This window comes from Leptopilina heterotoma, unplaced genomic scaffold (assembly GCF_015476425.1).
Source record: "Leptopilina heterotoma isolate Lh14 unplaced genomic scaffold, ASM1547642v1 Lhet_347, whole genome shotgun sequence".
Classification (NCBI taxonomy): domain Eukaryota; kingdom Metazoa; phylum Arthropoda; class Insecta; order Hymenoptera; family Figitidae; genus Leptopilina; species Leptopilina heterotoma.
Window position 1 is genome coordinate 87,485 of NW_025111030.1, and position 72,089 is coordinate 159,573.

The window sequence follows — 72,089 nt, forward strand, 5'->3', positions numbered from 1 at the left end:
TCATTTGTTGGGGCTGCTAAAATTTGACTGCTTATTAATTAGGAGCAAGACAGGAGTGAAAAAAGCAAACCGTTATTAATTTGCATTAGTTTAATAGGCATGGGGAGAATAAGGTCACGCCGTGAGTAATGAACGTGGTTTATCTCGAGGAGTAAGTAGTGCTGTTCGTGAAATGGGAACATTCATCAACGTGATCTCACATCGCCTTTCCGTTCGCGTTTAAGAGTCTCGTGACGTTTTATGTTGAACGATTAAACTGGACTTTCGTCCACTAAGAATATTTCATTTTATCAATTGTCAAGAAAAGAAAGAAAAGTCTTAATGTTGTCAAAAAGAAACAAAAACGCTGCCAAGTTGAAGTATGAATTGCTTCCTCATAGAGGAAATATTTTTTTATTCATTTCATTAATACTTTGCTTCCTTATGAACATCTTTGTGATCTGTTTCAAATTTTTCTATTTTTAAACGTCAATATTGTTTTTTTTAAATTCATCCATATTAGAAAAACTTTATCTTGAATATCAAGGAGATAATGATTTTTTTGGAAATGCATTGTTGGTATCTTATATACAGGAGCGTTATTCTTGTGGCGGGGTGTAACGCACACGCAACAAACGTCTGAAGATATATTATTACAGTCTTCTCGCAGTATGCTCACCTCTGTAATTACGATTTTATTTTTATGGACATAAATTATACAGTTCGCCTAGCTGTGTCATTATATGGCATTTTAATTCAAGGTTATGAACATAATGCTGACTTATGTTCACCTGTCATAGGGGGTACATAACACTTATCCTTTGCTTAGCTTAGACTGCATGCTTTAAACAAACGCCCATATATTCATCATCACCACTTTCGTTTTCTCACCTTCCACCACCCCACTCTGATAATCATTACTAATTATTTCTTGCGTGCCCTGTAGCAAAATATTGTGACAATTAAATTCTACGTTGGCAGTTTTAGCGAATTAAAAACATTTCAAATTAATTTCATCCCTGCAGCTAATTTTCCAAAGCAAATATCAATAAAAAATATTCCAAGTTTTTATAAAAAAAAACTTTGAATATCTTTGTTCACTACAACGTCTTTTTGGAATGTTTTCCATTTAGCAATATTAAATAAAAAAATTGATAGAGGAGGATGAGACAATTTATTGTGGGACAGCTGTAATTACCAACATTTTTCTCAAATTAAATATGTCGGAGCAAAAATGGCGTCCAAATCTAAAACCATAACATAACCATAAACATAAATCATAATTTCAGAGTCTTTGATCTGAAATATTTCAAATATTTCAATAAATAAAGTTAAAGTAAAAAATTATAATTTTAATTAAAACATTTTTATGTGAAACACTATTAATTGTAAAGTAAATTAAAACAAATCGTAAAGTTCATTGAATTCCTTGAATAAATAATTTTTTCAATTCAGTTAAAGAAGCGACCAATCGTTTTAAAAGATCAATACAAGATTGGCTCTCCGACAAAAGTGAAAAACTCATCAAAATGTGAGTATCTTGAGAAGGAATATATTTATTGGAACGACTTAGGTAGCAGAAACGAGAATTGTGTTTTGCAGGCGAGTTTTTTTATAGTTGACGAATGGGATCAGGATCAACACGTACACAGTAGCCTCTTTAACGACCAAGGCTGTCATTCCGCCGCTATGTTGTCAGTTTCATGTCTGGCTTCTGTCTGTCTGTCAGTCTGTCACTCTTCTTGTCTTGTTCATTCGTCCGATAACATTTCAAATTCGTTGGATCTCTTTTTCCCTGCCTGCAAATTTCCGGAACTCTGATCATCGATGAATTCACAAGCAGATATATTCGATTCACAATATATATTCGTTTACGTATTTTTGTGAGAGCGATCTCATCCTTTTTTTTTATCAAAAAGCCAGGTTTTCTGTTCAAATGAATTTTTGAAAATGTAAAATTTTACATAAAACTGAATTCATTCCTTATGAATAAATAAATTGATAAAGAAAAAGAAACAAAATTAGGGGAGGATGGGGCAAGGATAGTTAAGGGGCAAGGATAGTTAGTTGCTGTTATGCTTAGACGGCTTGCTCAAAAATCGCGTAATTCATAGTATATTCGCGTTTTAACACCAAAAGATGATTGTAAAAATTGCAAGTCAATCTGTCGCCATTTGCGAAGTTGGGAGATTATTTTTGAAAAAAGTCTGTTTTGCTAAAATGTCAACGTAATGTTTATCATATTGTTTTCTACATTAGAATTTCAGAATATTTTTTACGTAAAATGTTTTCCGGAGTGGAATTTCCTGCTGAACACGAATATCGTATTTATTTTCAAATTAATTCACGTCGTTCCTTAAAATTTAGAAAAAACTGAAATATGGACTCATGGGGCAAGGATAGTTAGAGATAATACGGCACGGTAAAAGCGTGTTAATACCATTGAAAATTTTAAAAAAGTGTTTAATTGTTCTTTTTAGATTGATATACATAATGGTGCGTAATTATATACGGAAAACGAAGCTTATGACCAAGAAATTGGTGGTCGTCTGAAAAAAATTGTTTAAACTTCTGATTCTAGTTCAGATGAATTTTAATATAATAATTGCAATTCAGAAAATGTTCCATACATATTTTTAATACTTGGGATATCAATATTGAATAGTCTAAAACCAGTAAAATAAAAAAAAACAAAAATTTACTGATTTTCTATAACATTTTTGGCATTCGAATTCTTTTAACTATCCTTGCCCCGGTACTGGGGCAAGGATAGTTAAAAATTTTTGTTTACTTTTTCATTCATATCTCGTAGGGATTTGAGTCTACAGTAAAATAATGTACAGCAAAATTATAGCCAAATAATCAGGCTTTCCAAAAATACTTTTCATTTGCAGATACATAATCAAGTTTGGCCGCTAGATCCGAAAAGGTCTTACCTAACTATCCTTGCCCCATCCTCCCCTATATTTGTATAGTTATTTATTTAAATTGAAAAGTTTTAAACATTTTTTATTCGATCGTTTTGTAATAAGGATAAAAAGTTTTTACACTAACAGTCATATTATACTGAATGTCTATTTTTTCCTTGCGAAATCAACATATGGCACATATGAACCTCAAATATGCATTATATATTACGTGCTTCATTTATTTAACTAAAATTTCTTTAATATTATGTTATTAGGTATGTAATTTGGAGTGAAAGACATGTTATTATTCCCTTAAGTCTCGGTTATACCTTATGGTGTTAAAAATTAGCTGCGGTAATATCAGCGTCGCCATATGGTACTCCACATAAAAGATATTTTATTTATTTCCCTTTCTAATTTAAACGTAACAAGAGCTAATAATTCTATAAATCATATTGTTGGAGGCTGTCAATTTTGAATAACAAAAAAAAGAACCTGCAAATTATTTTTATTTCAAAACCAATTTTTTTCTTTAACATCAAGTTCCAGTTTTTTGCAGTAGAAAAAATTGACAGAACTGTAAATATTAATATTGTCGGGGAAAAAAATAATAAGGATGGAAAAGAAATTTAACACAATTGTAACAAGCTTGTCGGTCCATTCAAAACAGCAACTAGAAATTGTTGGAGTAGCAGCTGTTTGCATATCCGGTTTTATGTTTCAATTCCATCAATATGAATAAACACCAGTACGTGAGGTAGTGCGAAAGTGCATTAATATGTATTGGCAATAAATCGATATCGATAATTAAAATCTGCGCAAGTAAGCACCTCCGAGTGCACGTTTATATAAAAGTTCAATTTGTTACATGTAACTGAGCGAGATGACTATAAATATTGCGTTACCCTTTTTAACTGAGATCGTAAATCCGAGTGATTTATGATCCCATCGCCAGAGGAAAAGGCCGTCACTGCCAACCCGTTCAATGTATGCCAGGATTTTCAAGTCCTTTGCTCACTACGAGATTTAGCATCATTTCAAATGGATTATGATTTTTGCAATAATAGAAAAACAGAACTTTAACTTCAATTCTGTCAAATTGATTTTAGTCCTACAAAATGTTGATGTGATTATTTAAGAGTCATAAATTGGTGTAGGGGAGCGTGGGGGGAATTGGAGCCTCTTAACCCTTTAACGACGAGATGTGCTACTTTTCAACATGAAATTCAATCTCTTACAATTAGTAAAAAAAAGCCATAAAAGTTTTTAAAAGTCCATACCCTACTATTTTTGGGGTCGCTCTTTCGAATGGTGTGGTCAAAATTTTCAAAAAATGATATTTAACCCTTCTTTTTGTTACCGGTCACCGTGCGAAGGGAAGGGACCGGGCAAAGAGCGGATTGCTATTTTCGTAGCACCTTGACAGTGACGTCAGAGTAGCTGGGCCTTAGGGGAAGGCAGTTTCTCCGTAGCCGGCGTTAAACAGTGACGTCAGCGATATATCGATCTCTCGATGTTCGATAATCGAGAATCGATCTCTCGAAGTTCGATAATCGATAATCGACTGGGCACCTCGAGATTTAAAGGCTCAGAAGCAGACCGAATTTAGGGGTTAGCTTTTCTGTCAAAACAAATGCGTCAAGTCGATGTGGAATTTAGACACACAAACGTAAACAAACTTGAAGGTTAGAATGGTTTGTTTACATTTCTGGTGTTGGAAATGTGCATTTACACAGAATTAATTAATAAATCTGTAAATGGATGTTGGTTAATGGTTCACTTATGAGAGAAGTTCAAAATTAAGTAAAGTCTGAAAGTTAATAATTAATTGTTATTAATCATAAAATTCAGGAAAAGTTTACAAATAAAGTTGTGTACTGTAGTGGGAAGGGAGAGAGTTACACAATAGTCATACTGCTGTCGTCTTGAGAAATTGCCTCCTGCACAGAGCTCAGAACAGGAAAAATTCCCGCAAAGTTCTGTCAAAGGTGGTAGTTTTTCTCAGTGACGTCAGACCCATTAACCCCAAAAGCCATCGTCCCGTTCGACCACCTCACGCATTCAGCAGATCAAGGAATTTCTTCCCGTAGTGCTGTACTCAGTGTGGTAGTAAATTGGGGTTAAATAGCTAGTGGGTGTAAGGGTTTCGTCGAGAGTTTTGCCTCCTGCACAGAGCTCAGAACAGGAAAAAAAATTCCTGCAAAGCACTTTCAAAAGTGACAACTTTCAATGACGTATGATTGTGCGTAACTCTCGTACGGGGTGAAGTGAGTACTATAGTACCGACTCACGCGCAAAATCAGGAAATAAATCCCGTATTGCCAGTGTGTACGGTAATAGTGCAAGAGCTGGTGTAGTAGTGTAGGTAAAAGAAAAAGAGACAACAGTTTAAGTTGGTCTTTAAAATTTTATTTAAAGTTTTATTTAGGAGGAGACTACGGAAGTAGTTCCGTTACAAGGGTTGGCGGCGAAGTGACTCCCTGACTGGGCATTTTCGTCGCCTTTTATACCCAATAACTCTATGCATAAAAAATCTGCCTCTCGGAAGGGGAAGATTTTTTATACATGTAAGAGGGATAACAAGAGACGAACTTGCTATAGTCAGTTTACATATAACTAACTTAATATTAAAATATAAAATAAACTAAATTAAACATAGAAATCCTAATTTTACATTAATATTATAATAATTGAGACATGATAAGCATATAATTTGCTTAACGTTGTATAATTATATTATAAATATAAGAATATATTTATCTCTTTATTTAATTTAATATTGATTTATTAATTATTTAATTAATACTAATTCATTTATTAATTAAACCATTAAACAATAATCAGAATTAATACTCAAGATAATATAAACGTATTAATAATAAAATTATTATTTTTAAACCTTAAAAGAATTATTTCTCAATGGAAAAATAATTAACATTAAATTGATAAAAAATGAACAGCGATTCAATAAAACATAATAGTGTTGATAATATTAACAGTATTAATAATAACAACACTAATATAATAATAATTATAATAATAAGAATAATAATATTTATACTTAATCAGTCAAATATTGTTAAACTAATTCTTAGTAAAACAATATAAGTATAAGTATCAATGATTATTAAATCATTATTACAATATATCCTGTTAATTTTAAAATTGTTAAAACGAATTTTAACTCGAAGTATATATATATATAGTGGTTGCTGGGCCCTTTGAATCTTTGCTGGGGAGGAATGCGAAAGAGGAAAAGCGGAAACGTAGAGTAGAGAGAGACAGAGATAGAAAAGACAGAGAAAGGCGCGCGGTCAGGGAAATCGACGTGTAAGGCCCAGCTAGACTAATTTTTTCTACATGTCGATGTCGAAAAAGTCAACCCAAGGGAAGATACCACATTTTCACGAAGTTGAGATCTTCAAAAAGAAGGGTTCTCAACTTGTGCAGTGGTGTTTTTCTTTCGCGGAATTTTCACATACATGTGACCGGTATCATTTTTTCAAAAATACTAAAAAAAGTCAAGTTTTTTTAATGTAATTTTTTTCAAAAGAATTTTTTTCTGTGTCTTAACGCTTTTCAAATAGAACAAAAAGTATCAAAAACGTGTTCCCGATAGTTGTATATGAAAAATATTCATTTCTAAATTTTATTTTTTTCGATTTTGAATTTAAAATGGCGCTTGAAGGACAAAAATTTTTTCTTATTTTACGTAAGATGACAAACTTTTTCAAAATTGCTCAAATCTGATTGAAATTTGTTACTCAGGGGTTTTCGTGGTCGCTGATTACGAATCTGATGTCCATTTGCCAAAATTCAAAATGGCGGATCTAATATGGCGGACGAAATACAAAAATTGTTCAGATTTGCTTGAATCTTGTTACTCGGGGGTTTTTGGGGTAGCTGATTACGAATTTGATATCAGATTTTCAAAATTCAAAATGGCGGATCCAATATGACAGATGACTTTTTTAAGAATTAATCGGATTCGCTTGAAATTTGTTACACTGCGGTTTTTGGGTTCGATAATGACGAATCTGACGTTAGATTAAAAAAATTCAATATGCCGGATCCAGAATGGCGGACGAATTTTTCAAAATATCTCAAACCTGATTGAAACACGTTACTCGTGGGTTTTTGGAGTTGCTGGTTGCGAATCCGATGTTAGTTTTTCAAAATTCAAAATGGTGGAATCGATAAGGCAGACGAGGTGTAAAAAAATATCCTTACCAATTCTTATAGCTATTTTATACCAAGCATTTTGAATTTTTAAAAACGAACATCGGATTCGCAATCAGTGGACCCGAAAACCCTAGATTAACAAAATTCAAGTGAATCCGACTAATTTTTTAATTTCGTCTGCCATATTCGTTCCGACATTTTAAATTTTGAAAAACTAACATCGATTTTCTCGTACCATAGATCACTTTTAAATTTTCCTGTCACATATTGTGAAATATAGATAAGTTGATACTGGTAGAGTCAGGGCAAAAAGAGTATAATAATTCCGCCATTTTTAATTTTTGGAATGTGACTTCATATTCGTAATCAGCCACCCTAAAAATACCACACTAACAAATTTCAAGCAAACCTGAGTAAATTAAAAAAATTAGTCTTTCATTATACTTTGGCCACTTTGAATTTGTTGAATCTAACGTCAGATTCGTCATAAGTGACGCGAAAAACCGCAGAGTAACAAATTTCAAGCAAATCCAATCAATTTTTAAAAAAGTCATCTGTCGTATTGGATCCGCCATTTTGAATTTTGAAAATCTGATATCAAATTCGTAATCAGCTACCCCAAAAACCCCCGAGTAACAAGATTCAAGCAAATCTGAACAATTTTTGTATTTCGTCCGCCATATTAGATCCGCCATTTTGAATTTTTAAAAACTAACATCGGATTTGTAATCAGCGACCCCGAAAACCCCCGAGTAACGAGTTTCAAGCGAATCCGATCAATTTTTCAAAAAGTCATCCGCCATATTGGATCCGCCATTTTGAATTTTTGAAATCAGACTTCAAATTCGTAATCAGCGACCACGAAAACCCCTGAGTAACAAATTTCAATCAGATTTAAGCAATTTTAAAAAAGTTTGTCATCTTACGTAATATAAGAAAAATTTTTTGTCCTTCAAGCGCCATTTTAAATTCAAAATCGAAAAAAATAAAATTTAGAAATGAATATTTTTCAAGTACAACTATCGGGAACACGTTTTTGATACTTTTTGTTCTATTTGAAAAGCGTTATGACACAGAAAAAAATTCTTTTGAAAAAAATTACATTAAAAAAACTTGACTTTTTTTAGTATTTTTGAAAAAAGAAGGGTTAAATATCATTTTTTGAAAATTTTGACCACACCATTCGAAAAAGCGACCCCAAAAATAGTTGGGTATGGACTTTTAAAAACTTTTATAGCTTTTTTCTACTAATTGTAAGAGATTGAATTTCATGTTGAAAAGTAGCACATCTCGTCGTTAAAGGGTTAAGGAAAATTATTAAAAAAACCAACTTATCTTTATAATAATACATTGTTTTCATCATTTTCTACTCATTTCGTTATTTATCTTTAATTATGTTTAATTAGAAACTTAAAAAGAGAAAGTAAATTGGAAAAAAAAATTTCAAAAAAAAATACATTTTTTGCCATCACCCAATTTGTGGGGTATTGAGAGCTTTCACTTGAAATTTAAAAAACTTCTATTTTTTAGGAATATTTTTTGTTTTCTAATAGAAAAAAGTGTTAATACTTACAATGAAGCCAAAACTTTAGACTTAGAATAATTTTTTTCCTAAATTATAAATAAATAAAAAATTTTTTAAAAAAAATTAAATTTTTCATTTTTTCCACAAAAAATTATTTTTTAATTAAAAATTTGTTTATAAGGTTATATCTTTTACAATTTTCAAAGAAATAACAAAAGCCGTAACATAGTAACGAAAATTCTTTGGGTTGACACTAATTCTCCCATTACCCCACAGAATTCTTACAGGACAAAATTTGAATAAAAAAATAAAAACATTAACAAATTTTATTATTATCTCGATTTTTATACAAGTATACATATCCACACATATTCACCTATAATATAATGAAAAAACAGAACTAAATAATACGATTTTAACTACTTATGGTGATGTTTAGAAATATTTTGCATTTTACAACGAAAACTCAAAAAATACATTTTCCCTTGTCTTTACTAAAAATTTGTCAAGAATGTGATCATTTGTTTTGGAATGATATAAACAAGGGTTGTAGATAATTTTCTAGACATTGCAGCGAATTTAAAGGCTTTTAAGTACGTGAAATTTAAAAGCTCCCATTACCCCACGCTCCACAGTGGGCCAGATTGCAAAAAACCTGGCCAAAACCCCTAGATGTGTTTAAAAGTGGATGATATTTCTTACTCGGGGGTTTTTGGGATCGCTGATTACGAATCTGAACTTGGTTTTTCAAAATTCAAAATGGCGGATCCAATATGGCGGACGACTTTTTCAAAAATTGTACCAACTGACCTGAAATTTCTTACTCGGGGGTTTTTGGGGTCGCCGATTACGAATCTGATCTTAGTTTTTCAAAATTCAAAATGGCGGATCCAATATGGCGGACGACTTTTTCAAAAATTGTACCAACTGACCTGAAATTTCTTACTCGGGGGTTTTTGGGGTCGCTGATTACGAATATGACGTTAGTTTTTAAAAATTCAAAATGGCGTCTCCAATATGGCGGACTACTTATATAAAAGTCAATGCAATTGCTTTGAAACTTGTTACTCGGGGGTTTTTATGGTTGCTGATTACGAATTTGAAGTCAGATTTTAAAAATTAAAAGTGGTGGATTAAATATGGCTGACAAATTTTCTAAAATTCAATTTAATTTTTCTAAAACTCGTTACTCTGAATTTCGGGATCGTTGATTACGAATCTAAAATCATTTTTAAGAAATTAAGAATAATAGTTATAATATTGCGACGAATTTTAAAAATATTTTTTATTCGTATATAACTGGGTGTCCACAAGTTCTTATACTGGTGCCATTGATGTAGATTAGTTTTAAGATATAATTGAAACATATTTACAGAAGTTTAAAACACATTAATTGTTAAAAAAATAACTAAAACTTGAATTTATTTGTATATAACATATTATCTTGTTCCCCGTTAAATGATAAGCCCAGAAAATACCTTAAAAATTAAAATCTTTATCATCAGTCGATTCTGAATCACTAACTTCAGGTGATGAAAGAGTAAAGACATTGTCAGACATGTTGTCGGTTGATGATATCAATAACTTGAGTGTTTCAGGAGACAATTCTTTGATTTTTTTGTGTGGCAATTTTCTCAGACTTGTGATAAATGGGTCGGATGATACTAATAATCTCAAAAATACGTCTTCCATTGTTTTTTTGTTCTGCTGAATTTTCTAGAAAAGTCTTGTCGAAACCGTTTAATGTATTTGTTTGGGACCATCCATAAACCACGTAGCCTGCTTTGGGGGGAGGGGGTTCGGTAATGTGCTACGTTAGACCACATGGAGGGAGGGAGGGTTTTGAGTCTGAGCAACGTAGCTTTGTATTTTTATTTGACATACATTTTTTTGAAATTACGCGGGCAGCTGGAAAGTCAATTCGAGAGATATATGTGGACGCCCGCGTGAAAATGAAAGTATGGCTAAAAGATATTAAAGTCTAGAGAAGTATGTTTTCAGACTGACCAAGTATGGTTGAAAGATAATACAAGTTGACTGCAATTCTACATCAGCCAACTGCCAAACTTCTTAAAGCTGACAAACAATGGCTAATGAGCAAATCCCATTGTTCGAGTACAGCAAAGAATAATGTCAAAAGCTTAGAAAGTATGGGCTCAGGCAAATCGGTTTTATTTTCAAATTTTTCCTTTTTTCCAAAGTCTTAGAAAGTATGGGGAGAAGTTAGAATCAGCTTTTTGGAAATTTTTCGTTTTACTTTCAACATTTTCGTATTTTTCAGAGTAAGAAAAGGATAGACCGGTCTCAACTAATTTTTGTAGTTTTAATTGTAAATCTAGCAAATCTTTAATTTTTCGTGAAGGCTGCCAAATTATGGCGAAAGGCAAAATTAGGTTGTTCACTAAAATTGGAGTATTTTGCAAAATATCTCGATTTTTAATGTGACTGGGAAAGTTAATAAAGAATTGGCAAAGAATAAACCGGTCTCAATTAATTTTTACGGTTTTAAATGTAAGTCTAACGAATCTTTAATTTTTCGTGAAGGCTGCCAAGGTATGGCGAAAGGCAAAATTATGTTTTTCACTAAAATTCGAGTATTTTGAAAAACTTTATCGATTTTTTATGTGCCTGGGAAGGTTAATAAAGAATAGGCAAAGAATAGAACGGTCTCAATTAATTTTTGTAGTTTTAATTGTAAATCTAGCAAATCTTCAATTTTTCGTGAAGGCTGCCAAAGTATGGCGAAAGGCAAAATTAGGTTGTTCACTAAAATTGGAGTATTTTGCAAAATATCTCGATTTTTAATGTGACTGGGAAAGTTAATAAAGAATTGGCAAAGAATAAACCGGTCTCAATTAATTTTTACGGTTTTAAATGTAAGTCTAACGAATCTTTAATTTTTCGTGAAGGCTGCCAAGGTATGGCGAAAGGCAAAATTATGTTTTTCACTAAAATTCGAGTATTTTGAAAAACTTTATCGATTTTTTATGTGCCTGGGAAGGTTAATAAAGAATAGGCAAAGAATAGAACGGTCTCAATTAATTTTTGTAGTTTTAATTGTAAATCTAGCAAATCTTCAATTTTTCGTGAAGGCTGCCAAAGTATGGCGAAAGGCAAAATTAGGTTGTTCACTAAAATTGGAGTATTTTGCAAAATATCTCGATTTTTAATGTGACTGGGAAAGTTAATAAAGAATTGGCAAAGAATAAACCGGTCTCAATTAATTTTTACGGTTTTAAATGTAAGTCTAACGAATCTTTAATTTTTCGTGAAGGCTGCCAAGGTATGGCGAAAGGCAAAATTATGTTTTTCACTAAAATTCGAGTATTTTGAAAAACTTTATCGATTTTTTATGTGCCTGGGAAGGTTAATAAAGAATAGGCAAAGAATAGAACGGTCTCAATTAATTTTTGTAGTTTTAATTGTAAATCTACAAATCTTCAATTTTTCGTGAAGGCTGCCAAAGTATGGCGAAAGGCAAAATTAGGTTGTTCACTAAAATTCGAGTATTTTGCAAAATTATATCGATTTTTAATGTGCCTGGGAAAGTTAATAAAGAATAGGCAAAGAATAGACCGGTCTCAACTAATTTTTACGGTTTTAAACGTAAATCTAACGAATCTTTAATTTTTCTTGAAAGCTGCCAAAGTGTGGCGAAAGGCAAAATTATGTTTTTCACTAAAATTCGAGTATTTTGAAAAACTTTATCGATTTTTAATGTGCCTGGGAAAGTTAATAAAGAATAGGCAAAGAATAGACCGGTCTCAACTAATTTTTGTAGTTTTAATTGTGAATCTAGCAAATCTTCAATTTTTCGTGAAGGCTGCCAAAGTATGGCGAAAGGCAAAATTAGGTTGTTCACTAAAATTCCAGTATTTTGAAAAACTTTATCGATTTTTTATGTGCCTGGGAAGGTTAATAAAGAATAGGCAAAGAATAGAACGGTCTCAACTAATTTTTGTAGTTTTAATTGTGAATCTAGCAAATCTTCAATTTTTCGTGAAGGCTTCCAAAGTATGGCGAAAGGCAAAATTAGGTTGTTCACTAAAATTCGAGTATTTTGCAAAACTTTATCGATTTTTAATGTGCCTGGGAAAGTTAATAAAGAATAGGCAAAGAATAAAACGGTCTCAATTAATTTTTGTAGTTTTAATTGTAAATCTAGCAAATCTTTAATTTTTCGTGAAGGCTGCCAAAGTATGGCGAAAGGCAAAATTATGTTTTTCACTAAAATTCGAGTATTTTGAAAAACTTTATCGATTTTTTATGTGCCTGGGAAGGTTAATAAAGAATAGGCAAAGAATAGAACGGTCTCAATTAATTTTTGTAGTTTTAAATGTAAATCTAGCAAATCTTCAATTTTTCGTGAAGGCTGCCAAAGTATGGCGAAAGGCAAAATTAGGTTGTTCACTAAAATTCATGTATTTTGCAAAATTTTATCGATTTTTAATGTGCCTGGGAAAGTTAATAAAGAATAGGCAAAGAATAAAACGGTCTCAATTAATTTTTGTAGTTTTAATTGTAAATCTAGCAAATCTTTAATTTTTAGTGAAGGCTGCCAAAGTATGGCGAAAGGCAAAATTAGGTTGTTCACTAAAATTTGAGCATTTTGCAAAATTATATCGATTTTTAATGTGCCTGGGAAAGTTAATAAAGAATAGGCAAATAGACCAGTCTCAATTAATTTTTGTAGTTTTAATTGTAAATCTAGCAAATCTTCAATTTTTCGTGAAGGCTGCCAAAGTATAGCGAAAGGCAAAATTAGGTTGTTCACTAAAATTCCAGTATTTTGAAAAACTTTATCGATTTTTTATGTGCCTTTGAAGGTTAATAAAGAATAGGCAAAGAATAGAACGGTCTCAATTAATTTTTGTAGTTTTAATTGTGAATCTAGCAAATCTTCAATTTTTCGTGAAGGCTTCCAAAGTATGGCGAAAGGCAAAATTAGGTTGTTCACTAAAATTTGAGCATTTTGCAAAATTATATCGATTTTTAATGTTCCTGGGAAAGTTAATAAAGAATAGGCAAAGAATAGACCGGTCTCAACTAATTTTTACGGTTTTAAACGTAAGTCTAACGAATCATTAATTTTTCTTGAAAGCTGCTAAAGTGTGGCGAAAGGCAAAATTATGTTTTTCACTAAAATTCGAGTATTTTGAAAAACTTTATCGATTTTTTATGTGCCTGGGAAAGTTAATAAAGAATAGGCAAAGAATAGACCGGTCTGAATTAATTTTTGTAGTTTTAATTGTAAATCTAGCAAATCTTTAATTTTTCGTGAAGGCTTCCAAAGTATGGCGAAAGGCAAAATTAGGTTGTTCACTAAAATTCGAGTATTTTGCAAAACTTTATCGATTTTTAATGTGCCTGGGAAAGTTAATAAAGAATAGGCAAAGAATAGAACGGTCTCAATTAATTTTTGTAGTTTCAATTGTAAATCTAGCAAATCTTTAATTTTTCGTGAATGCTGACAAAATATGGCGAAAGGCAAAATTATGTTTTTCACTAAAATTCCAGTATTTTGAAAAACTTTATCGATTTTTTATGTGCCTGGGAAGGTTAATAAAGAATAGGCAAAGAATAGAACGGTCTCAACTAATTTTTGTAGTTTTAATTGTGAATCTAGCAAATCTTCAATTTTTCGTGAAGGCTTCCAAAGTATGGCGAAAGGCAAAATTAGGTTGTTCACTAAAATTTAAGCATTTTGCAAAATTATATCGATTTTTAATGTGCCTGGGAAAGTTAATAAAGAATAGGCAAAGAATAGACCGGTCTCAATTAATTTTTGTAGTTTTAATTGTAAATCTAGCAAATCTTCAATTTTTCGTGAAGGCTGCCAAAGTATGGCGAAAGGCAAAATTAGGTTGTTCACTAAAATTCCAGTATTTTGAAAAACTTTATCGATTTTTTATGTGCCTGGGAAGGTTAATAAAGAATAGGCAAAGAATAGACCGGTCTCAACTAATTTTTGTAGTTTTAATTGTAAATCTAGCAAATCTTAAATTTTTCGTGAATGCTGCCAAAGTATGGCGAAAGGCAAAATTAGGTTGTTCACTAAAATTCGAGTATTTTGCAAAACTTTATCGATTTTTAATGTGCCTGGGAAAGTTAATAAAGAATAGGCAAAGAATAAAACGGTCTCAATTAATGTTTGTAGTTTTAATTGTAAATCTAGCAAATCTTTAATTTTTCGTGAAGGCTGCCAAAGTATGGCGAAAGGCAAAATTAGGTTGTTCACTAAAATTCCAGTATTTTGAAAAACTTTATCGATTTTTTATGTGCCTTTAAAGGTTAATAAAGAATAGGCAAAGAATAGAACGGTCTCAATTAATTTTTGTAGTTTTAATTGTAAATCTAGCAAATCTTCAATTTTTCGTGAAGGCTGCCAAAGTATGGCGAAAGGCAAAATTAGGTTGTTCACTAAAATTCGAGTATTTTGCAAAACTTTATCGATTTTTAATGTGCCTGGGAAAGTTAATAAAGAATAGGCAAAGAATAAAACGGTCTCAATTAATTTTTGTAGTTTTAATTGTAAATCTAGCAAATCTTCAATTTTTCGTGAAGGCTGCCAAAGTATGGCGAAAGGCAAAATTAGGTTGTTCACTAAAATTCGAGTATTTTGCAAAACTTTATCGATTTTTAATGTGCCTGGGAAAGTTAATAAAGAATAGGCAAATAGACCGGTCTCAATTAATTTTTGTAGTTTTAATTGTAAATCTAGCAAATCTTCAATTTTTCGTGAAGGCTGCCAAAGTATGGCGAAAGGAAAAATTAGGTTGTTCACTAAAATTCCAGTATTTTGAAAAACTTTATCGATTTTTTATGTGCCTTTGAAGGTTAATAAAGAATAGGCAAAGAATAGAACGGTCTCAATTAATTTTTGTAGTTTTAATTGTGAATCTAGCAAATCTTCAATTTTTCGTGAAGGCTTCCAAAGTATGGCGAAAGGCAAAATTAGGTTGTTCACTAAAATTTGAGCATTTTGCAAAATTATATCGATTTTTAATGTGCCTGGGAAAGTTAATAAAGAATAGGCAAAGAATAGACCGGTCTCAACTAATTTTTACGGTTTTAAACGTAAGTCTAACGAATCTTTAATTTTTCTTGAAAGCTGCCAAAGTGTGGCGAAAGGCAAAATTATGTTTTTCACTAAAATTCGAGTATTTTGAAAAACTTTATCGATTTTTAATGTGCCTGGGAAAGTTAATAAAGAATAGGCAAAGAATAGACCGGTCTCAATTAATTTTTACGGTTTTCAACGTAAGTCTAACGAATCTTTAATTTTTCTTGAAGGCTGCCAAAGTGTGGCGAAAGGCAAAATTATGTTTTTCACTAAAATTCGAGTATTTTGAAAAACTTTATCGATTTTTTATGTGCCTGGGAAGGTTAATAAAGAATAGGCAAAGAATAGAACGGTCTCAACTAATTTTTGTAGTTTTAATTGTGAATCTAGCAAATCTTCAATTTTTCGTGAAGGCTTCCAAAGTATGGCGAAAGGCAAAATTAGGTTGTTCACTAAAATTCGAGTATTTTGCAAAATTTTATCGATTTTTAATGTGCCTGGGAAAGTTAATAAAGAATAGGCAAAGAATAAAACGGTCTCAATTAATTTTTGTAGTTTTAATTGTAAATCTAGCAAATCTTTAATTTTTAGTGAAGGCTGCCAAAGTATGGCGAAAGGCAAAATTAGGTTGTTCACTAAAATTTGAGCATTTTGCAAAATTATATCGATTTTTAATGTGCCTGGGAAAGTTAATAAAGAATAGGCAAATAGACCAGTCTCAATTAATTTTTGTAGTTTTAATTGTAAATCTAGCAAATCTTCAATTTTTCGTGAAGGCTGCCAAAGTATAGCGAAAGGCAAAATTAGGTTGTTCACTAAAATTCCAGTATTTTGAAAAACTTTATCGATTTTTTATGTGCCTTTGAAGGTTAATAAAGAATAGGCAAAGAATAGAACGGTCTCAATTAATTTTTGTAGTTTTAATTGTGAATCTAGCAAATCTTCAATTTTTCGTGAAGGCTTCCAAAGTATGGCGAAAGGCAAAATTAGGTTGTTCACTAAAATTTGAGCATTTTGCAAAATTATATCGATTTTTAATGTTCCTGGGAAAGTTAATAAAGAATAGGCAAAGAATAGACCGGTCTCAACTAATTTTTACGGTTTTAAACGTAAGTCTAACGAATCATTAATTTTTCTTGAAAGCTGCTAAAGTGTGGCGAAAGGCAAAATTAGGTTGTTCACTAAAATTCGAGTATTTTGCAAAACTTTATCGATTTTTAATGTGCCTGGGAAAGTTAATAAAGAATAGGCAAAGAATAGAACGGTCTCAATTAATTTTTGTAGTTTCAATTGTAAATCTAGCAAATCTTTAATTTTTCGTGAATGCTGACAAAATATGGCGAAAGGCAAAATTATGTTTTTCACTAAAATTCCAGTATTTTGAAAAACTTTATCGATTTTTTATGTGCCTGGGAAGGTTAATAAAGAATAGGCAAAGAATAGAACGGTCTCAACTAATTTTTGTAGTTTTAATTGTGAATCTAGCAAATCTTCAATTTTTCGTGAAGGATTCCAAAGTATGGCGAAAGGCAAAATTAGGTTGTTCACTAAAATTTAAGCATTTTGCAAAATTATATCGATTTTTAATGTGCCTGGGAAAGTTAATAAAGAATAGGCAAAGAATAGAACGGTCTCAATTAATTTTTGTAGTTTTAATTGTAAATCTAGCAAATCTTTAATTTTTCGTGAAGGCTGCCAAAATATGGCGAAAGGCAAAATTAGGTTGTTCACTAAAATTTGAGCATTTTGCATAATTATATCGATTTTTAATGTGCCTGGGAAAGTTAATAAAGAATTGGCAAAGAATAGACCGGTCTCAATTAATTTTTGTAGTTTTAATTGTAAATCTAGCAAATCTTCAATTTTTCGTGAAGGCTGCCAAAGTATGGCGAAAGGCAAAATTAGGTTGTTCACTAAAATTCCAGTATTTTGAAAAACTTTATCGATTTTTTATGTGCCTGGGAAGGTTAATAAAGAATAGGCAAAGAATAGACCGGTCTCAACTAATTTTTGTAGTTTTAATTGTAAATCTAGCAAATCTTAAATTTTTCGTGAATGCTGCCAAAGTTTGGCGAAAGGCAAAAATAGGTTGTTCACTAAAATTCGAGTATTTTGCAAAACTTTATCGATTTTTAAAGTGCCTGGGAAAGTTAATTAAGAATGGGCAAAGGATAGACCGGTCTCAACTATTTTTATGGTTTTAAATGTAATTAACTCTCTTTTGGAGTTGATTTTTAACTCGAAAAATTTTACTCTTAACTCCCGAGTCCGTTATCTTCCTAAATTTTTTACAGTGCATCTATATATGATTAACGTCCGTGTAGAAATTGAAAATAGGCTTTAATAAATCCCTGAATAGATGCCCCTTCGCAAGTGTGGCGGAAACTATGAAAATTCGTTAGGACCCGTCTAATTGCGTCACGCTTCGAATATCAGGTGATGATGTGGAAAAATAGAGAGGTTCTAACTAGATAGCCTTGTCGATGCCCGAGTAGAATATAAGAATGTGTAAATTTAACTAGAGGCATTCTAGTCAGGGCCTGATTGTAATATTTAATAGGGACATAAATAGATCCTCATCAGCGCCTCTTTTCTAATAAGGCGAATTAGGGAAATATATACACGGGCGTTAATAATGTAGTTGAATCATAAAAAAATTAACTAAATTTTTTGTAGAAGCATGTTTATAAGTAACTTTGAAGAATATGTTTTGATTATTGGAAATAATTTACATTCTTAGCTGTTAATAAAAGAAATAAATTTTTATCTTATTTAAATAATCACTAACGGTAAAAATTTGTAATGATTAAGGGGAAAAATCAAAGTATGGTCAGACAAGTAGTGAATTCAAAGTAAATACTATTATTGAAATTTTTTTATTTAATATGAATTAGTCGCATTTAGTCAGACAATTAGTTAATTAAACATTTATAACAGAAACATTTTTTTAGTTTTTAATAGAAAAATCAATGTATAGTCGGACATACACTGAAAGCAAAATAAAGAGTCAATATCAAGTAATGAAGTATTAATAAATCAAAGTATGGCTAAAAGATATTAAAGTCTACAGAAGTATGTTTTCAGTCTGACCAAGTATGGCTGAAAGATAATACTAGTTGACTGCAATTCTACATCAGCTAACTGCCATACTTTAATTTTTCGTGAAGGCTGCCAAAGTATAGGGAAAGACAAAATTGGGTTTTGCACTAAAATATAAGCATTTTGCAAAATTTTATAGGTTTTTAATATGCCACGTAAGTTTACACAGAATAGGCAAATGATACACCGGTCTCAACAAATTTTTGTGGTTTTTTAATGTAAGTCTCACGAATCTTTAATTTTTCGTGAAGGCTGCCAAGGTATGGCGAAAGGCAAAATTAGGTTTTGCACTAAAATTCGAGCATTTTGCAAAATTATATCGATTTTTATAGTGCCTGGGTAAGTTTACAAAGAATAGGTAAAGGGTAGACCGGTGTCAACTAATTTTTGTGGTTTAAATTGTAAGTCTAGCAAATCTTTCATTTTTCGTGAAGGCTGCTAAGGTATGCCGAAAGGCAAAATTAAGATTTAAAAAAAATGTTGAGCTTTTTTCTTGAAATCTTAAAATTCTAATATTTGAGAGAAGTTACAAACAGAGATATTCTAGCAAGTAATCTAGAAGTGCAACATTATTTTCACTGAGCTTATTATATTTAGACTATGCTCTTTCGACTAGCAAGCATTTTCTTATTTTATTCTTCCTCAACTGTATTTACTGGCTCTGCGGCATATTTTAAATTTGTATCTTTCACTTCTACGAAGAAACAGAGGGATTTCAATGATGTGATATGTATATTTTGGAATTCGTTCAGTATTTGTAAACTGTGAATAAAATTCAATCTTTGTCTAGGTATGCTTAAGTTGGGAAACGTTACTTCGTGAATACATTTTCTTACTACGGCGTAGTGTTCTGCTCGACATCGACACAGTTTTCTGCAATTACAATTCGTGACTCTCACAAACATATTAATTATACCAAATGATATTTCATTATCAATTATAAACTTTACGCATGTTGAGTTAGTAACTTTTGCTCGACGATATATTTCGGACCTATAAACAAAGTTGTTGTGCAGCAATTTTTGAAATACAAAGAATCTTCTGCCAACGATTCTATCATTTTCAAATCCATGCATTATATTATTCGGCACTTGTAATTTTGATAACCCCCCAACAATGAAATATCCATTTCCAATATCACACAATTTCATTTGTTTAGTTGGACTAAGTTGTTTTTTGCAAAACTCGTAGACTTTTGTGCCTTCATTGAGAAAATCTTTGTTTAATGTAAACGTATTTAAGTATAAAGAAAACCCATTATAAATTTGTAGTTCTGCATTCTTGCTGCTATGAACTAATTTTTTCAGTTTCCCATTTATATCTTCAAATGTGAAGCAGGAATATTGCCAAAGTGGACCCAATTTCTCAACCACTTCTGGTAGATGGAGAAGTAAATGCACGTTACACGACATATTTCGAAGACCATAAAGCGTCTGAAACGTTGACACAAATTCTTGAATTAATCTTTTTGCTTCGCCTATCATCTGTATTGATACGCTTTGTTGGCAAAGAATATGTATAGCTCCAACTAATAATTGAAAGTTTTGAAAGTATTCTTCTTTCATTACATCTTTCAAAATAATAAGAGAGAAGTAAAAAAAGAAATTTTTCAATTCCGACGCTTTCCAATATTTGACGTGCTTCTTAATTGAACGTGGTCTTCTTTGGACAAATCCTGGTGGATGAATATTTTTTAAGCGTTCATCAATGACATCAACTAAATGATAAAGTGAAAAAGGCATGTTGGCAAATTCTGGAAAAAACCATAACTTCAGAAGAGCCTTCATTATTCCTTCAAAAACGCAGTGCATAGCATCGATCGCAGTTGTTTGAATCCATTTGTATACCAGCAATGATAAAATTGTTGGTCCTTTAACACCACAAATAGGTTTATTTGTAACTGTTTCTGCTTGTTCCAAAGTTTCTTCTTCTGTACGCATAGCCATATTTCTTTTGTAAGGGTAAACTTGTGTATTATTAACTCTTTTTCCTTCCTGCTTGCATTTGGGACATCCACATTTGCCATTATACTGCATCATATTTAGAAATTTTGCTTTCGCTGGTAGATCACAAGTACCGCAGATGATTATTCCTTTAACATTAACAAGTTCTTCCTGACCAAATAATTTAAAATCTACTCCGGTTTTGATTTCCATTAACTCATCATAGAGTGGCAGCAGAAACATATTAGCTGAGGGCTTTTCTTCTCCAAACCACATTGCAGCTAATATTAGGTTTTCCTTTTTGAATCGTTCGGAATATGGAAGTTCATTGATGACCAAATAAAACGGCCAGAAAGAAAATTTCGATTTGTTGAAAACTTGTACTCCATCAGTATACCAGGTAAATGATATATTGTTTGCGTCAGATAATAATTCCCCTGGTTCATTTAATTCATGATAAATAGATCCGTCGTATATGTCTTCAATGTTGTCTGGGAATAATTTTACTCTATTATGCCGATAATTTAATTTTTCTTTGAAACCATTTCTTGCATACATGGCGCGTAGTTGAGATATCACAGATATAGTCATAAAATAATTAGATTTCCCAACTGACCCACATATGGCACACTGTGAATTTTTATCATCTAAATTATTAAGACAGTCAGTGCAATAAAAATGCCTGTTGATTGGACTTTTTAATTCCTCGAAATAATTTTTGAATGTGTATAAAGATTGAACGCAGTGATTTGGCTCTGGACAGTGTAAATGAATCAATTGTAAAATGGATGCTAAAAGTACACCAGTAATTGTATGTCGAAGCGTCAGAGAAAGAATACTTAAAAGGCTCTCTGACAAAGTAAGTGGACATCCTTGAAAAAGTGGTGGATCTTCATTTATAGGTTCATTTTGCTCGTCTCCGGAGTCATCGGTATTAGTTCCACTTGAAAATTCGTCGGATAAAGCATCGGAAAAATCTAAAATTTAAAAATATATATTATACTATTTAATTAAAATCACAATATTATAAACGCCTTTAATAAGAATAATTACAAATAAGTAAACTTTGTATTCAGAATTTTTATCGATTTTTTACGAAATTTTAGTTGGTAATAATAGATTTTAGTACAAAATTCGTTCGGAAAAATTGTCGAAAATTTTCTGAAAAAATGATACATCAAACATTAGGTGTAAAATTTTTATCAAATTTCCAGTGGAATTTCTAAAAAATTTATTTTATCTTTCAAAAAACGTGCGGAATTAGTACAGATATTTGAACCTGAATTTAACAAAATTTAACTGAATTCTAAAGAATTTTGTCCGAATCATTTTTACCTAGGATTAATATTAACAGGGTTGCCACACTTTTCCTCATTTCAAATTCCCTGACTTTTGCAAGTTTTTCAGATTAAAAAACGAAATTTTTCCAGGTTTTTAAAACTAAATTTATATTTTATCAAATTGAATAAGTCCCTGATTTCCAGACATTTCGTTTTTAAATGAATATTCAATAATTATTATTTTTCTATAGAAATTAAAATTTTCAAAAATTTTTAATTCAATAACATAAAAGAATATTTATTATAAAACATGAAGATATCATTCTTCATGTTCTATAATAATTAAAACTTGATACTATCATTATTTTATATTATAGAAAATATTGTTAAACTGTAATTTCTTTAAAATTATTTTCATTTCAATTCAATTATTCATTTTTAGAATTTTTAACTAAAATTCTTCTTTAAATCAATTTTCTTAAATTAACTTTTGAGAAAGTTCTTTGCGAATTTTCAAATCCTTTTGTTTACAATTTAATTTTACCTAATTTCGATTATTCTGGCATTCTTCAGAATAATCTTCAGAATAATCTTCAGAATAATTTCAATTAAATAAAATAGAAATTAAAAACTTCCAATAATTAAAAAAATATTCTAATATAAACTGTTTGAGAAAAATTAATTCTAAATTTCCTTAAAAATCTTGTCAAGAATTTAATTATTTTTATAGATAATAAAATTATTCGTAGGAATTCAATTATTCTCCAAAATTTTGATTAAACTTCTTCAAAATAATTCAATTATTTTTTAAAATTGACAAAATTCTTCGCCAGAATTCCACTATTTTCAAAATTGATAAAATTCTCCGCAAGAATTCAATTATTTTCAAAATTGATAAAATTCTCCACAAGAATTCAATTATTTTCAAAATTGATAAAATTCTCCACAAGAATTCAATTACTTTCAATATTAATTTTTACGTAATTTTGAAAATTCTGAAATTTTTCAATTATATATATATATTATAAAATAAAAACTCGAAAAATTAAAGAAAAATTCAATTAAACTTTTTAAAAAAAAAGAATTCTACAGATTTGATAATTAAAAGTTTGAAAAGTTCAATTTTTCGAAGATTTTCATTTGAAACCTTTTCAAAATCCAATTATTTTTATAAATTTACTCTATATTGCTTTCAATATATTCAATAATAATCTAAAATTTTAACTGAAATTCTTTTTTAAATCAATATTTACTAGAAAAATCCACGAGAATTCAATTATTTAAATACAAAAATAAATATTTTATTAAATAATTGAATGTTTTTTGAAATTGAATTTTCATAAAGTATTTTAACAACAAATTTTTAAATAATTGAATTCTTTTGACAAATTTTAATAAAATTTGTGTCCATTTTTCGAGAAATTTGATAAAAATATTTAAAATAATTGAAATTCTGCCAAGAATTTTATTAAAATTTTTGAAAATAATTGAATTTCGGAAAAAAATTTGTAAAGATTATTGAAATTTTGACGAGAATTTTTGTAAATTGTTAAACACAATTAAATTTTTGCGAAGAATTATATTACTTTTGAAAATAATTGAATTCTTGAGACGAATTTTATTAAAATATTCTTCTTAAATAATTGAATTCTTTTATGAAATTTTATTGAAATGGTAGACATTGGAAATAACTTAATTTTGACAAATATTTGAAATTATTAAAATTTCTACGAAGAATTTTATTTAAATTATTTTTTTTTTAAATTGTGTTGTTTCGAAGAATTTCATTAAAATTGTTTTAAATAATTAAATTTTTTGAAGAAATTTAATTAAAACTGTATAGAAAATAATTTCGAGGAATTCTATTAAAATTGTATTAAAAATAATTTAAATTCAACATTGAGTTTTATTATTTATAAAAATAATTGAATCCCTGTAAAAAATTGTATTATCTATAAAAATAATTAAATGTTTGCGTGGAATTTCATTAAGATTTTTTAAATGATTGAATTCATTTAGAAAATTTTATTAAATTAGTAAATTTATTAAAAATAATTGAATTGAGGGAAATTTTTGAAAATAATCGACATTTTATCACGAATTTTATTAAAATTGTTGAAAATAATTGAATTTCTAAGAAGAATTTTACTACTTTTGAAAATAATTGAATTTCTGCAATTATTTATAATTGCTTCAAAATCCAATTTGTTTTAGTGTTTTTAATTAAAAATTTTCTATAAATCCATTATTTTTAATAATCAATTGAAAATATATATTAAAAAATTTAAATAAATTTCAGAAGAATTGTAATAATTGAAATTTTTTCAAAAACCGACGTTCATTAAGACGATTTCTAATTAAATTCATTCACAATTGAAATTTTACAAAATTTAAAATTCAAACCTTTGAAATTCATTTATACTTACGAAAATTGTAAACGCAACTCTTTTTAAATTTAATTAATTTTGAAATATTTATGTAAAATTAGATTTCAAGAATAAACTTTAGAAAATAACAAATTTTCCAGGAATTCGATAAAGATTCCCTGACTTTTCCAAGTTTTTTCAAGGTTTATAAAATTCCCTGATATTTCCAGGTTTCCAGGTTGCGTGGCAACCCTGATTAACTATTAAGCAATTAACTAAATAGTTTGTTAAATGTTCATTAAAAATGCGTTATCATTACCTTCATCAATTGACACGTTGGAAATGTCAGATTCTGATCCAGATGAATCAGAAGAAGTTTCATTAAGTGAAGAAACAAATGAACTGTCAGAAGAATCACCATTATTAAAGTTTATCAATGAACCATTGGAAACACCACTACTGCTGTCATCATCATTATTAATGTCAACATCACCATTAACCTCGCCATGATCATCATCATCATCGTCATCATTATCGATTTCGTCGTCATCGTCATCATCATCGATTTCGTCATCATCGTCATCATCATCATCATCGATTTCGTCATCATCGATTTCATCGTCATCTTCATTATCGTTATCATTATTATTGTTGTTGCCATCACCATTGTCGCCACCATTAACTGCATCATCGTGATTATTATCATCTTCATCATCACCATTATCAATCATAGAATTACTACTTGCTGCAGCATTTCCAGGGCCAATCTCATTATCATCTTCACTTGTATCCACGTTTACATTTTCCAACTAATAATACATTTAAACTTATTTAATTATTTTACTTTTTCAATTTTTATTTGCTTATTCATTACTTTTCTTAATTATTTATTCATAATAAAATTTTTAAAAAATATTTATATTTATATCTATATAACTTTTTTGTAATTTTGACAGTAGTAATTTGACCGACCAACTTCAAAAACTTATTTAATTATATTTTTGATTTTTCTACAATGTAATTATTAAAAAACAATAATTCAACTACTTTAATTAAGAATAAATTATATTTTATACACTAAAAAAATGTTTTGATTCAATTAAATGGTTTAATTTTCTATTATCCATTAAATATTTATTTAAACTAAGAAAATATTTAATACACATAATTATTTTAATTTATAGTATCAAATAAATAGTTATTTGTATAAAATGCGAATTACTTAAATTAATAAATAAAATAATTGGATCTAATAAATATTGCTATGAATCAATTAAAAAAATAAAAATTATTTCAATCAAATAAACTTTTTTCAATGTATATATTTTTTTCTAATTATTATTTTATTTTTTCTAGTAATTTAATTATTATTATTCATTTATTATTTTAGATTAAAATTAATTAATGTAAAGAAAAAATATTAACATATAATTACACTTCTTGTAGCAATTTTAAAAATTATTTATATAAATATTTTTTCAAACTCACAGAATTTAAAGAATCAACAGAGTCACTTGAACTTTCTCTTTCTAAAGATGCTATTATTTTGTTTTGATGACTTACAGAGTATTCTTCGAGGTTTCTGTATCGTCGCCGCATTATTAATAAAAATAATTAATTCTACAAAAAACGGTAAAAAATTGATTTTTGCAATTGAAAAATATCATAACCGCTTTTCAAATTGAGAAAATTTGAAATAAAACATTCATTTTTTTTCTTCTATTGCAAATATCGTGTTATTTGATGAGCTAATTTCAAATGACATTCTTTTTTTATCCTACGGCTAAATTCGCGTTGTTATTAATGTCATTGAAATTTTGCCAATTTGCTTAAGTTCTTCGTTATAATATAAAATGTTTCTTCTTGTGAAGTGGGATGAACATAATTCTGTGACGGTTTTAAAGGAAACCGAAGAACAGAAATCGAAGGAAATTGGCGATTCAATCACGGTTTTTTACGGAAAAGAACCTTATAAAGGAGTAATAATATCTCGGAGTGGTTAGTATAAACATTGAATAAAAATTTTTGTAGACAGTAATAATTATAATAATGAAGACAAAGAAACATTTTTTTAAGCAGTTAAAATTTTTATGTATTTATCTACAATTAAAGTTATATAAATTATATAAAATTTTACAATTTTAACCTCAAATTTTCAGAGAATGAAGCGTTTTTGAAAACACTAACAGTGAGCAATGAGGGGGAAATTTTGATGGATCAAAAAAAGGAGTTGAGTACATCATTACTATCAAAACGAAAGACCAGTAAATCAGTTGATAAGAAACTCCAAATGCTGAGGAGTAAAAATGATGCAACAATAAATTCAAAAATTAAAGATTTATCAAAAAACATCAGTCAAAATCCAAAAACGAATGACGTGAAAGGTACTACAATTTCATTAAAATAATTAAAATTTTTAATTTTAAATATATAAATAATAAATTAATACAAATAATTAATTTGTAAATAAATAATATTGAACTAATAAAATTTAAAAATATAATAATAAATAAAGTAATAAAATAATAATAAATTAACACATTTCAAAAATATAAATATAAATAAAGTAATAAAATAAGAATAATAAATTAATACAATTTTAAAATATACATAAAGTAATAAAATAATAAGAATAAATTAATAAATTTTAAAAATATAATAATAAATAAAGTAATAAAATAAGAAGAATAAATTAATCAAATTTAAAAATATAATATAGGTGAATCGAAAAATGAGCAGCAAATAGGCGCGAAGAATCAACCAAAAATAATATCAGAAGAAGGAGTTTCTTCAAAAATAAAAATCGTGAAACCCGTATGTCAAGAGAAGAATATGGACAATACGTCAAAAGAAGAAAATGCAGCAGCGCTAAAATTAAAACAGACGATGAGAGCAAAAACGAATAAATTATTCGAAAAGCATTTGCTAACTAATAGGGATCTTCAGTGCAATTTAGGTAGTAATTAATTGTTTTTAAATTAATAAAATTTATAAATATAATAATAAATAAAGTAATAAAATTTTTTTTTTAATAAATTAATAAGATTTAAAAATATAATAATAAATGAAGTAATAAAATAAGAATAATAAATTAGTAAAATTTATAATATAATAATAAATAAATTAATAAAATTTAAAAATATAATAATAAATAAAGTAATAAAATAAGAATAATAAATTAATAAAATTTAAAAATATAATATAGGTGAATCGAAAAATGAGAAGCAAATAGGCGCGAAGAATCAACCAAAAGTAATATCAGAAGAAGGAGATTCTTCAAAAATAAAAATCGTGAAACCCGTAAGTCAAGAAATACCAAAAGAGAAAAAAAACAACAAATTGGAAAAATTGGTAAAAACTGGTGATACAGAAAATAGGAATAAACAAATCGAGAAAAAAAATAGTAAAAAAACACAAAAAGAACAACAAGAACAGCATAAAATTTCAAAAGAGAATAAAAACAGCGAATTGGAAAAATTGATAAGAACTGGTAATGCAGAAAATAGAAATAAAGAAATCGAGAAAATAAATAATAAAAAAACACAAAAAGAACAACAAGAACAGCAAGAAATGTTAAAAGAAATCGAGAAAAAAAATAATAAAAAAACACAAAAAGAACAACAAGAACAGCAAGAAATGTTAAAAGAAATTGAGAAAAAAATAATAAAAAAACACAAAAAGAACAACAAGAACAGCAAGAAATGTTAAAAAAAATGGAGAAAATAAATAATAAAAAAACACAAAAAGAACAACAAGAACAGCAAGAAATGTTAAAAGAAATCGAGAAAAAAAATAATAAAAAAACACAAAAAGAACAACAAGAACAGCAAGAAATGTTAAAAGAAATTGAGAAAAAAAATAATAAAACATCACAAAAACAACAACAACAAGAACAGCAAGAAATGTTAAAAGAAATTGAGAAAAAAAATAATAAAAAAACACACAAAGAAGAACAAGAACAGCAAGAAATGTTAAAAGAAATTGAGAAAAAAAATAATAAAAAAACACAAAAAGAACAACAAGAACAGCAAGAAATGTTAAAAAAAATGGAGAAAATAAATAATAAAAAAACACAAAAGAACAACAAGAACAGCAAGAAATGTTAAAAGAAATCGAGAAAAAAAATAATAAAAAAACACAAAAAGAACAACAAGAACAGCAAGAAATGTTAAAAGAAATTGAGAAAAAAAAAATAAAACATCACAAAAACAACAACAACAAGAACAGCAAGAAATGTTAAAAGAAATTGAGAAAAAAAATAATAAAAAAACACACAAAGAAGAACAAGAACAGCAAGAAATGTTAAAAGAAATTGAGAAAAAAAATAAAAAAACACAAAAAGAAGAACAAAAACAGCAAGAAATGTTTAAAAAAATAGAGAAAAAAAATAATAAAACATCACAAAAACAACAACAACAACAGCAAGAAATGTTAAAAGAAAAAAAAAATAATAATAAAACAACACAAAAACAACAACAAAAACAGCAAGAAATGTTAAAAAAAAAAATAATAATAATAATAAAACAGCACAAAAAGAAAGAAAAAGCTGCAAATCAGAAAAATTTATTAAGAATGATGCATCAGAAAATGAAGAGAACAATGAAATTGACAAAAATAATGAAAAAGAGGAAAAAATTCAGAAACTAAATAGTTTTCAATCGATGCCTTCTACCTCCTTCTCAGATGGTATTACTGATAACTTAAAACCTACATCCAAAGAGAATATTCAGAAAAGGTTAAGGAATGAGGAGTACCAAGAGCAACCTTCAGGTATAAAAAAAATATTTTAATTGGTTAAATTTATATCCTCAAATCTTTAGAAATGCAAATTCTACAATTCTTAAAATTTTCCTGTTGTTTTATTTTATTTTTTTATCATAATTTATGATATTAATGTAAAATAAATAAACAATCGAGGGAAGTAAAAGTCAATTTGTTAGCTTTTAATACATTTTTAAACATATTCAACAATATAAATAGGATATAAAAAATTATTTGACAAATAGATTATAGTTTTCTTAAAGTTAACCGTTTTTTCTTCAAATAAGGTAGGAATTCTGTGAAACTAAAAAATTCTTGAGATTAATTTCTTAATTTTTTCTATTAATTTTTTGAATAATTTGAAATATTAAAAAAAAAGAATTTAACGTTTCTAATGTTAATTATATTATTTTTTTGACATGTATATATTACTATTATTTTTTACAGCTAAGAAGGCAAAGGTTGATGATGACCATGAGATTGGAGCTTTGAATGCTTCAGGTATATTTTTTAAATAAATAAATAAAATAAAAAATAATTTGGTAATTTTGCGAATTTGTTTCTAAAATATGTTTTACATGTTCTTTCTTCATTTAAGCCCAAAAATAGTCTCCATTCCAAAATAAAAGTAATTATGTAATACAAAAATTATATTTTTCTTTTAGACCAAGAGGAAATACAAATCACAATCGATCAACATATTCCAACATCTGATAATCATAGCTTAGAATTAATATTTGAAGATTTAGGTAAAATTATATTAAATATTATATTTGTTAAACCTGTGCAAAAATCTCGAAAAGCCGAGCCGAGCCGTACTTTTTTCGAGCCGAGTCCGAGCCGGCTGGATGTATCGTTTACTCGAAATTTTCAAGGACTCGAGCGATTTCGAGTAATCGAAAAATTCAAGTACTGCGGTCAATTCGAGTACTCGATTAAATTCGAGCACTCGAGTGAATTCGAGTACTCGATTAGATTCAAGCTTTTAAATTACAAAAAAAATATTAATAAGTACAAAATTTCGAATTTATGCGGTATATTGAATCAATAAACTAAATAAGTATTAAAACAGTATTTTAATTTTCTCTAGAACTCGAGCTTCGAGCTTCGTGCTTTTTGGACAGCTCTAATATTTGTGAAGTTATGTTTATATTTATTACAAGAATTAATTTTCTTCTTAATTTAAAGAAATAGATTCAAAGACAATCACATTTTTTGAAAGATTAACTGAATGGATGAGGAATAAGGCGAATCAACCAATCATCAAAAAAATAAATGTACTTTTATTATATTATATAATTTTATTATACAATTTTAACTTTACTTTTAATAAGCAGAAATTACGATTTAGCCTAAGATTTATAGAAATTAGAAACTTATTAATTTTTTTAATACAATATCTATCATCAGATAGCCTACTTAATTAAAAATATTTTTTTAAACTCTTTCTCAGGAAAAGGAACGTCCAGTTGACGATACCCAGTCAAAGACACAACTTAAAAAAGGATTGCCGGTATATGTCTCAACATCTAAATTGATAATTATGCAACGCTTGAGAAACAAACCAAATGATTTGGCACGAGCTCTTCTAATAGAGTTGGTTGGCGACGAAAATTTAAAAGAAATGTGTGCAAAGGGAAGAAGAAAGAGAGGAAGGCCGGCAGTTCCTGCAGATATTAGAGAAGCTATTCTTTGTAAGTAAAAAATAAAAACAATAAAGCAAACTTCCTTATGAAGTATTTCATGATTTTTTAGAAATATAAAATTTTAAATATATGTACCATCTAAATAATTCAATACAAATATCTATTCGTGAAAATAAAAATTTAACGAAATATTAATTTTATAATTTGGAAATTTCTCTAATTTAATATTCTGTTAATTAAAATTTGTAATAAATACAAATTCATTGAAATTCAACTTTTCTTACATAAAAATTTTGTTTAATATAAATTCAATAAGTTAATTTATATTCGATTAGTTACACGAAAATTCTGTAAAATGAAAATACTATTCTTTCATAGATTACGTACAACGGAAGAAAAGCAAAAACACGGATGATTTTAAAGAAAAACATTTAACTAAGTTAATAAACAATACGTGTGGGACTTTGCGTCACCCTAGATGTACTTCGGAGGAGGAAAATGACAAGGCTTTAACTATGGTAAGCTTTAGCAAGGATGAATCCAACCTATAAACGAAAGTATTTCAGTTTGAAATGTTTGGTATAGTCACTTGTTAGTTATTTGAAATATCTTACATTAAGATTTCTGTATATATTTTCCAGAGAAAAAAATTTAGGGTTAACTAAGGGGCTTTATACATAAATAACTTTCTGTATTTTATATTTTAGTAACTTTTACAACTCTGGCGTACTAATTATTATTATTATTATTTATTTATTTATTAAATTCTTTTCAATTTTTGCAGCGCAAGAACAACAAGAACGGGAAAGAGAAAAAAGATGAAATGGATGAAGAAGAAAATGATTTAGAAGAGAGTAATTGCGAGGACAAGAACGGGGAAGAGAAAAAAGATGAAATGGATGAAGAAGAAAATGATTTAGAAGAGAGTAATTGCGAGGACAAGAACGAGGAAGAGAAAAAAGATGAAATGGATGAAGAAGAAAATGATTTAGAAGAGAGTAATTGCGAGGACAAAAACGGTGAAGAGAAAAAAGATGAAATGGATGAAGAAGAAAATGATTTAGAAGAGAGTAATTGCGAGGATGTAACAGACGAAGAGGAGAATGATGAAATAGAGGACAATGAGGAATATTTTAGCGAAGATGACAAGGGTGAAACGGAAAGTGATGCAGAAGGAACAGATTGAAAGAGATTTTTATTTTGCGTTTAAATTTAATTTCTTATTTTGAATAATTCCGTTTATTTAAATAATTCCGTTAAGGTTTTGCGTTCGAATTTTGAAATTTTTGAGAGAGCAAAGCCATATTTTAAAAATATCTCCTTCATTTTGGCATCCCGAGTCGAAATTTAAGCCCTACTTTAAGCCTGAATTTTCAGGGTTTGTTGACTTTTAGGAGTAGTAAAGGAGGTTCTAACTTCAATGCAATTAGGCCTTACTTTGAGTCCAAAAATCAGCTGAAATTTGCCAATCTTCCATTTGGAGAACTAAAGGAGGGCCTAATTCGAAGAAACCTATACCTTACTTTATAAACCTCGTAGACCCTACTTTCATACTCCTAGACCCTACAATTAGAAAAAGAAAAACTTGAAGATTTGCTCAGATTCAATTGAAGCACTTGGGATGAGTAAAAGTGGAATTTTATGTGTTTCATAGCGTCTATATACAGTTCGTATAGACGCTATAAAGCACATCAGCATTTGTCAATTAGGAGTACTTTTTGCATTTTCAGTGTTTCAAGCAATGCATTAAGAAAATAATTTAAAATTATACTTCAGAATGTAGGGTCTAGGAGTATGAAAGTAAGGTATACGAAATTCGAACTAGACCCTCCTTTAGTTCTCCAAATGAAAGATTGGCGAATTTCAGGTTGGATTTTGTATTTTTATTTTGCTGACTTCGGGACTCAAAGTAGGGCCTAATTGCATTGAAATTAGAACCTCCTTTACTACTACTAATAGTCAACAAACCCTGAAAATTCAGGCTTAAAGTAGGTCTTAAATTTCGACTCGGGATGCCTTTATTTTTGCTTATTTAAATTTCTGTTTAAAATAAAAATTTATATATTATAGTTATAATTTATAATATAATAAAATTAATAAAAAATACATTTTTCCTTTTGTCAATACTTTGTTTGCTATATCCCATAGTCCAACCTTTAAAAATTTTAACATACACTCAATATGATTAAACCATAGGCTTTTACACATGACTGAAATTTTGATTATTTTTACCATAAAAAACTGATTTGCCATACTTTTATTTTCACGCGGAAAAATTGAAAGTAAAATGAAAAATTGTGGAAAAATTTTAACTAGCTTCTTCACATACTTTTCCAGACTTTGAAAAATACGAAAAAATTAAAAGTAAAACGAAAAATTTCCAAAAAGCTGATTCTAACTTCTCCCCATACTTTCTAAGACTTTGGAAAAAAGGAAAAATTTGAAAATAAAACCGATTTGCCTGAGCCCATACTTTCTAAGCTTTTGACATTATTCTTTGCTGTACTCGAACAATGGGATTTGCTCATTAGCCATTGTTTGTCAGCTTTAAGAAGTTTGGCAGTTGGCTGATGTAGAATTGCAGTCAACTTGTATTATCTTTCAACCATACTTGGTCAGTCTGAAAACATACTTCTCTAGACTTTAATATCTTTTAGCCATACTTTCATTTTCACGCGGGAAATTTCTCGGAAACCTAGGGTGATGGAACAATTCTGATTACGGATTCGTGTTCAGCATCATAAAATCTAGAAGAATCACTCTATGCGATCCCAGAAATAATAAAAAAGTGAAATTCTGTTGCACTGTGTATTTGGTTGTGTATATCCTCTGTTGGTTAGGGTCTTTGCATTGCATCCGTCAAACCCGGGTTCAATTCCCAGTCCTCTCGAATTTAACAATTTAATAATATAATAAACCTATTTGCAGCAAGTTTGACGTAAGCTTGCAATCTTGTCACAATTTAACAATAAAATCTTTATTTTCATTTCCAGAAACTTTTTCCTATCATAAATGTTTATAATTTTTTTATTCATGTTTATTTGATTTTTGGATAAATTTGCTTTTAACTACGATATTTTGAAATAATCCGTGTAGAAATTTCCACATTTCGTCCAAGATACTTATCTGGCCCTGATCGGATTTTCCAAATCGGGCCCCAGCTTATAAAATCTTATGGCACAGACTGCCCAGGTGCGAATTTAGGTTGGCCGCCAGAGTTTGAAGGTTGGCCCAAGGTTGGCCTAACTTTGGCAAGCAAAGTTTTGGTTGCCAGAGTTTGCCCAACTTTGGCAAGTACTTGTGCCCACAGTTGGCCCGACTTTGCAAGCCAAACATTAAATGCAGAGTTTAACCAACCGTCGGGCCAACTTTGGCGACAAAGGTTGGCACAACTTATCCAAACGTAGTTTAAAAGACTTTCAGTTTCGGTTGGCCGAACTCTGGGCCACGGTTGGCCCAACGGTTGGCAAAACTATGTGAAACACAGTTTAATTGACTTACATTATTTTGGTTGGCCGAACTCTGGGCCATGGTTGGCCCGACGGTTGGCAATACTATGTGAAACGCAGTTTAATTGACTTAAACTTTCTTGGTTGGCCGAACTCTGGGCAACGGTTGGCCCAACGGTTGGCAAAACTCTAGAAACGCAGTTTAAATGACTTAAACTTTCTTGGTTGGCCGAACTCTGGGCCACGGTTGGCCCAACGGTTGGCAAAACTCTGTGAAACGCAGTTTAATTGACTTAAACTTTCTTGGTTGGCCGAACTCTGGGCAACGGTTGGCCCAACGGTTGGCAAAACTCTAGAAACGCAGTTTAAATGACTTAAACTTTCTTGGTTGGCCGAACTCTGGGCCACGGTTGGCCCAACGGTTGGCAAAACTATGTGAAACGCAGTTTGATTGACTTAAACTTTCTTGGTTGGCCGAACTCTGGGCCACGGTTGGCCCAACGGTTGGCAAAACTCTAGAAACGCAGTTTAATTGACTTGATTTTTCTTGGTTGGCCGAACTCTGGGCCACGGTTGGCCCAACGGTTGGCAAAACTTTGTCAAATGCGGTTTAAATGACTTAAACTTTCTTGGTTGACCGAACTCTGGGACACGGTTGGCCCGACTGTTGCAGCTTAAATATACATTTTGCGTTATGCACTCCCATGTGAGCGTAGCGTAGTGGTCAGTGTATTGTAAGTTGGGCCAACTTCCTTATGAGTTGTCGGGCCAACCATCGTCGCCATTAGACGGTCGCCGTTATCATCTGTATGGTTGGCCCAACCTCTGGCACGAGAAGTTGGACCGACTTTGTAAAAGTTGGCCCAACTATGGGCCGACCAAAAAATCGCACCTGGGTGGGACCAGAAGTTGTGGGGAAAAACAAGAGAATTACCGGGAACTGAATAAAAAATATGTAATAAAATATGTAATATTCGCTATCTCGTGCAAAGTAGGGGAGCGTGGGGTAATGGGAGCTTTTAAATTTCACGTACACTGTAAAAAAAGGGAGTTAAATTTTAACTCCACCAGGAGGTCTATAAAAGTCGCACCCATTGGGGAGTTAATGCGAGGGAAGTTAAATAAAGAGAGTTAAAATTTCACACCCAAATGCTAACTCCCCAAGGAAAAAATAACTCGCGCGGGTGTTGAATGAAGGGAGTTAGAAATTAACTCTCTTTTGGAGTTGATTTTTAACTCGAAAAATTTAACTCCCAACTCCCGAGTCCGTTAAGGGTTCATACTACTTTGTCATCTTCAAAAAAGCAAAATTTTTTTTATTACGGATTTCGAAAGCAAAATATGTCAAAAATGTGGTGTAAAATTTTTAGAAAGATCCCTGCACTCAAAATATATTTTTGTCAATGCTATTTGAGCGCGTACACAGCTACGTAAGTATACAACACAAAGTTTAAACGCGTTTTTCTCAAAACCACATTTTTCCATGCTGCGGGATGTTTTTCTCGGAAACTACTAAACCGATTCTAAAAATTTTTTTACGAAAATCTTCGTCACATGGGTGGGTATCGCCGGAACTAGAATTATTTAAAAGAATTAATTTTTACTATTTTTTTAAACCGAAAAACTGCCAAAAAAAACCTTAATTTTCGAAAAAAAAATTTTTAATTGCCGCCATTTTATTATTTTTGCATAAAAATTAAAAATTCTAGTTCGAGCGATAGTTACAGTCCTACTGAAGATAAAGCAACTTGAATTTTGTGTTTTAGATTTTTCTAACCTGAGAAATCAATCCCGCAGTTGGCATCGGTATTTTTAGCAGGTCTAAAATTATAGTTAAATCTTAAATAAACAAATAATATTTTTTTAATAAAAAAAGGTTTTTTATAAAGTGAAAGAGTGTATTTATTGAACTAAAAAAAATGCAGATTAATATAATCCATAGGAATCGTAAAAAGAAATTCTAGAAAATAGCTTCATTTTCAAGCGTGTGAAGTGGTATGAATCCTTAACTCCCTAAATTTTTTACAGTGTACTTAAAAGCCTTCAAATTCGCTGCAATGTTTAGAAAATCTTCTACAACCTTTGTTTATATCATTCCAAAACAAACGATCACATTCTTGACAAATTTTTAGTAAAAACAAGGGAAAATGTATTTTTTGAGTTTTCGTTGTAAAATGCAAAATATTTCTAAACATCACCATAAGTAGTTCAAATCGTATTATTTAGATCTGTTTTTTTATTATATTATAGGTGAATATGTGTGGATATGTATACTTGTATAAAAATCGAGATAATAATAAAATTTGTTTATGTTTTTATTTTTTTATTCAAATTTTGTGCTGTAAAAATTCTGTGGGGTAATGGGAGAATTAGTGTCAGCCCAAAGAATTTTCATTACTATGTTACGCCTTTCGTTATTTCTTTGAAAATTGTAAAAGATATCACTTTATGAACAAACTTTTAATTAAAAAATAATTTTTGGTGGAAAAAATGAAAAATTTAATTTTTTTTCAAAAATTTTGTATTCAATTATAATTTAGGAAAAAATTTATTCTAAGTCTAAAGTTTTGGCTTTTTTGTAAGTATTAACACTTTTTTCTATTAGAAAACAAAAAATATTCCTAAAAACTAAAAAAATTTTAAGTTTCAAGTGAAAGCTCCCAATACCCCACAAATTGGGTGATGGCAAAAAATGTACTTTTTTATGAAAATTTTTTTTTTTACAATTTACTTTCTCTTTTTAAGTTTTTAATTAAACATAATTAAAGATGAATAACGAAATGAGTAGAAAATGACGAAAACCATGTATTATTCTGCCGTCCAAAGGAAAAAGATATACATAAGCGACATTTTTGAAAAAATTGAGTTTTTGGTATCATTGGATTCATAAAAAAGCTGCATTTAACTGTGTAAAAAAGAATTAAAAAATTTAATTATTTATTGCAAAAAAAGATTGTTTAAAAATGACAAAAATGGAAAAAGTGACGAAATACAGAGTTAAAAGATACATAAAACACTTTGTGCAACACCTGTAAGGAAAGTAATACTTTGCATGCCTGTAAAGTAGGCGCAAAACAGTACTTTGCTGCACTAGTGCGGCAAAGTGCTTATTTTGCTGCACTAGTGCGGCAAAGTGCTCACTTTGCTGCACTAGTGCGGCAAAGTTCTTAAACTTTTGGGGTTTTTTGGTGATATACATAGGTATTTGTTTTCTATTTGTAGAATACCTGTTTTTTACAGTAATATACGCGTAGAAAACCACGTATATTACGTGCGGTAACATACGTTTCAAACCCTGTTAAACAGTACGTATGTTGGCGTCAACTAGCTTTTTTTAAACAGCTTTTTTTATCAAAACCAAAAGGTGTTGCACAAAGTACTGTGTGCAACACGTACGAAAGAAGATTTTCCGACTTCGTGCAAATTGCTGCCCTCGCTTCGCTCGGGACAGCAAACTTTGCACTCGTCGGAAAACAGCTTCTTTCTGTACTTGTTGTACAATATACTATTGTGGGTTCATATTTCGGTAAACGACGCTGCATACGTCACCAACTTACAGGACAAAATGATACACAAAGTCGCGCTTATGTATCTTTTTACTCGGTAAAGGAGCCTGAGAGTGAGCTGACTTTACAGACTAAAAGAAGCGACTGTCTTTCGATTGTCTTTATGTATCTTTTTCCTCTGTAAAATGGTCTGACAGTGAGTCGAGTTTACAGAAGAAGAAAAGCGATAATTTTACTACACAGGCTTAGTTCTTTTACTAAGCCTTTTTTTATGTCGCTTATGTATCTTTTTCCTCTGGACGGCATCGCTCAGCTCGAGTAAGTTTACCGAGAAATAAACATAAGCGACTTTGTGCTTTTATTCGTCTGTATTTATCACTACTAGAAACCCGTATGTCCATTTTACAACAGAAATTGTTTAAAAAATTAATTTTTGTTTACATAATGAGAAGCAGAATATTTTTTTATTAAATATTGATCAAAAATTTTTTTAAAAAAGTTAATTTGAATTATAGTTCCGGAGGCAAAAAGTTTTCTTTGATTTTCTCGGATTGATGGTAATGTCGCTTATGTATCTTTTTCTTTTGGACGGCAGTATTGTAAAGATAAGTTGGTTTTTTTAATAATTTTCCTTAAGGGGCTCCAATTCCCCCACGCTCCCCTAAGTAACCTTCATTATTTATATTGTCACACAATACAAAGTTAACCTCAAAACTTAAAATTTTAATTAATTAATTCTTTGATTATAATGAAACATTAATAATATATTAATGCAATATAAAATTATTATTATTATTATTATTATTACTATTTGTAATTGTAATGTGTACCCTCTGAGCAAAAGGATATCCCAGGGATATCCTAGAGATATCTCGCGGGATATTTGTGATATCTCAGAGATATCCCTGGGATATCCAAATTTCCATCCCATGGGAGACTCGCGCGGGATATCCAAATATTCTCCACACGGGATATGCCACGTGAGAAATATAGTAATATGTTGAGAAATAATTAGAGCTTTAAAGAGTTGAAAAACCATTATTAAATTATATCCAGAATGAGGAAAAAATTATTTCAAAAATAAAAGATTATTTGACTATAATATCAAAGTTATTTTTTTGTGATTTAATAAACATTAGTTGAATTCAAGTAAGATTATATGAGTACATACTTATAAAATTTTATTTCTTCTTGTTTAAAGGGGAAAATATACTGGATTTTCAGTAATTAATCTAGTAATTTATGCAGTATTTGTTTAGAATGTAGTTAGAATAAATATATGAATAATTTAATATATATCATCTACCAAAAAAAGTAACTAAAAAATCGTACACTTTAAGCTGAATTGATAAATATATTTATTTTCCACTTTCGTTAATTTAATGCAACAAATATCTAAACAAACTTTTTCTAATTTAAATGCGTTAAATATAATTTCACAGGTCTTTGATACACACTCTTTGACACTTGGAACGATTGCATTTCGTTTCCTGCGCATGCGCTGACACATCCCACGCGGGATATTCCACACGGGATGCCCCACGAAAGAAAACTTTGCATATCCCGTGGATATCCCAGGGATCTCCCAGAGATATCCAGTTGATGTCCTTGGGATATCCACATTTCCGTCCCGTGAGATATCTCATGGGATCTCCCTGAGATATCCTAGGGATATCACGGGATGGAAATGGGATATTCGCGGTATATCCCGTGCTGTGAGGGTAATATATTATAAAAAGATTTGAGGTTATTAACTTATTGATGAAGTACAATATTATTGTATGATTTCCAAGGACTAGATGAAAATCGAAAAGCACGAGAAAAAAGAAATAATTATATTACTATATTAATACTATAACAACACTTTGTTCATATTTACTGAAAAAATAAATGTCAAAAAATGAAACTGAAAACAAAATTTTGTATATTTTAATCGGGACCTTTAATTAGAAAAACAACCTTCTGGGCCACATCAGTGCCCAGAAGTGCCCCCTAAATGGAAGCCCATTTAGGGGCTTCCACATCTGGATCCGATCGGGCGGTAAGTTTCATCGTGATCTGGCCCTGATCAAAGTTACCATATCAGGCCCCGACTTATCCCAATCAGGGCCTGATCGGGTCCATGACAACATTTCAACACGGGGAATGCAGGTCTTTACCCCCACTTTTCTCAAAATCCTGACATTGGAAACTAATCGAATATCTTTTTTATTTGAACAGTTTTGTATTATTTTCTGTCGAATTTTAATTATTTTTCTTAATAACTCGTCAAAATTATTCTATTTCTTTTCTAAAATTTCTTCGTATACATTTTCTATTTTTTTTGGCTTTTTATTCAATGACTTTTTTTTCTTTATCATTTTCTTCTTTTCTCAAATAACCATTTCACTTTTTTTCTTTTGTTTATTCTTTTTTTACATTTCATTTTGTTTGTTTAAAGTCTCTTTAAATTGTTATTTTTTCTATTCCTTTGCCTTTTTCTTTCACTTGTTTAACTAAATACAGTGTTCAATGCTACTGAGATTTCTACATTTATAAACAATATAAAATATCATTTATTCTACAGAGAATTTAACACTATTATTTTTCTCTTTTCCATTCTTTGTCTCTTTTTTATTCTATTTCCTATTTTATTTTCTATTTGTTTGATTCTTTACCTCTTTTTTCTTTCTATTCTTTTTATCTTTTTTCTATCTCTTCTATTTTTCTTTTTTCTATTCTTTTTCTATTTTTTCTTTCTCTTCTATTTTTCTTTTTTCTATTTCTTTTTTCATTTTCTTCTTTTTTCTTAGTCTTTATCTTCTTAATGTCTCCCTTTAAAATTTTCCATCTCATGTACTTTATTCACCTTCTTCTATTTTTTTCTCCTTTTCTTTTTTCTCTCTTTCTTTCTCTCTCGCTTTTACGATCAAGTTGGTGAATCCCCACGAGGTTGGTATGACGTTTGGATTGACGGATAGTCTGATAAAATGGAAAATGAAGCGAAGGATCGTAGAGGCGTGAAGTCTTGTGGAGAATTTTTAATTCAAGATGGGCATCGTCGGCACCAGTCAAGAAGGGCCTGAAAGGAAAAGTAGTCTATGCGACCGAGGGGGAAAGGAAGTGAAAGTACAACACGTCGCGTTACCTCTTCTTCTTTTTCCGGCTCTCAAGCACGTGTCTTCTTATTTAGGAATTTGTCTTTCCTCCAATGCACCCTTACCTTCCTCTCTCTCTCTATATATATACATTTATTTATTTCCTTTCGTTCCGCTCTGTTCACTCACGTCTTAACATCCTATTATTTTTTTAAAGTATTTTTCTCCATTTCTTAATCCTTATGGAAAATATTCGATATTAATATTTAATGACTAATTTTTCATTAACATTTGATGAAGAATTTTTTATTATCATTCGGTAAAGAATTTTATATTAACACTCGGTGAAGAACGTTTTATTACAATCAGTAAAGAATTTTTTATTAACACTCGATGAAGTATTTTATCATGATTTCATTAACAAATTTTATTAACGTTCAATGAATAATTTTTATAAACATTTATTGCATAATTTTTATTACCACTCAATGTATTATTTTTATTGACATTTGTGACGCGCTTCCAAATAAGGTATTTAATTGTAAGAAGTAGAAAATTTGAGGTTATGTTTGTAATTTTTGTCATGAAAATACACAAAGGGGGTTAAAAAAAAAAAATAATAATCGACGTTTAAGTCTTGATTACATCTAAAATAATAGATAAAAACTGTTTTGAGTTTTGTCTCATTAAACAGAAATTTTTTATTTAGTTCAAAATAACACAAACATAACCTCAAAATGATTTGCTTCTCAGTCACCTTTCTTCGGAGCGTATCACGTTTAATAAATGATTTTTATTAACATTCAGTAGTAATTAATAATAATTTTATTATTGGCATTACATACAAATAAAAACGTATCTCACCCAGTAAGAAGTAAGGAATGGAGAAGAATTGAACATTTTTAACTTTTTACAGAAAATGTTAAATTATCAATTTTTTTTAATTTCGTTTCTGTCCAATTCCTATGTATTCCTTTTTGAGGCAAAGATTTCTTGAAAGTGAATTCCAATCAATTCCGTTTTAATATTTCTTTAATTTTTGAATTTTTGTGAATTCCGAAATACTGTGTGATACTCGGTAAGTTCAATTCCTGTCTATTCCGTTTTAATATTTTGTAATTTTTTAATTCCTCTGAAGTTTGCAACACTTTCGAGATAATTGCTTCTAAAATTCGCTAGTCATAGTATACAGTTTAAATAGCTGAGCGGACAAGCTGTTTGTCTCCGACAATGAAACTTGAGGATTCAAATCTTCAAACCGACAAATTTTTTTTCCGCTTAAAATATTAAAACGGTATTCAAAAGAATTAAAAATTTCGGATTCTTATTAATTCCTTACTTCTTACTGGGCACTGACAGGAATAAATTAATAAAGAATCAAAATACAAAACGGAAATATAATCTCAATCTTCTTGAGAATTAAATTTGAATTGGTCAATTCAATTCTAATTTTAGAAAAACAATTCACCAAATTTTATATAAAATACCAAATTGAATTAATTTATTAACTTCCCCACCTAAAAAATTTTTTTTTGTCCTATTAAAAAATGTTCAATCTTCAATGAATACTATATATATATATAACACTGTGAGTTTCCGTCACGCACTGAAGAATATGGATACAGTTCTTCGATATCTTATAGTCCAGGGGAAAAAAGCAGGTGCATCTTTATTCCCTGACATAAAGCCGGTTTGTACGCCTGCGAAGGAGAGAAAACTATACGTACTATCATAGCCAGTACTGTCTGTGCAACGTCTTTGTGTATATCGCGCAGAGATACGAGAATCGGGAAGTTCAACTTCCTTATTCAACGATAAGGCCCGAGGAATGAACATAGTAGTGACTGCGGCGGTACGAAACCTCAACAAGTGAGGAGGGGCGGAGGGGAGGGGATTTCATTCCTCCACTTCAAACCAAACTGACGCTTAAGTCAGATGAAAGGATCTTGAACTTTTGATCAAAACATAAATGCTTTTACATTTCTCGCACTCATTCTAATTAAAGGAGATTAAAAAAATGAAGATTAATAGTAATTATTCAATTGATAGTTACTAATAGTTATAGTAATGTATCTTTTACACTTCTTTCTTCAGTGATTTTTTTGGTTTGTATTGGTATTGTTTACTTGGTTTCCTTGGATTACTGTTTTTTTGTCTTTTCTGTTTGTTTAATTTTTTGTTTATAGTTGTTTCTTCTTTTATTTTTGGCTTATTTTTTATTTACTTTGCTTATTTTATTTTTTGTATGTTTTTTGTTTGTTTTGATTCTTCTGTTTATACTATTTATTTAGTTTATTGTTTGTTTGTTGTTTTGCTGTCCTTGTTTCTGTTTGTTTTGTGTGTGTTCTGCTTGTTTTATTTTTTTTGTTTTTCTTCTTTAACTTTTTTTTTGCTTTGCTTTTTCTGTATCTTTGGCTTTTTTGTTTTATTTTTTCCATTTATTTTGTCTTATTTTGTCGTTTTCTTTCTTTTCTTCAATTTTTTTTGTTTTTTCTTTCCTGTTTCTTTTACTTTTTTATTTTGTTTTCTTTTCTCTTAGTTTTAATTATCTTTTATGTTTATATTTTGTTTATTGATTGTTCCTTTTATTTTGGTTTGTTTTGTTTATTTGTTGTTTACTTTGATATTTCTATTTTTTGTTTTATTTGTTTTCTCTGCTTGTTTGATTTTTTTCGTTTCTTTATTTTTTTTGTCCTGATTTTTTTATATTTTTTCTTCTTCTCTTTATTCTTTATTTTCTTTTTTCGGTAGCTTTGTTAATTTTTGGTTTTTTCCTTATTTTTTGTTTTTTTACTTATTTATTTTTTGTTAGTTAATTTTATATTTTCGTTTGTTTTGTTTTTTACGTTTGTTTCGCTTCTTCTTGTTTTCTTTTTCTATTAGTTTTGTTGATTTTTGTTTGTTTCGTTGTTTCTTGTTATTCTCTGATTAACTTTTTTTTATTATGTTTCTTATTTTAGTTTGTTTGTCTTTTTTTATTTTAATTGTTTTGTTCATTTTTTATTTTTTTTGTTTCTTTTCTTACTTCTGCTTGTTTTGTTTATTTTTTATTGCTCTCTGTTTATTTTGCTTATTTATTCTGTTTCCGTTTTTATTTTTCTATTCCTTTTTTGTTTGCTTTGTTTACCTTTTCATTTCTTCTTTTTATGTATTTCTTTCATTCTTATTATTGTTTTTTGTTACATTTTGTCATATTTTCCCTTTCTAAAATGTCGATTGTTGTTTAGTTATAACTTTTTTGTTCATTTTCATTTCTTCTTTTTCTTATTTTACTCCTTTCTTCAATGTTAATTTGTTTTTAGTTAAATATCTTCTTTCATTCCTTCTTCCCATCAGCTTTTATTTTTACTTATCCTCATTTTCTTCTTTTTGACATTTATTTAATTACCTATCTTCTCTTTTCTTTACCAAAGTTTCTTCTTATTCAACAAAAAACTCATGTTTTCCCCATTTCTAATTAAGTTACTGCCTATAGTCTTAAAAATTACTCGAAACGAAGAAATAATAAAAGTAGCTTGTTAATCTATGCAAATGAAAAAAAAATTAGAAGAATAAAAAATCTACACAGATAGATTTAGTAGTAGAAAGGATGAAAAAAGAAGAAATACAAATGAAGAAGAGAAAACAAGAAAATAAAGTAAAGAAAACAAATAGAATGAGAGGGAATTACTATTAAATAGGATTTAGTAGAAAAAAGAACGAAAAAAGAAAATTGAAGGAGAGGAAACAAGGAAATAAAATAAAGAATAGAAATAGAATTAGAGAAGAGAGGAGAGAGGGGGGCATTTGAGAAATTGCCTGGAGAAGAAGAAAAACAGAGAAAAACAGCATGTGTCAGTTTAAACAAGTGGCCCTTTAAAACAAAAAAAATGAAAAAAATGGGCCTTCGATTGCGACATGAGGCACCAGAATAAGGATATAACGGTTTTAAATGTGGCCTGGTTGCGGTACAATTTCGGTCCAGCAGTTCTCCATTCTCTTCCTCTTTTACCCCTTCCCATAAACTCCCACCTTCTCTCATTCTAGTCAGATACCCATGAGTTTAGCTCAGGTCACATCCCGCTCACCGCAAATCTGATTTCTCCTCCCATTTACTCGCCAGGATCTTTTCCTGTTCCGTGTCCCAAATACGCAAACTTGAACCTGTACCAGTTTCCCTAGCGTTATATTTTTTGCTTCTGCTTTGATATAACTGTGAAATCTTATCAACTCTACTCTTTTTATTCTTCTTTCTCTCCTCTTTCTTATAAATACGTTTCACTAAAAATAATTATTATAAATAAATAGTAATAAATAAATATATGTAGAAACCACGATTGAAAAAGAACGATTTTTGTAATTCAATTTGAATTTCGCGCCATTGTCGTTAAGTATCCGGAAGATGTCGGAAGAAAGTTTGTTTGCAAACAAAATGAAGTAGAAGGGGTATAAGAATTACTGGCTCGTCGAGTTTCTCGTTTCGATTTACAAACAACAGAGCTTTATTTTTTTCTATTTTATACTAAATAATTATTTTCTTAATAATAATAATAATAATAAAAATAATAATAATGAGTGTGTAATTAATAAGAAATCAAGTCCACTGTGGATTTTAAACCATTTTAACCTAAAGGTGCTCCCACTGTAAATGTCTTTCCATAATCTATTAAATCTGCATACTTTTCTAAGTGTTTTACAAAAAAAAACAAAATCTTTTATCTAGCCGCCTTTTAAAAAAGGCTTTAAAGACTTTAATGATTTTAATTGTTTCGAAGATTTTCTGTACACAAAAAATTGTAATAACACTACAAAATACTTTTATTCCTACAAATTAATTTTAGTATTAATTTGCATTACGATTCTACACATACTTTAAATAAATATACAAAATTTAATTTTTTAACCGAAAATATCGATTTTCTTAAAAACGGCTAAATGAAAGATTTTAGTTTTTTTTGTAACACACTTAGAAAAATGTCCAGATTCAATAAATGGAAAGACATTTACAGTGGATGCACCTTTAGGTTAAAATGGTTTATACACGGAGAAAAATTTTCTGTTAATGATTACAATAGTCGAAAAGTACTGTTCGGATATGTGACCGCACTTTTTGTAATGCCTAAAGTAGCTTCGTTTTAAATATTCTGTAAGTCGAATATGTACTCATTAAAAATTTATTTGAAATTAATACGAACTAAATATAAGTGATCACAAAGTCTATGTGACTGATTACAATAGTCTACTTTAAAAGGAAATCTTGGATTCTATTCACATTAGCAGCAGTCTAAGGGAATCAGTGATACAGACAGTCGTAGTCATTACAACAGGACTATTGTAAAATAAGGTGACCGGCTAAGCTTGCTTTCTTATTTTACTATAGTCCTTTTTAAAGACAAATATATTGCTACATTTCTGATTACAAATGACTGTAGTAAAGTAAAAAAAGAAAATTTTCTACTAAAATAAAACTTCTTTTTAATTAGTGACTTTGAATTATATACTGCACATTAATTTCACTCTTCCAAGACTCCCAACTTCAAAATTAATTATATTATTAAACCAAACAATTTTATTAAACCCTAAGTGCACAAATCTAACTTAAATATTAAAACACATAACCTATTAACGATCGCTATTTACACATATTAATACATGACTGAAACCTTCTTATATACTAACTGCTATGAAAATTCACCGCTTTCGAGAAAGACTATTATACATTCTAAATATAAAAAAATCACTTTGCTCTCAATAATTGATATAATTATTGTTCATTTTTAGTCTTTAATATTGTAAGGTCTTTTAGCCTGGCCGCGATATGTTAAGATATTTTTTAATCTGGTGATATCATTAAGCGCCGGGCAGAAAAATTTTTGCTTTTTACCTAAAGAAACAAATACGAAAATAGTTAAGTTGATCTATAAATAATTAAAAGACCCAAAAACTTAATAATATTACACGGAGAGACCGAGATTATTAATTTTTGTATAAAATCACACTAGAATTTACTATTTTCACATTGCAACCACCGGAAATAAGGGGACTTTTTGTATTTTTTACTATTTTCTACACTAAGTTACTAATCCGACAAATGTTCACCAAATTAGTAAAGTTTCTTACTATTTCGTCCAATAGTTCCAAACAACTGTAGTAAACTCAGAAGTATTGTGTACGTAAAATTACTATAGTCGTTTGCAAATGCAGAAAGAAAGAGTGAAAGAAAAAATACGGATTTTTATCGCCGGTTTCCCGTCAATTCTCGACTAATGGAGATAAACTGGAAGGATTTTTACATACACAGACACACACACACACATTTATATATTTGTTGGATAAATATTTAAAGACACGCACATGTTTATTTCACTTATATGTATAGACGCGGTTAACTAATACACTAATACACAACTGCACGCACGACAACGAATTTCACTGAAAGTATACATCTTTGTTTCCTTATATATTGAATGATGAAAATTTACAGCACTTACGAGAAAGCAGTTTACTTTTAACAACTTATTATAAGACATAGTTCTTGGGACAGGAATAAATACAAAATTTATTAATTTATAATAGTCAATTTCTGAGATAACGAACGACCTACGTTTCACTTTATATTTACTTATTGTAGATAATATCCAAATTTATTTTACATACACGAAACATAGTCACTGTCAATGATCAGATGGCATCGGCTCATTTACAGAGATTAACGAAGTTAGCAACCAATAGAAATGCAGGCGCCATATGACTGCACTCGCTAGCCACACTTGCTCACCAAAAATTACTACAGTGGATAGTAGGTTTTAGTGGAAAATGTTTTCATTTGTCAGATTTTGTCTAATGAAATTAGATAAAACTATCTTCAATTTTCGCTATACATTTACAACTCTTACACAAAATATTAAAACTTGCTATTTCAATGTAGCAAATTTATCTATTTCTTTTGTAAATTTATCTAATTCTGTAGTACATTATGCTAAAAGTCCCCTTATTTTCGGTCATTGCAAACATTTTTAGTAATTTTTACAAATGTGGGTCTCTCTGTGTATAGAAAAAGAGATTTTATTGACATTTGGATTATTAATTCGAGCCCCAGCAGAGTTAGTCTCACATCTTTTCATATAGTTTTAAAATTTTATTTTTCAATTATGAATTTTAATATTAATTTCATAAAGTTTTGAATATCTCGGACTATTGTTTATGAATTTTTATGAAGTTTACACATTTTTCAGGTGGAAATATGTACTTTAAAATAAAAATAATGTTAATAAATAAATTAGTTTAAAAAAAAGAAATTAACATTTTTTTTCATTATTTACTCCTTTCTGCCCTATCTCGCGGTTTCAAGACCTTGCCGTTGGTGGGAGGAGCACGAGGGGCTTTACCCAGTGGGAGGCTACTTCTCGATATCTCTCTTGGGGACTGAGAGGGCGAACCCTTCAAAATAGGTCGGCCGCTACAGAAACCGAATCTTTTGTGTTTCGCTGGGCAGTGTCCTAGGGCACGGGGATTTAGAGGGATATCGAGAGAGATGGGATGGGCAGAGGCTTAACCGCGAGTCCATTCCGAAGACTTCCTACTGGTGGAAGTATGACCAAGAAGAAACCCTTCCATGGTTACGTTGGCTGTGCCATGGCGATTGGGGCGCGAGTTTCTGCCACCCAATCCGTGATGAACTCGTGTCCAGGGGTGAATGATACCAGGGTTACCAAATCCGTCGGGTTCTTCCGTGGGGGGGTTGGACGGGGGACGACCATCGCTGGGCATTACTTAGCTCTCGTAAAGTTCGGGAACGGTTGTGTTACAGGAGGGGCCCGTCCTCTGGACGACCCGTCGCCGTGGGGGGTCTCGAATGGAGGTATCTTAAACGAGACTCCGAGATACCGGGCGAACTCTAGGATGAATTTAGCCTTATCCTTGAATAGAGGCTCTTCAAGGATGGACCTTCTTTCCTCTTTTCTCGTGGGACCAAAAATGGATACTACAAACACAAACAACACACAAAACAAAAACTCTGAACATGCGAGTACTGAAGAGCCCTCTTTGGGGGATCTCAATGCTGGCATGGGGACTACGCTTGGAGCTGGCGTGGAGACCACAGGGAACCAACTTTGCAACAAGTAGATAGGACCACAAGGGGAACCTTATCGTTTGCGGAAATTACTAGATCGTCATTAGCCGGGGCGATCGTTGCGGAAGGCTATCCGAGGGTCTTGATGACGTTGGCTAATCTGGACCAATTAAGGGTAGCAATTCATGGTGAGATAGAGGGGGACAAAGTAGGACCCTATCCTCACTTTGGAGAGGTTCGTCTCACTAGGGGAGCGATCCTGGTAGAGTACCTGGACTCAGAATCTAGGGAATGGCTAAATAGCCGTATACCTAGGTTCAGTCAGGCGTTAGGGGGTCTTAGCATTAAGGTGGTAGATCTGACTCAGCTGATCAAGCTGGTAAGGGTTGTGGCTTGGGTACCCGGTCCTAGGGTGAACCAGGCTTCAATCCTTAAAAACCTCGGTAGACAAAATACCGGGGTGGACACATCCGCGTGGAGGGGAATCTGCCTTAAAATGGCTGCTTCCGGGATTCATTGTACGCAGATTAATTTGCATCATTGTAAAGGCGCTTCGTCGATTTTAGCCAAGAGCTTGACAAAGATGCAGACAGCTTTAGCCTGTATTCAAGAACCACCAAGAGAGGTGGAGAGGTTGGTAGATTACTGCCAAATGCGAGGGCTTCCTTTGATAATAGTGTGTGATGCTCATGCTCACCATGACTTTTAGATTTTCTGTTAGATACAGATTTAAATATTTTAAATCAGGGTAATGAGCCGACTTTCGTTACTGTTAACAGAAAAGAGGTGTCGGATATTACGATCTGTTCCGAGTCTTTGTGTGATGGCGTGAGGAACTGAAGGGTGTCTGATGAAGATTCCCTCTCGGACCACAGGTTTATTACGTTTAGATTGGAATCGAAGGATCGGGAACATGAGTGGGGACGTAATCCTAGGAGTACTGACAGGGCTTCATATATTTAAGACCTCAAGGCCTCCATAACATGTTTCCCCACTTTGTATGGAACGCGGGAGGAGTTGGAGCTTGCAGCGGAATATCTGCGAGATTCTATTATCTGCTCCTTTAAAAGAAACTGTGTAGTTAAAAAAATGGGCTTCAATAAGGGGTAGTAAATGGTGGACCCCCCGTTTGGAGGAACATAGAAAAACAGTAAGAAAGCGTTTTAATAAAGCCAAGAAACGTAGGCATCAGCGAGCATGGGATGAATATCATACCGCTCGCGATTCTTACAAGAAAGAAGTAAAGAGGGAAAGGGGTGTCAGCTAGAAAAGTTTTTGCGAGGGAATCGAGAGGGTACCAGAAGCATCAAGACTTCATTAAGTGCTAGCTCGAGACCCAATGGCAAAATTAACTACTATTAAGTTGTCTAATGGGCATTATACCCAGGATAAAAGGGAGTGTCTAAAGCACCTGATGGAGGTAAACTTCCCGGACTTTAGAGAAGTTTCGGAGAACAGCCATGGCATAGGACCAGGTAGGAACCGAGGATATCGGGAACACTGGAAACTAGTAGCCAGGGTCGTAACTCCGGAAGGGATTGATTGGGCAATAAGCACTGTCAAACCATTTAAGGCTTCAGGGGGGACGGTATATATCCGGTTCTTTTGCAAAGGGGATTAGAGTATATTGGAGTACCCCTGTGTAAAATTATGAGAGCGTGTATAATTCTTGGTTACACACCGGAGTCTTGGAAAAAGACGAGGGTTGTGTTTATTCCGAAGGCCGGTCGGTCAGAATATACTGCGGCGAAGGACTTCAGGCCAATCAGACTAACTTCCTTTATATTAAAGACGTTAGAGAAACTGGTGGATAATTTTATTAGACAGGAATGTCTTAAAGATCATCCCCTACATCAGGGACAGCATGCATATAGAGCAGGCTTCTTAGTAGAAACAGCCCTCTATTCGGCAGTAGGTAGAATAGAGGGACAAATCAGCAGTGGTGGCTATGCGGTTGGTACCTTTCTTGATATCGAAGGTGCCTTCCCTAACACCTCTAGCAAAGTGGATCGACAGCATGCTTCGCGAAAGGGCCCTTGAAGCGGAGTATGGTGAGGCTAAGGTAACAGGCCTTGTCTCAAAAGGGTGCCCACAAGGAGGAGTCCTCTCTCCTTTATTGTGGTGCTTAGTGGCAGATGAGTTAATTAGAAACCTTAATAGCCAGGGGTATTATACGCAAAGTTATGCGGATCATTTCCTTATAATTATAAGCGGGCACGCAATTGAGACCCTCTAAGAACTTACGGAACGTGCACTTAAGATTGTAAAGGATTGGTGCAATCTAACTGGACTTTCTGTAAACCCAGAGAAAACGAATATAGTAGTTTTCACAAGAAAATATAAGGTACCGAGTTTGAAGAAACCGATATTTTATGGAAAAGAAATTTCTTTTTCTGAATCGGCTAAGTATCTGGGAGTAATCCTGGAAAAAAGCTGATTTGGAAAGAACATTTCGAATATCAGTATAGAAGGTTCTGTACTGCTTTTTGGGCGTGTAGAAGGGCGATAGGGTCATCGTGGGGACTAAGGCCTAATATGGTCAACTGGCTCTATCAGATGATCATTACACCTTCCAGAATGGACTGGAAGAAAGGTTTTCCACTTGGGAACCAAGTCTGGTATACAGACGGCTCCAAGATGGACTGCGGTGCAGGCTTCGGAATTTATCAAAAAACTGGCTGCATTAAGGTGGCTGAGTCACTAGGATAATATGCCACGGTCTGGCAGACAGAGGTCTGTGCGATTTTAACTTGCGCCCAAATATCCATTCGAAATGGAACAAAGGGTAAGAGGATTAGTATTTGTGTGGATAGTCAGGCGGCCTTAGGGGCTCTGAAAAATCCCACAATAGAATCAAAGCTCGTCTGGGAATGCCGCAGCGTACTAGATGAGTTGGGTTCAGCAAATAAACTTTCATTGATTTGGGTGCCGGGTCACTCGGGAATCAAGGGTAATGAAAGAGTAGACGTCTTGGCGAAAATCGGTTCCGAGACGGCATTTATAGGTCCTGAACCAGCAGTGGCAATAATGCCGTGCTTGGTTAAGGGAGCCATAGAAAGATGGGGTCAAAAGGAACATGAGAAGTATTGGGCGGGCATTGGGGTGGGAAAGCAAGCGAAAACTCTGTTGGAGCTAGTACTCAACAAGAGGCAAGCGAGCGATCTTCTAAAATTCCATAAGATCAGAGTTAGAACCGTAGTTCGTCTTCTTACGGGTCATGGACTATTGAATTACCATCAGCATAAAATAGGCAGACAAGTTTCACCTATGTGCAGACTGTGTGGAGAGAGTAACGAAACTTCGACTCACATATTATCTGAATGCCCAGCGCTAGCTAGGATCAGACTATCTAGTTGGGGTCAAGCAATTATTGACCCTAAGCAGGTGAGCAACCTATCGATAGAAGAGATACTGGACTTCTGGAGAAGAACAGGACTCTAAGGAGTTGCTATAAACAAGCGAGCTGGAGTCTGGTACAGTGGGTTTTATAACCTAGGTGCTTACTTTCCCCTTTTTGGAAAATCCAGCTCGATCTCGGTGTTACATTAAATTAGATTACTCCTCTCTAAGAAAAATGTTATTAACATATTTGGAATCCTTATGAATTCACCTTTAATTTAATAACACAAAATTTATGAAGACTCATCTGGTTCCGAAGATATTAAAGTTTTTGTAAAAAAAGACTAGCTGCAGCAACAAGGTGAGCTTCAAATAAAAACCCGAAAGTTCTTGCTTATCCAATTTTTTGATTTTTTTCATTTCGGATATTTAAAAAATCTTCATTTGTTAGTGAGTTCGGCAAATTCTATAAAAATTGAGTAGAAATAGACAAAACTTCGATAATATAGAAGAATTTAACTACAAACATCTAAATTTCAAATGGTTCTGCAGATTTTCGGTATAACTAGATACGAATTCTATGATTTGGTTAATCTGACATCGTATTCACATTCAGTTGTACCGAAAATACGCAGAAGTATTTGAAATTTATATCCTGGTTTGTAGTAATATTCTTCTTTATAATCGAAGTTTTGTCGGTTTATACTCAGTTTTCAAAGAATTTGCCAAACTCAGTAAACAGAATAAACGATTACTCAGAGGAAAGTAAAAATATTTAAAATTTTCAAAATGTATTTCAAAGATGAAAATTAGCGTCTTCAGATGCAATATTGAACTTTTGGCAAAACAAATATCTTTTGATGTTAAAAAACTGGTCTTTTGCACTTTTAAGTTAAAATACCCCGAAAACCTGACGTGCAGGGTCTTTTATGACGCTGGATTCGGAATTATCACGTTGAAAACCTTCGGAAAAGTATTGTTTGATTCTTGTTTAGTAAATACTGTCGGCCTGTGGTACAAACGGTTTCTAAATTTTTTAAAAATTGATGATAAACAACAATTTCTTCATCAATTTTGGAAATTTTTAAGGCTCAACAGTAATTTTCTGTGCTTTTTACCATAGAAAATCTTTGTCGATGGTAAAAAAAATTCAAATCCTCCGGCTGCTACTCTTAAAAAAATTATTTTTCCACAGAATTTCTTTAAATTTTGAGAAAATATCTTTTCGGGTGCCCTTTAAATGTGGTAAAAAATTCAAAACCCTTTGCGATGCTAAATTTTGAGGTATTTAAGTTCAAACTTTAACTTTTATATGCGATTATGTTAAAAATAAAAAATGTTAACGACAATATCTCGTTTTTTGACATGGCAAAGAGTTTTGAAATATTTACCAAATTTAAATATTTACAAAGAAACATTTTTTCAAAATTTGAAGAAAATCTATTGAAAATCAATTTTTTCAAGAGTAGCAACCGGAGATATACCTAAAAATTTTTATTTAAAAATTAGTATTTTTTATTAACTTTATTTTCATTTAAAATTACAAATTTTTACTTGAAAAATGTGTAAATTTTATAAAAATCCACAAACAATATTCCGAGATATTCAAAATTTTATAAAATTAATATTAAAATTCAAAATGGCGTATCTTCAACAATTTTTGAATTTAAAAAAAAAATTTAGGGAAAGAAGTCTCTTATGTATATTATACATATATTATTATATTTTTGTTATAGCTATACAGAAAAGAACCCTTTTCTTTAAAGAAACATTGAAAATTACTGCAAAAATTGAATAAAATCTCTTTTTTCACATACAATCAGTTTTTGAGTCCATTAATAATTATTCACACATTTACTTTATTATTTTTCTATTTGTTTTTTTATATGAAAAGGAAACTTTTTCAGCCCGGCACTCATTGATATTAAATAATTTTACAAAAATGGCCAGGCTAAGGTCTATTTTTTATAACATTTCTATTGTAAAATTTTTTTTTTACAATATGACCATTGGTAAGTAAATTAGTTACTTACGTTAGTTTGATTACGTAAGTTATGTCAGTTACGTAAAAGCAGGTTGCTTACGTAAGTTATGTCAGTTACGTAAAAGCAGGTTGCTTACGTAAGTTACATAAATATGGTAACTTACAGTAGTTACGTAAGTTACAAATTAGTAAATTACTCTAGTTACGTAACTTGCGTTAGTTGCATTAATCACGTAAACTATACTTACGTAACGTACGTTTGTTACGTAAGTTTCGTTAGTTAGGCTTGTTTAGTTAGTTAGTTTAGTTAGTAGTTATCGATTTGAGTCGGCATATCGTATTCCGTGACTGTAGGGTAGCAATATTAGTCTTTACAAAGGACTATAGTAAAATAAGAAGGCAAGACAGCCGGTCGCCTTATGTTACAACTGTCCTGTTGTAATGACTACGACTGTCTGTATCACTGATTCCCTTAGACTGCTGCTAATGTGATTAGAATCCAAGATTTCCTTTTAATGTAGACTATTGTAATCATAACAAGTCTCTGCGTGAATGTATACAGTTTTCTTTCTGAACCTGTACATCTAAACTATTAATGATTCCAAAAAATAAACTCCAACACGAGTAATACAGTGCTCGGATTCATTAAAGTAACTATATAGTAATCGCTCCTACTCAATTGTTAATACATTACATAGTTTTCGTAATCATTACAAAAAGTGGTCACATATCCGAACTTTAATATAGACTGTTGTAATCATTTTTCAATCACACGGAGAATTTTTCTCCGTGTAACCCACCGTGAGTAGTAAGAATTAAAAAGTAATTAAAATTACTCTTTAGAATCCTGGGCGAATGTTATGGCTGCGAGAATTGGCACTCGACTGGACTGGACCAATGTTGGCTATACAACAGTCAATCTCCTGTTTTGCCAGGACGAATCTTAAACTTTTCAACAATGACTTATAAATATTAACACGTGAAGTTGTCTTTTGAAAACTGAAAACCCCGTATAAAATTGTAATAAATTGAAAATAAATTGAATAAACGTCAAAAAGCCTATTGTATAAGGGCATTATACGAAAATTAGCCAATCGGAAAAATCTTTTGCATTCTAATCGGCCAATTCGTGGCATATTAATGGATGTAACAGACTAGTTATATGACTCGTTCTCCGTACAGAGGTCGTGGAGGTAAATTTACACTCCTACATTTATACTTATTGAAATTACACTCTTTGCGAGTGGACGATAACTGGGAGAATTAAATTTAAACTTGGCCAGGCCGAGGCCATGTCGGGGCCAGTTCAAAAATTCCTATTTCAGTTTGATGACAAGCTGGGCCAAGTTGGAGCCAAGTTGTAACAATGTGGGAAAGGGGAATTTTTTCACATTCATTGTGAGAAAGGGAAATTATATAAGACAGTGATAAAACGTAACCAAAGACTTGATTATATATGATTGAAGCTGCTATCGGACACAAGAGTTCACCACTAAGTGCATACAAAATTGCAAAGACAAAAACAAATGCTTAACGTTGTCTTTGACCAGTGAGAATAAATTTCACCCGCCTTGCAGTAACAAATTAAATCATTCAGATATTTTCATTTTTACACTTTTTTTGCCGATAATAAATACATTTCATACTTGCAATCGTTTCACTTTACATTTTACCGCATCAGTAGAAATGAAAGTAAATTTAAAATTTACTTTCAATTTAGATTCGTCTTGACCCAGAAATAAATTAACAGTATTAACTCTTAAAACTAAAAAATTATTAGAAAAATTTCAAGCTATGTTATTATGAATAAATCGGTTCATATTTTGTACCAGAAGTATATGTTTCCCGCGTGGAAATGAAAGTTTGGGCAAAATATTTTACATTTCAAACGAATCTGCTGAATTTTGGAAAAAATATTCGTTCTCATTATCACTTGTAACAACTGCACAACAGGTACATTTTTTACAATAAAACACTTTATTAAAAAAGTATACACTAAATGTGGACAACCAAGGCAGTTTTTTAAAACTTAATCCTCATAGAATTGATATTAAAAAATGTACTTTGTTAAATATAAAGATCTATTAATTATTTAAAAAATATCAGGCAGAGAAATTTAAAAATTAAATTGATTGCTGATAGGGCACTGATTAGGGACTGGCAAGTTTTAATTTGAGGTTGTGTTTTGCACGCATGCGCGACAATTTCTAATTATTAGATTTACTGGTTAGAAAAACTATCTAGTTTCCTGATACTACCTGTCTAGTTTTTACAAGACAGATTTTTCTAGCCAGTGCCTCACCAACGCTCAATTTCAAATGGGGAAAAGTAAGGCGACATTTACAAGGAAAAGAAACTTCACCCAGAACAGCGATAAGTTTCTTCAGATAGCGAAAGTCTTATCTGAAATAATTCAAAATTTCGCTAACATAGTGAAATGTATAGCTGTTCCGCAAGTAAAATTTTTTTCCATGTTTAATTTATTTAGAACAGCAACAATTTTTGGATTAAAATTCAAAAAGTTTCTTCAATTTTTAAATTCTTGTAAAATGGAACAACGAGAGAGAAAAAGAAAAATACAGAGAGAGAGAGAAAGTTTAATATTCGATTCGTGGTTTTTGGTCAGTTGCACAATTTTTTATTTCTTTGAGCTTGTGCTGTATTGATAAATGTTGATTGGAATAAGTAGTGAATAACAATTAGAAGAAGATGAAGAAGAAGAAGCAAGTTAATACTTTTATACAAAACAAGTATGTAATCCCCGCTTTCTCGGCGCGTTTTTGAGACGCAAAGTATGCCTTTACTTCAAGCAGCAGTTTTACGGTCCTAGGACGAGAAAGTAGTCTTTACCGTCCGCTTGCTGCGCAAGCGGTCACAGACCTACGTCTGTGACCGCAATAACTTTTGACCTGATTTTGAGGTTATGTTCACCTCTTGACCTACGTATGTGATCTGAAATTATGTTAAATAAACTATAGCTATTTGAGGCCAACTTCAGAGCGATGAACCTTGACCTGATTTTGAGGTTATGTTTACCTCTTGACCTACGTCTATGACCTAAAGGCCAACTTCAGAGCGATGACCCTTGACCTAATTTTGAGGTTATTTTTACCCCTTGACCTACGTCTATGACCTGAGGCCAACTTCAGAGATATGACCCTTGACTTGATTTTGAGGTTATGTTTACCCCTTGACCTACGTCTATGACCTGAGGCCAACTTCAGAGCGATGAACCTTGACCTGATTTTGAGGTTATGTTTACCTCTTGACCTACGTCTGTGACCTGAGGCCAACTTCAGAGCGATGACCTTTGACCATTTGTGGCCAACTTCAGGGCACTGAATCCGGCGGCGAAATTTTTTTATAATATACTAGGGGGGCTTCGCCCCCCTGCGCGCTTCGCGCGCCAACTCCCCACCTCTATTTTTATATTTATTTCAATTTTTATAAATTTAAAGTAATTTTTTCTTAATATGAATGCATCTTCATAAACTGCATACAATACATATATGACAAAATACACATAGATTTCGACGCAATGTAACAATCGTTATGGACCTTTTTTTAACTATATGTCAAAAATTAGATTAAACTTTGACATATATTTTGACCCATTTTAACCTGTAGGTTAAAAAGACGTTAAATTTTAAATAGATTTTGACGTATCATAGATACGTTGATTGTCCTTTATTGTCCCTTTTTAAGTTGTAGTTAAATAAAAATCAAATTACACATAGATTATGACGTAACTAAATGAGGAAGTAAAAATAAAACGTCAAAATTAGGTCAAAATGATAGGTGTAAGAGCAAACACAATTTTAAAATTACCTTACATTGTTAGGTCAGATGGCAAACTTCACCTCATCATTAAGTCTGCGCGCGCAAATTGTTTGACAATTTTTTACGTCTAGGTTAAAACTGCCCTCAAACTTGACCTAAATTTTGAGGATAGCGGGAATTCTTTGTCAAATTTTGATGCGTAGGTCACAACTGCCCTCAAAATTGACCTAAATTTTGAAGGTAGCGGAAATTCTTTGTCAAATTTTGATGCGTAGGTCACAACTGTCCTCACAATTAACCTAAATTTTGAGGGTAGCGGAAATTTTTTGTCAAATGTTGACGTCTAGGTCAAAACTGCCTTCAAAATTGACCTAAATTTTGAGGGTAGCGGGAATTCTTTGTCAAATTTTGATGCGTAGGTCACAACTGCCCTCACAATTGACCTAAATTTTGAGGGTAGCGGGAATTCTTTGTCAAATTTTGATGCGTAGGTCACAACTGCCCTCAAAATTGACCTAAATTTTGAGGGTAGTGGAAATTGTTTGTCAAATTTTGACGTCTAGGTCAAAACTGTCCTCAAAATTGACCTAAATTTTGAGGGTAGCGGGAATTCTTTGTCAAATTTTGACGTCTAGGTCAAAACTGCCCTTAAAGTTGACCTAAATTTTGAGGGTAGCGGGAATTCGTCGACAAATTTTGATGCGTAGGTCAAAACTGCCCTTAAAATTGACCTAAATTTTGGCCTACCTTAACAGTGGGCCAACCTTGACTATGTTCCCTTTCTAAGGGGCCCTTAGAAATGACTGAATCAGCGGCGGCGGCGAAATGATTTTATATTATAGGGATAGATATATATGCCAACTACGAGGGAAGTTTTCGTGAAATATACAAGTTGTGTGTGCTGCGCAGAGTTTTTGATTTAATCCTGTATGACAAACGAATACCAAAGGCAAAAGAAATTTACGACTAACTTGTCTGCGCTCCGTCAAAGCATCTTTCAAATCGACTTTACGGATAAATACTTGAGCTACGAAAATGCGATTAACCATCTCCTGTATATACATATATATCTAACGTCCAGTCAAATGGCTTCTTCTTTCAATCTCTCTTTCCTTTTTACTCGAGGGGGAAATAAAGTCTTCAGCTTTAGGAATTCATTATCTCTTTTTTTTGTATTTCTCTATTTTTTTTATTTTTTTCGCTCAATTCGATTATTTTATATTCATTCTTAATTTTTATCGTTTCTTATAAATTGGTACTTTTTTAATGTCTCTTCTTTTTTCTTTCGTCTCTATCCCTCTGTCCTATTTCTAGCTTCGGTATTTTATATTGTCTTTTGGATAATTCATTAAAGTTTTTGCATATTTTTGAATTTCTTCTCTGTATTATTTTTTTATTGATTCTTTCTTCAGCGTTGTTTCTTTTCATTTTTTTAAGTTTTGCATATCTTTGAATTCATTTTCTAAATTACTTGTTTAATGTTTCCTTCTGCAGCCTTGCTTCTTTTTATCATTTCTTGTGTTTCTTTCTTCTTGTACTTTAAAAATATCTATTTTTGCGAAATTAGTTATTCTCTTTTATTATTTTTTGCTTTCTTCAGTGTTGATTTTTTGTTATTCGTATTTATAATTTATTTGTTTTCTCTGTTTGTTGTTGCAGTTCTTAAAATATTTATTTTTTTTATTTTTTCTTCTTTATTCAGTGTTGATTTTATTGTTATTTATATTAAATGTTTTTGTTTGATCTGTTTGTTGTAGTAGTTGTTTTCATTTATTCTTGGCGTGTCATGGTTATTTTCTATGTTGTTATAGTTATCAAATTACTTATTATTATTTTTTTAATTACTTTTCATCTTTCTTCAGTATTAATTTGTTTGTTAGTAATAATTACATTTTTTGCTTGCTCTATTTATTGTAGAAGTTGTAATTGTTAGTGTAATTGTTAGTGTAATAATTTTTTTATTATGATTTTATATTATTTATATTTTGAAATTATTGTTTTTCATCTTTCTTCAGTGTTGGTTTGGTTGTTATTTATATATTTACGATTTTTTTTTTTTGCTGTTTCCTGTAGTAGTTGTAATTATTATTTTAATTGTAGCTTTTGTAGTTGTTGTCATTATTATTCTAGTTATTGTAATTGTCGTTGCAGTTAGTTTTCCTTCTTCTTGTATTTTCATCTTTCTTCATTGACTTCTTTTAACTCTATTTCTTCAATGGTTACTCATCACTCATTTTTTATTTTATTTTTATCATTACAAATCGACTTTCTTCATTGAAACTTATTTTCATTTTTCTTTATCGACCTTTCGTTCTATTACATTTTCTATTATTTATTATTTCCATTTTTATTGTTTATTACATTTTTTTTCTTTCTTCACTGACACTTTTTTCTTAAATAAAAAAACCATTTGTTTTTAATTTATCCAAAAACAAAGTTTTTCCTTTTTCTGAACTAGTTTCTTCACTCTTTCTCTATAGTAATAAAAAAAATTTAAAAATTCACTGAAGAAAGAAGAAAAAATGGGTCTTTCTTCAGCGTTACAGTTTTAGTAAAACATTTCCATCTTTTGCATAGTTTTCTTTTTTTTATATATTTTAATTTTTGTCTTCTGCTTTACTTTTGCTTCTACCACTAAATTCTCTTTTGCCTTCGTAGTTGAATTTTTACAGGTCACCAAAAGTCTTTTCCTGCAACGTACTCAAGGTGAATGTACAATTCGCTGGCCGTGGAAGTGAACGTCAGAAAATTCTCTACCGACAGAACACTCGGTATATAAGGCAATGATGTAAGAAGATTACCGCGTAAAGAGAAGTATTACATTTTCGATTCTCAAGTAATGAAGAAATAAAAAATTTCCTTTTGGGTCAGAATTCGTGAAATTTTCACAGAAAACAACAAGTATTTTTTTTTAAATCGAAATGTTGCAAAAACATTTCTATTTGGGCTTAAGAATGTGTTTACCAAAAAACAGAAAAAAAAATTATTTTTTTTAAAAGTTATTGCAAAATTAATTTTTTAGCAACTTTTTAAACAAAATTTTATTTCTCCTAAATGAACCAATTTAAATGATCCAAGCAGGAATATCAAGGGGATAAAATATACTTTCGTTTAGAATTAGAAAATTTTTAAAAAGTTTATTTTTTAATAATTATTTAATAAATTTTTTATAAACAATTAATTTTTTTTAATGTTCTACGCCTTTTAAAAATTTGAAAAAAATATTAACATACACTTTAAACTATAATAAATCAAAATCCGTTGAGAAAATTTTGGAGCGACAATTATTTTAAAAGTTATAAACAAATTATATCGAACGGAGATGCGATTTTGATGATTTTCAGAATTAAAACATTATTTTTAACTACGAAATGAACAAAACACTGTCAAATTAACATTTTTATTCAATTATATAACCATAAAAATTGATAAAAATGATCAAAAACTAAGTTCAGCGTTGATGCACAACACCGCGCCAATATAATTTGTTTATAACTTTTAAAATAATTGTCGCTTCAAAATTTTCTCAACAGATTTTGATTTCTTATAGTTTTAAGTGTATGTTAATATTTTTTTCAAATTTTTAAAAGGCGTAGAACATTATAAAAAATTAATTGTTTATAAAAAATTTATTAAATAATTACTAAAAAATAAACTTCTTAAAAATTTTCTAATTCTGAACGAAAGTATATTTTATCCCCTTTATATTCCCGCTTGGTTCATTTAAATCGGTTCATTCATTTAGGAGAAATAAAATTTTCTTTAAAAAGTTGCAAAAAAATTAATTTTGCAATAACTTTTATAAAAAATAATTTTTTTTTCTGTTTCTTGGTGGACACATTCTTAAGGCCAAATAGAAATGTTTTTTCAACATTTTGATTTAAAAAAAATACTTTTTATTTTCTGTGAAAATTTCACGAATTCTGACCCTTTTTCATTCATAAAAACAAGAGCTAAATTTTTTTAAAATTTTCTTATCATTTTACTTCACAATTTGTATTATAATTTGCTAACTGATGCAAAATTTGTAATTTCGTTTCGTCAGGAAGAATAATCATTCTCCTCTCATTTTTTTGTACGGAAGAATTTTTTTTAATGAATTTTTTATTTATTGACATTTTTTTTTCTTCAGTAATGATTTGTTTGTTATTGATTCTTTTGTTCGTTTTATTTATTGTAGTAGTTTAAGGTGAAATAAATCATCAATTGATGAATTTCGCTAAAAAAAATAATTCTTTTTTCAGCGTTGTTGGGTTCTTTATTAATTTTTTCTTTTTTGGTTTGTTTTGTTTGTTGTTTACGGTGAAATATATCATAAACTTATAAACTTTACTGAGAAAATTAATTCTTCTTATATATAGAAAAATTATTCTTGTGAATTTTTGTGAATCAAAAATTGATTTTACAAAAAAGGGTACATATTTGCACAAACCAGAGGAATGTCAATAATGAAGTAATAGCAAGGTACAGGAGCACTATAAACTTTTTTTCCGAGAGGTGGCATCAGAAGACGAAACAAGATCTTTAGTTGCTCCGTGAGTCTTTTGCACTCGCGATCATGTGCCCGCCTTTTATATATACACGGCGTCTGTCTAAAATTTCGTTAATTTCATAAAAAATCTTTTTTCTCTAATTACCCACAAATTGAATTTCCTCACAAATATTTCCAGAGTGAAAATTTGAGAATTATTTTTTCTTAAAACTTTTTTCCACTCCACACTTCCATCATTATTATCATCATCTTCTTCTACTTCCATCACTCTATCCAAAGAAAACAGACATCAGTCGAAACATGTATCGAAACGAAAGATAGGGAAATAAATGAAATCGGATACATAATAATAAAAAAAAGTAAAAAAATAAGAAAGGAAATAAATGGACGTGAGTGGTCTTGTCTTAAGATCTTGTCGAGAAGGTAGAGAATGTGGGAGAGAATTTACTGTTGGTATAACTCCAGGAAGCAAACGCGAAACTAATGCCTTAGAGCAAAATTCTTTTCAGGAATGGTGATTTAGAAGATAAAGAGAGTTAATTTTGGACCAAGAAGAAAAAGACAAAAAGAAGATGAAGATGACGACGACGAAAACGAAGATGATGATGACGAAGAAGAAGAGGAGGAGAAAGAAGAAATCAGAGAAGGTGGAGTAAAGGTCTATCGGATTCGCGGGGCACCCAGTATACGAGGAGCAAGAGAGTTTCTGTGCAAAGTAAAGAGGAGCTTGGGTCGTTGGCCGCAACTTGCCGTGACCCAGTGCGAGCGCTAAGGACATTGACTCTGCCATCGCCATCCGCGATACGAACTTCTCTTCCCCCGTGTCCCTCCATGTCCCACCTCCTCTGCATCCACGTCCCACCGAGCCCTCCAACCACCCTCGCTCCCGTATCGCCTACCGATTCTTCTTCTTCTTCTTTATCTTTTTCTCCTTCTTATTTATCTTCTTCTATGTCTTCTTTTTTGTCTGTTCGTTTTTTAACTTCTCCTTTTTTATCTTCGCCTTATTTATATTCTCCTCTTTTATCTTCTCCTTCTTTGTCTTCTTCTTCTTCTCTACCTTCTTTTTTATCCAGTTCTTCTTTTTTTCCTCCTTCCTTATCTTCTTCTTTTTATTTTCTTCGTTTTATCTTCTACTTCTGTATCTTCTCTTTTCTTACCTTCTGCTTTTTTATCTACTTCTTCTTTTTCTTCTCCATCCTTACCTTCTCCTTCTTTATTTTTTTTCTTCTTCTCTATCTTCTCTTTCCTAACCTTCTGCTTTTTTGTCTACTTCTTCTTTATTTTCTTTTTTTTATCTTTCTCTTCTTCTTTATCTTCATTTTTATTTTCTCTTTCTTCTTTATCCTCCCCTTTTGTATATTTTTCTTCTCCATCATTTTCTCTTTCTTTATATTCTTCTTTTATATTTTCTCCATCTTCTTTATCTTCCCCTTCTTTACTTTCTCCTTTTTCATCTTTTTCGTTTTTATTTTTATCCTTTCCTTTTTTATCTCCTCCTTCTTCTTCGAATTTACCTTTTCTTAAAGCTACTCATGTCGAGCTGAAATCTCGTGTCTCTTTCCGGGACACATAGGTTTCCGACCTTACGAGATAAATCGTGCAATCGCTCTCGGGTCAGCTGACTTTAGATTCTCTTAATGACGCGAGAAAGTCAACCTCGTTTGCCTCTGTAATGCGATTGCACAATATGGACCTTTTCTTATTTATTTTCCTTTTTACCCAGAAAACACGATTGCAAACAACATCAATGAGCACACAACTTGCGTTACGTCATGATATTCGCGATACATCACTTAATCTTGAGTTTCTCCTCACCTTGAGAATTTTTCAAGGTGGAAGTTCAGCGATCGCGACTTGCCAACTGAATACATATATATGTATTTAGTGGAATATTTGGATGGTTAAGCAGTGGAATTCATTGTCAATTTTGTTTTTTTTGAAAAAGTTTTTGACTCCAGAAAAAAATTAATATTTTTTTCAAGAAAAATTATGTAATGACAAAATAATATGAATGTTTTTGGTGTTACTCAAGTTTTAAGGTAAAAATAAATTGAGAGCTTTTGGAAACATATTAAAAGTAATAAATTTAATTAGTAAATTTTAATTAATAGATTTTTGTAAATTTAATTTAATAAATTTTTGTAAATTTTATGAATTTAAATTAATAGATTTTTTAAAATTTAACTTAATAAATTTTTGCAAATATTTTTCAATTCAGTAGGAATATATTTGTGTAACAAATAATTATTTAAGAAATAATTAGAAAAAAATAATTGATGAAGAAGCAAAGAATAGAAAAAGTAGAAATTAAGAGCGTAGAAGATGATAAAAAAATGAAAAATTTCATACTTCTTTTCTTCTTAGTTATCTTATTTGTTTATTATCTATCTATTTTTTGGCAAATTTTTTTAATTGTCTATTAAACTTATTTATACGTTACGTTATTTATTAGTTTATTTAGTTAATAGTTAGTTTCTCCTATTAGTTAATTAATTTAGGTAATAGTTAGTTGTTTTATTAATTAATTTATTTATTCGTAAATTTAATAGTATATTAGTTATGTTATTTATAAGTTTATTTATTTATTATTTAGTTAGTCGCCAATCTTTTTCTAACGCACATCTTCAAGCTAAAGATTATTAAAAAAATAATTTATTTATTGAGATTATTTGTGGAATTGCATTACCTAATAGAATTTATTTATTCAAAAATATTGAAATAATGTAATAAAATTATTAATTATATTAATTATTATAATTATTTTATTATAAAATATTAATTAAATTTATAAAACTATTAATAACATTATTTTATTCTACATAATTTACCAATTATAAATTAGCAATTTGTTTACGATTTTTATAGACAAATTATATAAACAAATTGTTTAAGGTTAAATAATTATTATGTTTCCTTTTGGATCTTTTAAAATAAAGTCAATGAATCTTCTTACAAAAAAAATAATATTCTGAACTTATCATTTATAATTTAACATGTGTTATCATTTATTAACAATTTTTATAAACAAATTATTATTTAAAGTTAGTTTTAAATAAAAAAATAATGTCTTCTTTTTAAAATTACGTTTGAAATTTACGAAAAGATTTTATAATAAATTTTTTAAAAAGTAGAAAAAATTGAATTTGTTACCTTGTGGAATAAATAAATTAATTGAATAAATAATAACAATTTATCGTCTCGTCTCGAGCGTCGAGAATCCTATGCATTATCGTCTTGTCTCGTCTCGAGCGTTAAAAATGCATGGAAATCACGATTTCTCGTTCTCGTGACTCCTCTCTCGTTTCGTATCGACTTAACGATATTTAAAAAAACATTGTCTCGTCTTGTCTCGTGTAATGGTTTTCTCGTCTCGTCATTATCGCGGCAACACTATAGAATAAATAAACAGATAAATAACACCCTCACAGGCATCAATATATAACATAACATAAATAATATAATAAATAATAATATAAAATAATAATAATAAAAAGCAGCTACCAAAAGTTGAGACCAACGATGAAATTTCTACTGAAAATTTAATTTTTAAATTCAAACATGGAATAACTCTTCTTTTAGGTACTGAATCATTTTTTTCAGACGTTTTTTAAACACTCTTTTTTGATTGTCATCAGAAAAAAAGAAAACAATCAAATGAGAGTCGTTTGAAAGGACCACATTCTTGAATAAGTTAGAAAGCAAAGTCCTAGGAATAAATTAATACGAGATTTGATAACGGCGTTAGAAAAGAAATAGTCGTTTTTTACGTTGAAGAAATTATTATGATTGTATGTGTGGGTCTATGTATAAGTGTGTGTGGGAATTCTCAAAATTATTATACTTCCTTGTTAAAAAAAATTTTTTTTTAAAAAAAAAAAGTGAAATAATATTACACAAGAGTTTATACAGTTACACGTTTGTCTTTAGTCATATATGGTTTGAAGTATATACTGCTCTTGGCAATGGCACTCTTCTTTTCTTCATCTATAGCACTCACTTGAGTGCATTCATGGCTCTATTTGTAAACAGCGAAGTCGAGGACATCGAACGTGTCTTTTCTCTCTCCTCTCTCGTTTAATTACGTCAGAATACATTAAATACAAAACTAAATGCATTTTGTTTCAATTTACTCGCACAGGGGAAAATGAAGAAAAAGACATTTCTTTCACATTTATTCATTTTTTCGTAATACTTGTTTTTCGAAAATATTCGACACTTAGAATTTTTTGAATTAAATAACAAATTTTGTTCCACATAAATACATAGTGATTTTTTTTTACTTTTACCTTTCTTTACTTTACTTTGTTAGTTAAATACTCATTTCAATTGTAAATTTTTTTTTCGAATTCTCCTCCCGGGACTTTTTTTTAATTTAAGGATAATATACCGAAAAAGAAGAGAAAAAAACCGGATTCGGATTAAATTGGAAATATCTTGTGAGATTTGCTATTGACTTTGATACTGAAGAAAAAGAGAGAAAAAGGAAAGAGTCAGTGAGTGGCTGAGGAGAGTCAAGGCGAAAAGAAAGAGGCAAGAGAGTGGGAGGGATACTTGACCCTCGCGGACAAGAATCAGTCAGCTGACTTGGCCGGTCCCTCAGCTGAGACGCGTAATGATTCAAGAGCGGTCCTTCACCCGAGAGCATTGCTATGAAGAAATTATACTTGAATATCATAATCAAAAAAAAGAAAAAAGAGGGGAACAATTTTTTTTTATTTCGTCACTAATTACTTTTATCAATTCACCTTTATTTTGGAGATAATAATGACAGTAATAATTTTTAAAAACTAAGTTCAGATTCGTAATTAGCGACTACACGTTTTTCACGACTAGTCTGAATTGGCATCTTCCTGCACCCGACCGACGATATTATAAAAAAAGTTGACCTTTAGTCGCCATTTTCTATCCGCCATCTTGAATTTTAAACAAATTTTCAAAAAACAACATTTTTTTCCAAAAAAAATGTCCGTAACTCTTTGGATTTTTATTTTTTTTTTTAATTTTGAGTGCAGATTCTGAAAGAGCGATGTCCAATACGTAAGGAATAGTTATTCTGGATTTTATAAACCCCTGGTCGACGAGAAAATAACCGTCACAAGTTGTCTCAAAAATGTGTTCGTCTCGTCCTTAAAGGGTTAAATATTCATTAAACTATCTTTTTATCCCACATGCACAAAAACGGCGCTTTCTGATAGCAGTCGACAGGGAGGAAAGTCATTCATTTCTTCGATCGTATGAAAATGGCGGCCGTGTTCTCCCAAGGGCAAGAAAATTAGCTGTTCACATGCATTTTTCTTGCCCAAGGGAGAAATCGGCCGCCATTTTCATACAAATCGAACAAGTGAATGACTTTTACTCCCTGTCGTCTGCTAACTGAAATCGCCGCTTTTGTGCATTAGGAATAAAAAATATCTTAAGTAACACGAGAATAAAGGCAGCCAATTTCTCCTCTTGTTGCTTAATATACTATTGTGATACTATTTTTTTAATAATACTAATTTTTTCCTTTATATCCTCTTTTTGTTTCTTTTTGCACTATTTTCTTCTCCTTTTTTCCTTTTTATATTTCATTTGTTTCTTCTCTTAATACTATTTTCATACTCTCTTCTCCTTTTTTTAATACTCATTTACTTTTTTATAACTTCTCTTTAATACCATTGTTTACTTCTTTTCCTTATTATTAATGCTTCTTTCTATCATTTTTTTCATACCCGATGAAGTTATTTTTCTATACTACTTTCGGAATCAAAAAAGGGAAAAGAGTATATATAAAAAAAATGGAAGAGAATTTCAAGAAGTTTCAAAAAGAGAAACCAAAGAAGTATCAAAAACATAAAGAAGAGATAAAAAGAGTGTCAAAAAAAGAAAAGAATGGAGCTTAAAAACAATTAAAGAAGTAGTAAAAAAAGGAGTAGACGAGAAGAAAAATATTGAAAACAGAATTTAAAAGATTATAAAAAAGGGGAAGGGGTATTAAAACAATTTCAATTTTATACTCCTTCCTTATTCTTTCTTATACTTTTTTCTTAATATTCTTTATACCTTCTTATGATCGTTTCTTTTATTTTTCTCTAGTATTTCTTTTCCTCTTTTCCTTCTCCATTCGCACAAAAAACAAGCACTACAATTTTTTTCTCGAATAATCTATTTTTGGCTGCTGCATCCCAAAAAAAGAAGAAAAAAATCCATCGAATTTACAATCCAGATTTTAAACTCCCAAAAAAAAATTACCTCTCCCCACCTCCAAATTTCTATCCGAAGAGTTCTATAGACGAAGATACCGTTATGCATTTCCGAAAGAGAAATACAAGCAAAATAAAAAAAGACAGTAAGATCGCAGGAGCAAAAAATTGCCGCATCCTGCGTACTGGACCCACCCGGCTTCATCATCAGCATCTTGCGTTGTCGTCGTCAGTCTCGTCCAAAAATCATACGGTACCACCTCTTCTCGATTGTTTTTTTTCTCTCTCTACAATCTCAATTTTTTACCACCACAACCCTCATTTTCCTCCCAAATTTCGGGTTCTGTGTCGGACCCTCCTCAAATTACAAGGTTTGGCACAACTTGCACGTGCCTTTTTTGATGACAATGGTTCCAGCTTTTTTTTTACTCGATTGCCTACACACACGTACATATACTTTTTACAAGGAAATATTTGCCTTTTCAAGTGATTTTTTTTATCAAAATCCTTAACTAAAGAGAATTCTCTTTCCAGTAAAATTTTCATTTTGATCGCTATTTAATACGGAACAAGAATTTTAATTTCAAAAGAGGACAAAAAAATCAAACTTTCGTATTTCAAATTTCGAGACAGAAAAAAACTCTTTTTTTTTGTAAAATTCTTAGTTTTCGGTTTTTTGTTGTTCGAATTTTTTTTTTGTAATAATGAGCGTTCACAAATGATGTCACGCAATTTTTTGGAATTTTAGACCCCCCCTGTCGCGCAATTTCACATGTAAAAATACATTGTGCCACGTTTACTAGAGACCCCCCCTCCCCCAAAAACGTTACATCATTTGTGAACGCTTCCATAACAAAGAAAAATAAAAATTCAATTAATTTTTTTATTTTCAAAATTCAATTTGAAAGCAAAAAATACAAAATTCTTGTAACTAACATCAAATAAAGTAGATCTATTGAATTGAATTTGATAGCGAAAGCCGAACAAATTCTTAAAACTAATAACAAAACACAAAAGAGTAAATTAAAATTTTTTCGAAATTCAGTTCAAGAGTTATGAATATAAAATTCCTAAAACTAACAATAATGGAAAAAAAATTGTAGAATTTAAATTGGAAAGCTAAAAAGAAAAAATTTTTAAAACTAATAAAAAAAGTAAATGACAAATTTTTCAATATTGAATTTGAAAGCTATAAAAAACAAAATTCCAGAAACTAACAAGAAATAAAAAAAATTTTTTGAATTCAGAATTTAAGAATTCCAAATCCTTGAAACTAACAATATGAAAATTTTTTTCGAATTGAATTCAAAAGTGAAAAGGACAAAACTTCTGAAGTTAATGACCAAACATTTTGGAAATTTAATTTGAAGGCAAAAATATAAAATTCCTAAAACTAATAACAAAACAAAAAGTTTTTTGAAATTTAATTCAAAACGAATAGCACGAAATCTCTAAAATTGATAACAAAAGAATAAATAAAAAATTGAAAATCAACACGGAGAAAAATGGAAAAATGATTTATGCAGTCAGTGTAGTACTCCTTTATAGAATAATATGTGACAGGTACACACAATAGTATTAGAAGTTTCATAGCTGAACAGTTTGGGACTCAACACAAGTTATCCCATTCATCAGCTTAAACAAGACTGTTTATATAGTCTAAGAGGGAATAAGAGTATAAAAAATTGGAATGAGAAATTACTTTCTCATGTAATTGTTAAAAGAACGCGGCAGTGTACAAAACACAAGTCAATAATAGAAGCGAATATTGAACAAATAGTACTCAGTCCAGTTCTTTCAAAAATTAACGCCGTGCACATAAAGTACATACCTACTCGAAAACCACAAGTTATTCTCTCTCTCTCACACTAATAGTCGTTCACTTATCTTACCGTTTCACTTACTCTTACTACTCTCAACTATTATGCAGTGCAGTTAAGTTCATTAAATTATTAAATATTGCTGTGAAAATAATTAATTATACATTTCATTCAAGGTCAATTCACTATTTTGTACACGAAAAAAAAAGAATAATCAAATTTACCATGAGGACTGTCAAACTTAAAAAAGGTTTCAAGGTTATTAAGAAAAAATTAATGTTTTTTATTTATTTATTATTAAATTCTAATGACCGTATCAAATTTAAACTAGTTGACAATATTATTTATTCAATATTATGAATATTGTTGACATCCATACTTACATTAATTACAAAGTAAAATCCACGCATCATCTAATTTATTTCATTGGTAAGGGATGTTTCTTAAATAGGAAATTTCCCCCATCGATTGCGTAGCCGAGAGGCTTAATGTAAAAGCGTGCGATTTATAATTATGCGTATATTTAGTTGTATGGATAGGTAGGTGTTCAATCCCGTATGATTGTAAGATTTTCCGATGCATTTAGTTGTTAATTGTAAGTACCCAGGCGGAAAAGTCGGACGAACGTCGGAGTTTACAACCGGCTGGGATCCGCGCCCGTACAGACCGCAAGTACCGACGGTCTGTACCGATTCGGATCTGAAAAAGCAACCGGCGCGGTACAGATTATGCTCCGAATGTCGGAACCGTCTTCCCACTATTGTCAGTACTGGCTCGGTACTGGATTTCTTCCGCCGGCGGATCTTATTCTTCTGCGGCGTCGGAAGAATGACGGATATGTTGAGTCTGTACTGGCTCGGTACTGGGGCGGATCCGACTGCGGATCTCGTCATTTATTGTCACATTATAAATTAAATAATTATTACAAGTAATTGCATTATTTTAGAAAATAATTATTAATAAATGAATCTAATCAATATATTAAGTAATTATTTATTGAGACTTTTTTAAAAATTAAATAATTAGAAAAATTCGTTATTAATTAATATTATATATTATTAATTAATAATATCTCAATAATAATTGAATAATTGTTTCTCAATATAATAATATTGAAGGTAATGATATTAATAATTTTAATTAATATCTCAATAATAATAAATTTTTGGTTATTGATATATTATTAATTAATATTAATATTGATAATTTATTATTAATTCTCAATAATATTAATGTTAATTAATAATATATAAAATTAATTAATAATATCCTAATAATAATAAATTTATTATTATTGAGATATTAATTAAAATTATTAATATTATTACGTTCAATATTATTATATTGAAAAACAATTATTCAATATATGTATTATATAATAATAAAAATATAACAAGTTTCTTTTTTAACGAAATATTGAAATAGTCCTAAATATACATTCAATTAAGTATTGAAAATATGGCGGTATCATTGACGCGTAGTTATTCGACAAGTTTTATTTGAGCTAGTGAGACTTGAAAGCATTTAAGGTTTGAGAGTCCCATGCGAGCGTAGCATAGTGGTTAGCGTGCGAGATTTCGGTGCGTAAATATTCGGTTAGGCGTAGGTTCGTACCCCAAGCGTTAGGATTTTTCAAATGTCTATGTAATAA

General features: G+C 30.5%; 3 protein-coding genes across 3 annotated transcripts; 2 read left to right on the top strand and 1 right to left on the bottom strand.

Moving 5' to 3' along the window:
- Positions 1 to 19,389: 19,389 nt before the first annotated feature.
- LOC122505177 lies at positions 19,390 to 25,945 on the bottom strand. The gene is made up of 3 exons (XM_043616658.1): positions 25,910 to 25,945; positions 24,666 to 25,155; positions 19,390 to 21,677 (listed from the first exon to the last, which is right to left on the bottom strand). Exons 1-3 carry the CDS (start codon positions 25,943 to 25,945, stop codon positions 19,390 to 19,392), a joined length of 2,814 nt encoding a protein of 937 aa, XP_043472593.1.
- Positions 25,832 to 28,054, top strand: LOC122505178 (SUN domain-containing protein 2-like). Its single transcript, XM_043616659.1, has 4 exons — positions 25,832 to 26,344; positions 26,506 to 26,730; positions 27,066 to 27,302; positions 27,552 to 28,054. Exons 1-4 carry the CDS (start codon positions 26,200 to 26,202, stop codon positions 28,052 to 28,054), a joined length of 1,110 nt encoding a protein of 369 aa, XP_043472594.1. The 5' UTR covers positions 25,832 to 26,199.
- An 818-nt stretch (positions 28,055 to 28,872) lies between these two features.
- LOC122505154 (coiled-coil domain-containing protein 136-like) lies at positions 28,873 to 32,771 on the top strand. The gene is made up of 7 exons (XM_043616629.1): positions 28,873 to 29,116; positions 29,555 to 29,608; positions 29,773 to 29,856; positions 30,296 to 30,384; positions 30,561 to 30,801; positions 31,132 to 31,271; positions 31,538 to 32,771. Exons 1-7 carry the CDS (start codon positions 29,008 to 29,010, stop codon positions 31,937 to 31,939), a joined length of 1,119 nt encoding a protein of 372 aa, XP_043472564.1. The 5' UTR covers positions 28,873 to 29,007; the 3' UTR covers positions 31,940 to 32,771.
- Positions 32,772 to 72,089: the final 39,318 nt, after the last annotated feature.

Bases quoted from the DNA above. Each gene is read 5' to 3' on its own strand.
- LOC122505178 (XM_043616659.1), top strand. From the start codon at position 26,200: ATGTTTCTTCTTGTGAAGTGGGATGAACATAATTCTGTGACGGTTTTA. The intron at 26,345-26,505 runs GTTAGTATAAAC...TCAAATTTTCAG, and splicing joins AGTAATAATATCTCGGAGTG to AGAATGAAGCGTTTTTGAAA. The intron at 27,303-27,551 runs GTAGTAATTAAT...AATATAATATAG, and splicing joins GGATCTTCAGTGCAATTTAG to GTGAATCGAAAAATGAGAAG.
- LOC122505154 (XM_043616629.1), top strand. From the start codon at position 29,008: ATGCCTTCTACCTCCTTCTCAGATGGTATTACTGATAACTTAAAACCT. The intron at 29,117-29,554 runs GTATAAAAAAAA...TATTTTTTACAG, and splicing joins GTACCAAGAGCAACCTTCAG to CTAAGAAGGCAAAGGTTGAT. The intron at 31,272-31,537 runs GTAAGCTTTAGC...CAATTTTTGCAG, and splicing joins ATGACAAGGCTTTAACTATG to CGCAAGAACAACAAGAACGG.
- LOC122505177 (XM_043616658.1), bottom strand. From the start codon at position 25,945: ATGCGGCGACGATACAGAAACCTCGAAGAATACTCT. The intron at 25,156-25,909 runs GTAAGTCATCAA...ATGTATTATTAG, and splicing joins GAAACCTCGAAGAATACTCT to TTGGAAAATGTAAACGTGGA. The intron at 21,678-24,665 runs GTAATGATAACG...TTTAAATTTTAG, and splicing joins CAACGTGTCAATTGATGAAG to ATTTTTCCGATGCTTTATCC.